General features: G+C 44.0%; 1 protein-coding gene across 2 annotated transcripts; it reads right to left on the bottom strand.

Moving 5' to 3' along the window:
* Positions 1-6,244: 6,244 nt before the first annotated feature.
* On the bottom strand, positions 6,245-61,756 carry SP1 (Sp1 transcription factor). 2 transcript variants are annotated; one of them, XM_033938134.1, is made up of 6 exons: positions 61,587-61,756; positions 60,906-60,964; positions 59,172-60,618; positions 29,422-29,590; positions 28,550-28,749; positions 6,245-19,256 (listed from the first exon to the last, which is right to left on the bottom strand). In XM_033938134.1, exons 1-6 carry the CDS (start codon positions 61,591-61,593, stop codon positions 18,934-18,936), a joined length of 2,205 nt encoding a protein of 734 aa, XP_033794025.1. In that variant the 5' UTR covers positions 61,594-61,756; the 3' UTR covers positions 6,245-18,933. The 2 variants fall into 2 exon arrangements, with proteins under 2 accessions (XP_033794025.1, XP_033794024.1); XM_033938133.1 differs by lacking the exon at positions 61,587-61,756 and having other exon boundaries at positions 60,906-61,515.
* Between the last annotated feature and the right edge of the window lie 4,926 nt (positions 61,757-66,682).

Genomic DNA, 66,682 nt, shown 5'->3' with positions numbered 1-66,682 from the left:
AGATATAGGAGTTGAAGTAAGCTTCAAAAAGGTGGGCTTTTAGCTTGGATTTGAATACTGCTAGAGATGGAGCCTGACGTAATGACTCAGTCTGTCCCATGCATACGATGCAGCACTCTAAAAAGGCCAACACCAGGAGAGCTCGACAGGGAGCCAGTTCACTAATTGGACCAAGAACAGCCTACCAGATCCTAGAGCAGATAGTCATGACCATCCACCTGCCTGGAGATAGAATACACAGAAGAGCTGTATGATATAGGACCTGTCCCTCTCACAGTTCCTCAGTATTTTCTATTTCCACTGGTGCTGCCCAATTCAGGTAAAATTTTTCAATTCCGCTTGGCCTATTGAATCAATTTCGAGTCGCTTTTCCTGCCCAATCAGGCATCTTTATTTTGTAGCCTCTTCATCCACCCTACCCCCCTTTACACCACAGTACCAGCATAGGGATGGAGAGGGTAAACAAAATAAAGACTTCCTCTCTCTTTAGGCCCTAGCTCTCACTCACTGTCTTTAACACCAGCTCTGGAAGGATATGCATTTCAAATCGACATATTGTAATCACAAAATAAAAAAATACATTTTTTCCCTACCTTTTGTTGTCCGGTCATTTTATTATTCAAAGCATGTTGGTCCCAGTCTTGTTAACCCGCTCACTAGGGTCTCCTGCCCATTTGATATTTTCTTTTCTTTGTGCTCACCATTCATTTTCCACCTCTGCACTTTCCCTTCCACTAAAACAAGTTTTGGGGAAAATATTTTGTATCCACCTGGTGCAATAAACCTGAGCCAAACCATATAGCATGCACCAGACAAATAAATTATATAAACACTTAAATTCCTTCAACAGTGGGCCGTATGCTGTCTCAACAGTCTCACTAATCACAAAACTGAGCTCAAATGAAAAGGAATTTTAAGTGTTTATATAATTTGTCTGGTGCATGCTATATGGTTTGCCTTCCCTTTCTCTGCCACATCCAACATTTCTGTTCCTTTCCCACTACCATCGCTCTCTCTCCCTGTCTTGTGCCCTGGGTCAAACTTCTCTATTCCCCTCTATAAAGCATCTCTCCCTGCACGGCACCCTATGTCCAACATATGGTAGAGGGGAGGGAGATATGCATGTAGGAGAGGAACATTTGTAGGATTTCTCTCTCACCCTACCTCTTTGTTGCATCTTTCCATCCCTCCTATTCACCTGTGCAGCAGTTCCCAACCACCCCTTCCTCCAATGTGAGATCTGACATAACATTTGGCCTCCCAAAGCAGCAGCAGCAATGGATGGAAAGCAAAGGCAGAGCTGTGAACAGGCTGTGTGCCCGCCATGTCCCACCAGGGCTTTCCCTCTTCTACAAGCAGCCTGTTCACAGCACTGCCCAGCCACCATCACTTTAGGGGGCCCAGAGGTATATGTCAGGTCTCACTGGGGATGAGATGGGGTGTTGATCACTGAATCGGTAAATCTGATTTTTTCACAGAACCAATTGATTCACCAAATTGAATCTGTGAATTGATTTTAATCAGACAGCACTAATCTCCACCTGCTGGTCGATAGACATAACTATAACACTGGTCTGGAATAGTGGGAGGGACACTATGGAAGAAGCCCTTAGTTTAAGCATCCTCAATTTTTTTTGTAAAGTTAAACCCTATATTGTCTCTCACTTGTGTAACCGATTCTTCCCTGGGTGTTGAAGCTCAATTTTTCAAATTAGAGCAACTTCTCAGTTTTACAATTTAAAGAAATTGTATTAATTTATATATCTAGCTTTAATCCATCCTTTCATAATGGTTACTGCTGATGGGCAGACTTGATGGGCCATTTGGCCTTTATTTGCCGTCATGTTTCTAATTTAGCACTTAAAACTTTATAAGGAGCACAGACTTAAATCAGTAAATTGTAACAAATACTGTACACACTTGTTTATTAAAAAATGTTTAATTGGCTTTATAAAGGAGCTACAAACTGCAGTGAAAGTAATTTGTACAAAAGAAAAGGACAGCTCTTTTAAAAACTGTGTTTCAGACATTATTACATCAGCGGTTGAATAAAAAAAAAGTATAGGACATTATTACAAGATAAAACAGCTTTTACAAGAATAGCAACCAATAACTGCCAGTGTTATGACAGGCTGTAGGAGAATCTATAATTGAGTTTGGTATGCAGAAATGCAACAGTGCTAGTGATAGTATGGAATGGATTAGAAGTTGCTAGAGCTCCTGGTGGACCGCCTACATTCCAGTTCAGCAGAACCAACACTTTCAATTTTGCCTCAGGATGTCCTTGGAACCTAGCTTTATCACATCTGAGCATTTTTTTTTTTTTTACAGTTGTTACCTGTTTTATTGTATTCCAATATATCCTGTTAGTGTAAAAAAAAAAAAATGAGGCAGCCAAACTATTTCAACACTAGGTGGCAGCAGCATTCACAATTCAAATTTTTATTCATTGTGCTTTCACTAGCTCATAGTTTAAAGCAAACAGTCAGGACTGTTTATTAGGATTGAAAACCCAGTATTTAATATCACTGGTGGCATGGCATTTAAACCATAAGAGCAAATATTTTTTTCCAGCCTTAGAGAAAACTGCACAGATCATCTATCAGGTAGAATGGGTCTGTCTGCCTCTCTCTCTTACCACCACCTGTTCCTAATGATCGGTGTCCCCTAAACTCTTTTCACATAAGACACAGGTCACTCAAATTTCCCTGAGACAGCAAATCAGTGAATGAACATTTGGAGAATTTTTGGCTTTGTAGCATGAGGGCGAGGGAGAAATTTCATTTACCTTATCAGCTTTCTCTCAAAGAGAATGCTTGGCATAAGATGCTATTAATGGCTTTATTGTGGAAAGTATCTCCAACCCTTTTCCCCCAAAGAAGGAAAGCAAGGTACAGTGCAGCCCTACAAATGCTGGGGATGGGAAAAGGTACACTGAATCATACCCTAAGACATGAATAAGGGGGAGTCAATACATCATGCTTTTTGTAATTGTATACAGGTTTAAACTGTGACAGCTGAAGCAAATACAGATCAAAATCAAACCCCGATTTTTATCAACATTGCATTGCTGCTTATTAACCAGTAAGAACAGGGTACAACATTTCTAAGTTCTTCTAACACTTGATACAATTTACAAACCTTGGACCTGTGCAGATTTGGGGTATAAGTAGTCTTGCAATCAGTATGGCATAAATCCTTCATGTAGATGAGTATAAGGACACTTGTTAATGAGACCCATCTCAAGGATTACTGTTTGGCACAGATTACCTGCAACATTTGGCCCTTATTAATGGGCAACAGTCTCCATAGCAGATCATCTGCTGCCCTAATTGCACTACCAGGGGTGTCCAAACCTTGGCCCTCACCAGGTCGGGTTTTCAGGATTTCCCAAATGAATATGTAGGAGATGTATTTGCATACAGTGGAAGCAGTGCATGCAAATAGATCTAAAGCAAATTCATTGGGGAGATCCTGAAAACTCAAAGAGATTGCGGCCCTTAAAGACTACTATTGTCTAGTGCAGGGTCAATCTTATTGTAGTATATATAAGAACCTATTAAGTATACAAAATAGGTCAGATAAATTCAATCCCAAATTGACAGGAAGCCAGATCTTATATCTGAAAGACAATTATATACTCGAATATTTCTGTAACCCTATCCAGTTATCAAACACTGAAGATGGGTTATGTACAAGGTACATTATAAAACTGAAATCTTGGAATCTGTTACATGCGCTGTGCTCTTTGGCTCTGTTAAAATTTCCTCGACTTCCTCAGTTAACATTAAGAACTCTAGTATTTCTGAGCTACAAATTCAGTTCTTGTTGGCCAAAGTCAAGGTACTCGGTTCCATGTTCACTATTCATAGTTCCAGAACTAGAAACAATGTTTTAACCATCACACCAATTACTGATTACACTGAAAGTACTGGTTAGCAAGGCCTATCTTTCCTCAGTCTGCATTCAAGACATTCTTGTAATGTTCCTGGTGTGAGTCACTAACATCTCAGCTGATGTGCCAGCACTAGAAAGGGATAAGCCATAAAAACTCTATCCATGATTCAGGCATTTTCCACAGGATGGCTCAGATTCTCACAAAAACTGGGAAACTAAATTTTTTCTGCATCACACTACAATTCACCAACCACCACCAACAGGATTATGAGTAAGGCTTTAGACTAGGATTTTCTAAACCAAGTCTAGTTAGGAAGGGAAAGTTAAGTTTGGGAAGCTTCCACCTTACCTTTATATCCTCACTCTAAATGGCTCCACTGGGCCTTCTTCACAAGTGAAGTTTCATGTGCTTTGTTCTTGTGTTGGACTCACGCTCATCATAAAGGTTCTCATTACGAGTGTGAGAATGAGGACAAGACAATAAGGAAGCTGGTTCTCTACACATCTTCTATTAATAGATATTCACACAAAAAGTTAAGTACTATATATACTGCAGAGACCATCACAGAAATAAAACTGTACACCTACACATGCAGGTCATCTTTACAAAGCAATTTAGCACTAGAGAGACACTTTAAAGCATGTAGAATAAGCACAATTAGTTTTGTTTCATCCTATAAAAGTTAATATTAGTTCTTAAAAGGCACCAGTAAGATCAGTAGCTGACTGTTATCCGTTCCCGAGAGAGATATTCGCTGAAACACAGACCGTAATGCCAAGGACCATCACTCCAGTGACTTCTTATACATGTACACTGGAAACGCACACTGCTCTGGGATACAAGATTCAAGAGAGACAGCTGGACTCCAGGAACCAGAAACAGGATCATAGCAGCCAGATCTAAAGTCTGACCAACACACTCTCAAACCATATGGAAGAAAAGATTTTTCTATGGGAACTTATGAAAATATTTCTTTCACTCTTCTCTGTGGTAGACAAAGAGCCCATGCATTCCTCAGTTTGACACCACAAGTAAGAAAGTACATGCTGCATGACAGACGGTGGTGAATGAAGTAATAGCAAGTTATAAAAATATATAGGTTTTAAAAGGCCCTTTATTTATTAGAATGCAGTGCTATATAATTTCTAATGAACAGATTTAAATTACAAAAACTTTTATTGAATAAATTATAACACTAAATTTAATCTTCCTGCAGGATTTGACAGGAGTACTGGTCCCAGAACGCATTAAATAAGTGCATTGTCCTGCAGTATCTAACTGTTGTTAGCAAGGACTACTACAAACCAGAATTTCGTTTTACACATTTGGCATTCTCTACTTTTCAGGAAAAGCCTCATTTTTACTGATATATGGGTCACCGAGGAAGAAGCTGGATGGACAGGCTGGTCTTTATCTGCTTTTATTTCTCCGTTTTGATTTTTAATTACGCACTTAGTACTTAGGGAACCAGCAAAGTCTGGCTTCCAAATGATTTCAACTAACCTCATTTAGCAATTCTACTCATGTCTACTCATGCATTATTATTTACAAGTCATTAAAAACCAATAAGTATTTGTTATAAAAAAGGTTATGTGACAAAGGGACTTCTTCACAAACACTGTACAGGATTTACTTGGCAAAGAGAAGAGGGTCTTTAGTTTGCTAATGTTAGGGCTAAATGTTTGGCATAAGCAGCACAGATATCACGGACACCATAGTGGCACCAAACACCAGCAGTTTACTCCCCCCCCCCCCCCCGGGAGCAATATGTAGACTCACCGAAGTCCTATAAAGTACACCAAATGATTGCCCCCTCCAAAGAATAGGTAAATATAAAGAAGGATAACTATCATTTTAGGTAGCTGGATACCTCACTGCAGGCATAGATATTCCTCTGTACCAATGATTCTGCTCTTCAACATGCACATGAAAATGTCTACATCTACCCTAATGGAATCTTCAAACTCTTTTCATACAAATTTTAGTTAAAGAGTTCTATGTGGTACCTGCAATGTCTCAAGACCTGTGCATAAAATGATATGCCAGCAGAATTTAGAAAACCCATTAGAAAACACTCAAAAAAGGCACCAAATTCATAAAAATATACAAATGAACAGTGAAGTACCAGAACTGTCAGGTGTCCATTCACCTCTCTGAATTGCCAAGTTAGTATGCAAAGGCTCTTTGCAGCAACAGCAATACCACACATGGAAATATTCAACAATCACTGGAATTGGTAAGAAAAGAAAAAAAAGGAAAAAAGAAAAAAAAAGTACACAGAAAGCTCAAGCTTGCAAGCACACAAGGTAGCTCTTCTGAAGCAAGAGTGAGTACTAAACCACCGAGTAGAAAAATTTCTAAAGACATCAAATAACATGTATTGCTAAGGTTTCAAGTCAGCTTTTTTTTTTACACATATTTAAACACATTTGAATGGTGTTACAGACAAGTGAGCTAACTCAGTTTGACGATTTGTGGTTTTTTTGAATCTAATGCATCAAGGCAACACTAGTTACTTATAAACATGTGGACTAAGCTAAAAGCCTATGAATTTTGCAAATGCTTCCATTTGATTAACAAATTATCCCCACTAGCCACATGGACAACCACCTCAGTTGTGAAAAATGGGTTAGTCTACATTTTGTCTTGTGTCCTAGGTACCACCTATTTTGGATGTTGCATATATGGCAGTTTTACACTTCTACAAAGATTGCCTTCCTTCACTCAATGGATATATCATAGAATCAGTCCAGCAGATGGGAAGCACCTGGATTACTAACTGGCACGTTCATTTCCAGTGTGGTTATTTCAAGAAAATCACCATAAGGAATACGGTTAAGTACAATTACCGATTTCAGTGGGTGGTCCTGCTACTTGCGGCTTCCGAAACACTGCAAATGCATTATAACTTGGAAAAAGTTACAGATTTTCCCATCAAATAGCCACTGAAAAAATAACTGCAAAAACAAAATTTATTATAAGATTTATAAGCCAAGATTACAAGCTAGCAATGTTATTAAAATATCATGATGAGTGACCCAACTCGTCCTCACCTTTGATAAGGGAATTTTTTTTTTTTAACTGATTTTGTACTAACCTTCTGATAAAAATCATGCCTTCATAACTAGCTACAGAAATGCTTAATTCATATTCAATACTGAGTTTTCCTTTAAGTGGTTTTTAATTCTTTAAAGGCAGACATGAAAGTAGATATTGCTAGTTACTTGAATTTCAAAGGCCCTTTAGAGACACCTTCAAAATGAAGCAGTGGAATACTGCTGCTAATTCTCAAATACAGTGTTTTTGCTTCAGTATAACCTCGCCAATTATCACAATTTTTGATAGGGTAGCCTGCTCCAGAATATGCTCAGTAGAACAGGGGTTCTAAACCAGTGGTATCCGCAAAAGGTCAAACGGGGTAGGAAGAAGGATCTTGAAATCTGAGGCAGTTTATTGAAACCTTCTAGACAGAGTGAAGAGTTAAGACAGTTTTCAAAAGAATTTGCCCAGAACAAAACCAGACTGAATGCACCCGATACGCATGTTGTGCTAATGAAAACTGAACCACAGTTTTGAGCTGGTTGAAAAACCACAATGGCAAGGAAATGGAAGTTTTTTTTTTTTAAATAAAATGTCATTGGCACACTTCTCCTGGTTCTACAATCATGTCTAAGTCACAAAGGTTAGGACCTAATATCTGAAATTACTTAATTTATTTTACAATGCTTGTGAACAAAATGTCTCCTAGTACGTATCATTGGTATTTTATTCAACATTACTCACTTTAACTGAAAAAAAATGCTGCCAGCCATTAGGAAGGTACATTGGGGGAAGAAACATTATAAAGGTATGCATTTTTATGCAGCAGTATATGTAGGTGTCTGGTATGTATTATAACTAAAATTATGAATGTTCATTGTAAACTGCTTTGAATTGACTTTCCAGTCATTATAAGCAGTATATAAATGTTCAATAAAGATTATGAACAATTTATATATCATTGTAGCTTTAAGTGCGACTTAGGTAGTATTAACTGTATGCTCCGACCACCTCTTCCTGCACTAAAGTCAGGCCTTACCAATCAGGAGCTGCTTTGACACGCAGTGCAAGAAGAGGCGGTTGGAGCATACAACGAGTGATTTCCTTCACTCGCCAGCGCTCCGACTGCTCTCTCCTGCCTCTTCAAACTGTCCTCTCCAGTCTCCCCCGCGAGAATGACCGTGCTTAGCATTCCTTCATTCCCAAATCACCAAGAAAGGTATCTGTTTCTCTGCTTACACCCCTCTGCCTAGCTCTCAACAATTTGGAGCAGCTGTGATGATTCGATATAACCCGTTGACGTTCTTCCATTGAAGAACTCAGTATTGCTGTTTTTTGTACATGCTCTGGATTGTGTTGGAAAAGCAGTTTAACCATATTTGCGGTTTTTCAGGATTCGCGGGGGTTCCTGGAACGGAACCCCCGCAAATATCAGGGGTGTACTGTACTACTAAAATAATTTTAGCATATTGGCTAGAGTTATGGACACATGAAATATATAACTATCAGTAGTCATTTGAGGACATGTGATTTAAAAAGGAGGTGAGAGGTTTCATTGATCGGTTAAGAAGAGTTGTGGGAACTAAAAAAGGTAAAGAATCTCTGCAGTAGAATAACTAAGCCCTGTGATATCAGGAGCTGGTCAGTGCTAGAGAGAAAATTAATAAAGAAAACCTTTTGACTAGCCTCTTGAAATAATCACGAGTATCTGACTAGGAGACAGAATTATACCTAGCAATGGGCAAGAAAGGGCAGAAAAATAAGAGATGCCAAGTATGGGCTAATGGCAGATGAAAAACTAGGAAGGGTGCCATTATTTAGGTTGCAAAAGAAAAGAATAAGAAAGGACTGGGGTATCAGAATGGAGGGAAAGGACAGGAGATCAGAGAGAGAACAGTGCTGTGTAAATACACTTTCCTGCTCTGGGTGCTGAAGCAATACTACAAGATAAGTTGTAATTTTATTCTGGAAGGATACCATAGTGCAAAAGAAACATCACTGCTGACAAAACACCAGAGAGGAGGACAATCTTGTGTCAGCTTGTATAAAACAATATATCAGTAGCTATTAAAGGTGTCTGAGTCTTTATAGAAAGTGATGTATAAAATGTTCCTGTTTCAGTAAAATGTATGTTTTTATAAATTAACTTTAAATAAGCTTACATGGCCTTAAAAGAGACTACTATGGTCTCTAAAGCTTGTATGCAGAACAGTTGTGATACTTAATTGGAAGGAGATGAAAATTTTATACCTACAAAGAATCTGATTTTATCTAAGCCAAACACAGCTGCTAAAAGTTACTAGCATATTGTCCATATACTGTTAAAGAAGATTTGGGGAAAACCACTGCTTATTCCTGAGAGGTAGGCTGCTTAAATTGAACTTTTCTGAAACCTTTGTCAAGTACCTGCAACTTAGAATGGCCATGGCTGGAAACAGGATATAAGGCTTGATGGATGCTGGTCTGACCCAATATGGCAATTCTTATGTACTTAAAGAGATGTGGATTTTAAGCACTATTAATTTCATAAGAGCTAATCTAGCTATTATTCTGAATAAAGTCAAGCTCAAGTACTGAAGAATTGTGCCAATGAAGGGTAAAATATTGGGGAGGTTTATTAAAAAGGTGGGAATAGTAGTAAAGAACATGATGTTTGGTCAACAAGATATGAATTCTACTACAGACATTCTGTGTCTTGAAACATTATTTCTTAAACGCTTCTCCTTTACTCCCTGCCAAAGATATTACTAGTGGCATGAAAATATTTTATCAAATTTCAGATTCTGGGTACTAGTTAGCTTCTCACATCTTTTACCTAAGTGGAGGATGAATCTCCCAGGGATCAACACTAGCTGAGAATATCCACAACAGATTTCACTGCAACAGATCACTTTCCTCTTATAATTCACCCTAAGGATTGACCACATTAGCTTCAATGAAACTAAGAAGAAAACTGACCAGTTAAAGACTAGAACATGTAGTTAGATATTTAGACAACATGGTCAATCTGTTCACCTTATGCATAGTAAAGCATGGTCATGTAAGCTTGCCTAACAATCAGTTTTGTTCAATCCATCTTTTTTTTTTTTTTTAAGATTTAAGCATATTTATTTATGGACCATTACACCACTGCAACAAGCATTGCAACAGCCTGAAAGTGCTTAGATATTAAGCCATTATGTAAAAAGACACGAGTGATTTTCTAAACTTACGCCCTGTGAATAGAAGTGGGCAAGAGAAATCTGTTTGAAAATAAAAACCTACATCTTAATTTGCAGCAAGATAGTCGAGTAAACATACCAGCCAAGCAGCTGTAGCACTGAGAAGAAAAAAAACGAAGTATATTACAAGTATGATTCTTATTTACATAATAAAGGTTATTTCCTGGAACAGTGTATAAGCCTAGACCTATTTAGTTACTTTGTACATATCGCCAACACACAAACACCACCAAGCCCACAGAAGATACATATCCTGTAGCAAAGGGGAGATACCATTCCAGATTTTTACAGTGCTATGTGGCCCAAAGATCCCTGCAGGTTCCCTCCAACCAGAAGCATCAATCACTAACCACCAACCTAACAATTAACTACAGAAAACATTTATGCAATTTGACTATGGGCTCCTTTTACAAAGGTGTGCTAGCGTTTTTAGCGCACGCACCGGATTGGTGCGCTAGCCGAAAAACTACCGCCTGCTCAAGAGGAGGCAGTAGCGGCTAGCGCGGGGCATTTTAGCGCACACTATTCCGCGCGTTAAGGCCCTAGCATACCTTTGTAAAAGGAGCCCTATGTTTTCCCAAAAAGATGTTTCAAAGTGTCTTCCCCTTTCCTGCAAAATACTGCATTTTTGCTTAAATACCACCATACCCGTATAACCCATGGAAAATTGGCATTTACTCATTATCGATGCTTTGCATAGCCCACATCTCTGTATTCCCCGCAGAATACTGTTGTCAATGTATCCCCCTAAATTACTTTGTTTGCAACTACGCCTTCATCTGTGACATAGGCATTTTATGTTAAACTTTTCTTTAGATTCAAGAACTTCTGTGCTAATGGAAAGAATTATGCTACATAATAAACTATTAGGGCTATAATTTTCTTGTACATTAGTGATCAAGTTTTATTGAATATCCAGTGATCAACAACAAACATTGTTTAAGCTTAGGACTTTTGAAAATGAAAACTGCTTAAGTGATGATTTAAGTTTCCACTAGGTTTAACTTTGATATCACAATGTTGGTCTAGGTTACATCCTATAATCAAATATCCAGTTCAAAAGCTAACTACTGTTTTATCTTCTTACTTCTCATTTGTAAATGACAACTACTTCAATCATTGGTAATATGATTCGGCTACCATATAATCAGTTTTGATGTTGCAACATTAATCTAGGTTGCATTTTTGATTGTTAATCAGTTGTGAAGCTAACTTAATAGGCTTAGATACAGTAAGTTCAGTTCTGGCAGTCAAAGACCACATTGCTTTGCAAGTAGATATTTCTTTTTACAATAAACATTTATTCACAGATTTTGTAAATTATGCTAATTATTTTGCCATGGGAAAGTGAAAATCATACATAGTGGATTTTAAAATACCAGTAACAGACTTTTTGAAAGAACAAGAAATCAAGTTGCAGGCTGAAAATTTTTAGTTGATAAGAAATGTGTTTGCAATGGGGTAAAAAAAAAAAAAGGGAAGAGCTACACTGATTAAAAGAATGGATTCTCGCTCTCAAAGAAAAGCATACTAAGTTGTTTCCACCGTCTTAATGAAGCAAGGCTTTAATCTTGGATTTTATTGCTAGTGTAAACCACCAGGGTCTACAAATTTGTGCAGTGAAACAGGTTATTCTGTACATACTAGAACCACCATTGGGCAAAAAGCTCCAGCCAACTGGGAAAATAAGATAGTAATTTCATGTAGTTTTGGACGGAGAAAGAATATAAAGAACTAAATATGGAGTTGCATTTACTATAGATAAAATTACCATGTCATTCAATGCTCTGGTCAATATGCAAATAATTGAAATGGAGAATGTAGCAATTATGACAACTGGACACGAACACACACATTAACGGTTGCACCAGCAAATAAAAAACACTAATTTATGTGCATCACTATGCTTAGAGAAAAAAAAGTCCAATAGCACCATCATAGTAAGCAATAAGAAGTGATGCATCAAAAATATGGACAGGATGTTGCATTCAGACATCATTCCAGAGGCTTGTTTAAGCTGTTGATTTTTGATTCTATAGTTTCTAACATACTTCCATCAATTAAAAAAAAAATATATATAAGTTGGTGTACTTATTATTGCAATTCATGGTGAACTCCCATGTAAACTGCATCCTTTAGATATTTCAATGAACCATGCTTTCAAATATTTTATTCAAAACAAATGAAAAAAAAAATGGACAAAGGGAGGACAAACATATCTTCACTACAATAGACAATCACTTCCTTATAAGCAGATGTTTGTTAACTGGGTCATGAATTCCTGGAAATCTGCGAAGGCTGCCTTTATCAACAAGTTCATGAAAGTTTAGACAGACTACCATGCTGACGAGATGGTGCACAGCGATGAAAACACTCTGCGTATCAACCTTCAAATGTTCTCTGTGGATGTACACCGCGGATGCAGAATGCTTCCGTGCCTGGAGCAAGATTGTGATGACCTTGTCTGACTCAGTCTTGACCTTTCAATGGCCAAGCCGCAAGACTAAAGGGGGTAGGATCCTCCATGAACACTGGACCTTGCCTTAGGAGACTCTGCTCCTGCGGGAGCTGGAGTGGAATCTCGTCCAGTAACAGAACAGGGCTACCAGGATCACCCTGCCCCAGTGCTGCCCCACTTGCTTCAACAGACGGCCTACTATCAGCCAAGAGGGAAATACATAGAGAAGGTTGGGGCTTGACCACCTCTGGAGAAGGGTATCAATGCCCCGAGAATCCGGCTCCTTGTGGTGAATGAAAAAATTAGGCATCTTGGTGTTCTTGGTGGCCATAGGGTCGAACTTCAGAATCCCCCAGGCCTGAATGATGAGACTGAACACCTCTAGGGATTATTCCCACTCTCCAGGATCCAACAAGTGCCTGCTGAGAAAATTTGCTTCCACATTCAACTTTTTGGCAATGTGAGCCATAGACAAAGGCAGCAATGTGAGCTGGAGAAAGAAGGTGCCATCAGACGCCTGGTCTCCAGCACCTGCTTTGGGGCCCCTCCTTGTTTGTTGATATACACCATTGCTGTGGCAATGTCTGAAACAGAATGGGATGATTCTTTGCAACCATTTCATTGTGGCTGCGATGAATTGTCCCCTTCCGGTGAAAGTGCTTCAAGGAGAGATGCCGGACTGAATGTCCCCTTATCATCTGAGAGTGACTTCTACCCCAGGCCAAGAATTCCCTCAATGATTTGATGCCAGAATCCTTTCAGACACAGGAGAAGGCTAAACATAAGCAAAATAAGGATGCAGGGGTGTAGACATGGGCAGAATGGGACGATCCTCCACGGTACCTGCAATACCACCGCCCCTTGCTTCTTGGCCTTGCTCTGCAGCTTGTGTTTAATTTTGGGAAGAGGGGGGCATTCCCCCAAACGCTGAATCAAATTCAACACAGCCAGTTCATCTCGCTGAAATGGCCTTGATAAATCCTCTTAGACCCATCTGAAAACACTCTTACTGCAAACACAACTAATGCTCTCCAGACTGCCCGCAGCTCTAGGCAACTGATTGGCTTGCCAGCCTCCCTCGTTGACCAAGTGCCCTGTGCCAGGTGGGACTTGTAATGGGCTCCCCAGCCCGAAAGGCTGGCATCTCTAGTCACAATCTCCCATTATGATAAGATTCTTCTGTACCAATCACCAATGCAGACTTTGCTGAGCCTCTCTGGTCAAGGGAAGCCGAACATTGTAATCTTGGGACACTGGTGGCGAACGACTCAACAATGCCCCCTGAAGGGGGTGAAGATGCACCTTTGCCCAGGGGACAACCACCATGGCTACCTAGCACTTGCACATAGTCCCAGATTTTCAGCAGGGCTTGAACTCCCAGAGATTGGATATGCTGCAGTAGCTTTTAAAGCCTGCAGTCAATCAAAAATACCTTCTTTGCGATTCTAGCCGCAAAGAAGGTATTAGGCCTGGAATGTTCCGGCGCATTGTGGGCCAGATTGGAGGGATGCACCACAAACTTGTACCTGAGGTCCCTTGACTGTGATCCTTCAACCTTGCTGCGGTAAAATGGCGCCAGTTAGAAGTGCAGGAATGGTTGCGGCCTATGGGGCAGTCTGTTCCAAGATGGCTACTACTCCTGCAGTTTCTTGTGCACAACTGCTAATCAAATGCCTTGCTGCATCTTGTGCCACAATGAACGCAAGGAGCCCTGAAGTGGCCTCAGATGCACTGGAACCAACAATCTCAGCCATTTCCCTTGCATAGCATCTCTGCGCACACTCTATGTACCTCTCAGTGGAAGAGCACCGTGCGCTGAAGCAGGAACATCTTTCAACTATTTCTGCAGGCACCGTCATGTAGCTGTTGAATGTGCCTTAGTCTGAACTCTTGAATTTGCCTAAAGAGCCATGCTGCAGTCTGAGAAAAACAGTAAGTCTTACCCCTGCACGTCGACTGTGTCAGTGCCCCCCCCCCCTTTTTTTAAACAATGTTGATGGGAAGGCAGTTCAACAAGCCAGAGAGAAGGGAGGAAAGAAGTGGAAGGCAGATATTGGGGACCTGGAACTTCCAGATATGACTGCACAGGTAACACAGTACTCCAAACTCCACTTAGGCTCAACTGGGAACCAGTCACCAACTGGACCAGGAGCAACTCAGACCCCGAGACCAATCCACATGTCCATCTGTCTGCTGGAGATAGAAAATGCTGGGTACCTGAACAGATATAGCAGAGCTCAGCTCAGTGTTTTCCATCTCCATCTGCTAGTTGATGGACACAACTATCCCACAAGTTCTGGAACAGTGTGAAGTAGTGCAATGGAAACCTGATTTATATTTGCTTTCAACAAAGTGGGCATTTTGTCATAAATATTGTGTTTTGATATTATTTCAAACAATTTTAGCCTACCTTGAAATTGTTTTGATTGCCTATGTATTAATTAATCCTTGCTTATTTTACTCGCATATGGTTAGACACTAAACACAATCGATATTTTAAAATAATTGCAGGTATTATTCAACTGTGACAAAAACAGCAGCTAGTGTTTGTATTTGGAAACAAATAAAAATTAGTCATTTCATCTTTCTGAAGTTTTCTTCATTGAAAATAGGTGCTAATGGAACCATGGAACAATATTTTCTACATATCACAAAATATACTAATGAATGGACCAAAGTGTTCTTTTCTACTAAGACCTGTTTATATGCCATTTTCCTGCTTCAGTTGATTACAAACAGAAGACATATGCTTTTGAGCTATGGGGAAATCAGAGCAGAGCAGGCCACGTTGGGCACTATGGCCAATCAGAGGCATGCTTGTTGCAGAGTGCATGCTCCATGGGTGCTGGAGGCAAAGAGCAGCACTGCTGGACTGATGCGGTGGACCAGACTGGTGTCACACTCTGGCACCAGGCCCTAGCTATGCTCTCTGCTGCTACCATAGGCTTCCAAATCACATGTGATCCCACTCTGCGGAATGGACATTAGAAGGTTTGTTGACCCTGGAATACGGGTGAAATCAGACAGAAAAGATTTTATATAATCTGTACCTACTTAACTCCCCGATTCCATCTTGGGAAACAAGCTTATTTAATCTGCAGGGTATATAAGTCAAAATGTGGTAGTTTCACACTTTACTATGAGATCTGCCTCTAAGCCATCCTTTTGGGTCTAGGACAATTCATCACGGTCGTTACAGTACGACGAATCATCCAATTTTAGTATTTTGGGGAGCATTGCCCCCCCATACTCCCAAAAATGATACCCTCCTCCTCTCCTGGCACCTTTGTGGTGGCTGGCAGGGAGCCCGGGCCCTGGGGAGAGATAAGCTGCTGCACCAATGTACCCGCTCTCTGCCAGAGCTGCTGTGTCATGTCCTTCAAGCCCAGGCCCTGGGGTAATAAGCAGCTACTGGAGCTGCTGCATCAGCAGGTATCAGGAAATCCAGCCTCCCCGTAATGGGATGATTCAATGTGATTCTTTCATGGTAGCTGTGCTGAAACATCTTGTAATGAAATGACCACAATGAACCATCCCATTCTGTCCCCGTTACCCATCGCAAGCTTTTCTATTCCAAAAATCTGCCCTTTACATTTTTTTCCTAGCAGAAACTCAATTTAATTAATCAGGCTCTCAAAACCAACCTGGGTTATCAGGATAAGTCACAATGAATATCTTAAGGCATATTTGCATACATTTATTCTAAGTCAGTTTAATGCAAATAACTTGGTCACCTTGAAAATTAGACCCGTTTGTGGCTCTTGAGGACCAAGGCAATGAGGCTTGCATCAGTGCAGGTCTGCATCAAGGGTGGGCATGCTTCTAAGGTTCAAAGACAACTGTAATGAATATACTTTCTAGAGATTTGCATGCATGACTTCCAATGCAACAAATATCTCCCATGCATCTTCATTAAGATTATCTGGAAGTTTGGACAGATGATAGCGATTTGCCCTCTCCTGGTGTACATATGGGTTCCAACAAGGATCAGTGCAACAAAGCTCTTGACACAGGAAGACAAGGTGTGGCCCGATATAAGCAGACTGCAAAAACATAAAATATCAGTATCTTTCCACAGACTAGGATATTAACAAAAAAGGTTTATGCTTTATTGCTTCTAATTCACAGCTGAATTATCTACATAATCCCTAGCATTGATAATTTGAACCTTTTACAAGTTCATATTGTCTAGTATAAATGTGAGAATTGAAACACCTTCATTTTTTGCCCTAGAAATTTCCAAGCTCAATTCTACATCTGAGCTAGTGCCAATGAAAATCCAAATAAGTCACAAGCCAGAATTCAACATTCTGGTGGACACTAAGGCACATAATTCTGAAGCCTGGTGCTTAAACACACAAACTATTTGCAAACATACACCTATATAATTTGAGTAAAACCTAGTTTTTGCTGGAAGACAAACAGGACCAGAGAGCCTTTAATAAAACTCAATTTCTAAGATATAAACTGGAGTCTTCCATTTAGGTAATTTGTTTTCTTACATTCATGCTTTCAGCAGGCATAGTGCACAGCACTGGAGGGCACTCTTATTATAAGCTTCTGTATCCCAATATCATGCTGATACTGCACAAGGAGATGGGATCTGAAGATACGTCATTGTGACACATGACACAGAAAAATTAGCCTAGCAATCTAGACTGACCAACACCTCTGGTGGTACAAAAGAAAAGCATTTCCTGGAAGAGAACAGACTCTGATATATGCAGTTAAAAAAGAACAATCAACTTAAGGATGCTATATGTGAATTAATGATGGAACTGTAGGGGAACATGGTTTGTTGTAATTGTACAAAACAGCCCTTGCAGTCAAAGATTTGTAGTCTTGTGTTGAAAGTGAAATGTAAATTACAATTTGTAAAACTGTAACTCCTCCTTAACACCACAATCCTGGCTAATACTGCAGCTTTATTATGAGGACTACCTGAACCTCAAGTGGAAGAATCGGAGAGAACATGGCCATTCAATGAATAAGGGAATCACAGCTTGAAGGTAGCCATTATACAAATAGACCATAACCTAAAGCAAGCTTTGCTTCTGCAATTTCTAAGCATTTGAAACTTCATTTTCTCCTTCCTCCACCCCCATTTCAGTGTGACTTGCCAAGCCTGCGTTACAAGTGCATGGATAGCACCATACAACTTCCAACATCAGTTTCAAAATGCTCTCCACCTCAACACTGCTAACAAATAAATTTTCATTCAGCAATGGACCTCACAATCTTACAATGATTCAAAATTGCAGTCTTAGGAAGATGGCAAGAAAGTATTCCTCAATCTACAGCTGCTTCAGGTTTCCTTAAAGATTTTGTGCTTTAATATACTGTTTATAATAAGACAAGACTACCCAATCCCCCAAAAAACAGCAGCAGTTACAATCAAAGATCTTAAGCCACAAGCAATATTCCCTCCCCAGCACCCACTCAATCTTAAAAAATTTCCAACCCTGAAAAGAAACAAGGTGGGTCCCAGACCCTCTCATAATCTGGAGAAGTGAACCTGCACGTTTTGTATTTCTAAATCATATAGCAACCTCTTTTTAGGGACGAGTGCTAGAGCTTTTTGTCTGGTATGAAAAACACAATGGCACATGTTAAAATAAAATCAATGGAAAGAAACCCACTCCAATGGAGTCTTCTATATATATATATATATATATATAAATCAACTTTTTAAAATTTGGGAGGGCAGACACAATTTGACAAAACACAAAAGTTTTCTCACTATCCTCCAGAAAACAGAGGACAAACTAAAAACAGCATATAAAAGCTAAGGTTTGGAGATTATAAGTAAAATGTTTATAGCACATCTTGCACAATAGCTCGGCTAGACTTATGGACAATCCTAGAATCAGGGATACAAAAAAGATAAGGCATTCTAAGGTGACCAAAAATATTTTGGTCATAGCACTTGAGGACAATTTTATATATATCTATATATATTTATTTATATATATATATAATCTATTTTTTTTTAATTTTTGTTAAAAAGTATTGCATTGATAATATACATTTTATCAAGGCATGATGGCTTTGGGTATACCTTAATATGGTAGGGTTTTACATAGGGATAAGAAGAAATTCATGGAAAACAACATCAGACATCCCCAGTCATTATACTTATGGCCTAAAGTCCACGGTCCAGGATTGGCAGGAGAAAGGACAAGCAAGGAACAAGTCCTTTGTGTGCCAACATACTTGCTATGAACTATAGATGGGTCATCGCTACTTCTCCCCCCACAACTTCTTTTAGTGCCACACTACCTTTATGAGCCCCAAATTTCTATACAGATCTGTCTCTCTCAGAACCCATTGCCACTGATGTTGATAGACTGGAGATCTGCCACCTGCATGACATTGATACCACTGTTGGCCAGGCGTGCAATACCCTCTGGGGATAAGGCCTCCATTGCGACCATGCCAGTAGCTGTGATGAGAGCTTGCGGTGTTGGTGTAGAGGTTGTGCTGCCATCCGAGCCAGCCCCAGTGTCGATAGGGACTGTAGTCATGGTCACAGTGGTGCTGGGATTTCCCTTCTTGTTTTGGTGAGTCTTGATGTGCTTGGACAGGTGGTCACTCCTCATGAAGCGTTTGGGGCACTCTGGGCAAGCAAACTTCTTCTCACCTAGAAGCAACACAGAAAACAAAAAGGGAGGGAAGGATTTTTTTCTTTAGATCTTGCACTGAAGGAATAAACTGGCCGTTATAGCTGAACAAACCAGTCATCACACACAATATAAGCTTGATAATTCAGTTCAACCAGGGCAGATTAGTCACTCATGAACAACATGAATTTCAGTTCATGCATGACATATAACATCCCCTTAATAGATAGTCTAATAACATTCCTACCACTGCTGTAATACACATCAATTCTTATGTGAATCAACAATGTCAACGCATAACTTAGTTTAAGCAAAAAAAAACAAAAAACACCCCCCCCCCCCCCAAAAAAAAACAACAACCACACAACCCAAACCAAGCCTCAACTTACAGATATGTCAAAACCTCAAATGAGTAATAATATTTTAAAATTTTGGGTGGCTAGAAAAGGGTTGGTATCAGTGAGATTTCGTACTAGGTTGAAAAGTTTTTTTGTGTCTGGTTTTTCGGTGCCAATGAGTTTGGAATAGTATTCTTTCCGTTTTTCCTTCAGTTTGATTTTGTATTGTTTGTTTTGGATTCTCCATTCTGTTTTGGTGTTTTCTTGTTTCTGTTTTTTCCATGTCCTTTCTAGTTGTCTACATTGCCTTTTTAGGTGTAGGAGCTCGGTGTCAAACCATTTGTCTGATGGCCTACATATTTTATTTTTTGTTCTTATTGGAGCTAGTTTATTCAAGGTAGATTCACTTAGGGACCGCCAGCTGTTTATGAATTCTGTAGGGTTACTGGAGTCTATTGCGGGGTCTACTGTGTCCCAAAATTTGGTTGGTTCAATTTTCTGTCTGGTCTTGATGCTTGTTTTATGTGGAGTGGGCTTGTTTTTACTTTGCGTCCAGTTGATAGTGAAGGCATATTTGTAATGGTCTGACCAGAGGGTAGGGTGCCAGGAGCCCTTGGTGATGTGGATGTTTTGTATGTTGAGGTTGGGCGACGCATATGCTGCAATGTCAAGCTGATGACCCTTTTCGTGTGTGGGTTCAGGGTTGAGGATTTGGTAAGATAGGGAATTGAGGTATGATATAAATTCCGCTACTTGTTTGGAGGAGTGGTCTTCTAAGTGGAGATTTATGTCTCCAAGGATCAGGTTATGTGTGGAAGAGAGGGAATTCTGGAATATGAATTCTTCGAGTTCTTGTTTTGAGGTGTTCCACTTTCCTGGTGTAACGTAGCAGAGAAGGCAGTTCAGATTTCCTGTGAGCGTGTTGTCAGAGAGTTGGCAAGCTAGTAAGTCTAGGTGAGGGGTGGAATGCTTGGCTAGGATTTTAATGTTGAGATTGTTTTTTACTATGATTGCTAGGCCTCCTCCTCTTCTGTTTTCTCGACATACTAGCTCTAGTTTGTATCCGTTGGGGCAGAATTCAGTAATGTGTAGGTCTGAGTCGGAAGTGAGCCAGGTTTCGGTTAAGAAGAGGCAGCTTAAATTATCTTTAATCAGCCAGTCCTTGATTAGTTCAGTCTTTGGGCTGATAGATCTAATGTTCATATATGCGCATGTCAATGATGAACATTTTGTGTGAGAAAGTGGAGTAGTGACTGTGTTGATTGTTCTTGGTAGTGTTTGGTGTTTTTGTGTGCTAGTCTTGGGTTTTGGTGGAGATCTTATTCCCCAGGTAGTGGGAATGCTTTCGTGGCTGTATGTTGGACAGGGGATCAGGGTTCTGGGGGTATGGAGTTTCCTGAATGATAAGACTAGTCTGTGTGATGTTGTGTGGATGGGTATGGAGTGTGTATGGTATCCTGCTGTTTTCCGTTTATCTATGAATAGGGAGAGCAGTAGTAGGACAAGGATGAGTTTAGGTGTGCGAGTTGCCACCTAAACTCATACCGAACTTATTTAAAGCTACAATGAGAGGTAATATTTCATATTCGGCATTTCTTAGAAAACAACTTAAACAATTTTCTAATTTGGAAAAAGAAATTAAACAGTTGGAATCTAAAATTAATTAATTATTTATTTCAAATGGTAAACTGCTTGATTTTTCGCAGTTGCAACATAATAAATATGGCCTTAACAAATTACAAAGTTTCAGATGGTTGCAACCGAAGCAGGCTATTCAGGAAGAGTTCCCTGAATGGAAAAATCTTAATAATCAATATAGTTTGGAATTCTTGTGCTTTCAGGCGGACTTCCTGGGACACCAGGCCGCACAGTGGTATAAATTGATATCTGGATATATGAATAAAAAAACCAAAGACAGGTCTTAGAGACATTTGGAGCATTGAGATTAAGCATCAAATTAATGCGTCTCAGTGGCCACAAATTTGGTCTTGGAGAATGAGATGCACAGTGTCCGCATCTATGAGACAAACTTGGTTAATTTTGTTGCATAGAGCATTTTGGACCCCAGTTCGATTACAAAAGTTAGATAGCTCTAAGTCTAATAGATGCTGGCACTGTAATCTTGAAGCAGGGACTCTAGATCATTTATTATTTTATTGTCCCTTTATTATAGCCTTTTGGAAATCAATTTGGCCCCAAATTAATTGTTTTTTTGGAGAATCATATGGCATTATCCTATGATACGATTTTATTCGGTATGTCAATGAGAACAAAGAGCCAAATTTCATCAAATAATAAACTTCTAATGATTATGACAGGAGTCGCCATACAACAGATTACAAGTAATTGGAAAAATTGGAATAGACTCAATTATAACTTCTGGTGGAATTCGATATGTCACATTTACAAAATGGAGAGAATAGCTGTGCAAAAAGGGAATTTTAATAAATTTAAAGAGATATGGGGACAAAATTAACAAAATATTGCAATGAGTAGATACCATTTTACATTCTAGATACAACTTAAGGTAGAAGGGATGGGGGAATTTGAATTTATTTAATGTTCAGATTACTAGGAATGATTATTTATGTGATATATTTGAATGAATGTAAGATTGGAAGGGTGGGAGGGATGGGATAAAATTTTTTTAATCTATTAGTATCATAAATGATAGAATTTCAAATGATGTACTCATTGACAAATGTTTTATATATATGTATTTGTTGTAAGATGAAAAATGAATAAAGATTTTAAAACAAAACAAAAAAACCAATCACTGATTTTAAAAACTTAAAAAAAAATAAAATAAACGTTCATGATATAAACTACTTCTTTAACTGTAAAGCACAGTTACTTACCGTAACAGGTGTTATCCAGGGACAGCAGGCACAGCAGGCATATATTCTCACATGTGGGTGACGTCATCTACGGAGCCCCAGCGCGGACAGCTTTTCAAGCAAACTTGATTGAAGTTTCAAGTTTGCTACACTGCACCACACATGTGCATGCCTTCTTGCCCACTAGAGGGCGCATCCTCACCTCGTGGTCCTCAGTTCCATAACCAGCAAAGAAGCCATCCCCGGGGAGGAGGGCGGGTTGTGAGAATATATGCCTGCTGTCCCTGGATAACACCTGTTACGGTAAGTAACTGTGCTTTATCCCAGGACAAGCAGGCATGATATTCTCACATGTGGGTGACCTGCAATCCAACCAAAAAAGGGCAGGTGGGAGGATGGCAATTTAGGAAAACAGGTTACGTAACACCGACTGGCCAAATCGGCCGTCGCTTCTGGACAAAGTGTCCAGACAGTAGTGGGAGGTGAACGTATGAACCGAAGACCAAGTGGCAGCCTTACATATGTCCTCAACCGGCGTAGACCGGAGGAAAGCAACCGAAGCTGCCATAGCCCGGACCTTATGCCCCGTGACTCGACCATGGAGCGTGAGACCAGCCTGAGCGTAGCAAAAGGAAATACAAGCAGCCAACCAGTTGGACAAGGTGCGCTTGGAAACAGGATGTCCCAATCGATTAGGATCAAAGGACAAAAACAATTGAGGAACCTTCCGATGAGACTTGGTACGTTGGAGATAAAATGCCAACACCCTCTTACAGTCAAGCGTGTGAAGTGCCGCCTCACCAGGATGGGAGTGGGGCTTCGGGAAGAACACCGGAAGAACAATGGACTGATTGAGGTGGAAATCAGACACAACCTTAGGCAAAAATTTAGGATGGGTGCGAAGAACCACCTTGTCATGATGAAACACCGTAAAAGGTGGATCCGCAACCAAAGCCTGCAGCTCACTAATCCGACGAGCGGACGTGAGCGCAATCAAAAAGACCACCTTCCAAGTGAGAAACTTAAGAAGAGATTTGTCGATAGGCTCAAAAGGAGGCTTCATCAGTTGAGCTAGGACTACATTAAGATCCCAAACGACAGGCGGAGGTTTCAGAGGGGGATGAACATTCACGAGACCCTTCATGAAACGCGCAACCAGAGGATGAAGAGAAAGAGATCGACCCTCTAGAGGGCGATGAAAGGCCGCAATGGCACTGAGATGCACCCGAATGGAAGTCGTCTTCAGTCCAGACTTAGACAGATGCAACAAATATTCCAGCACCGAAGACACTGGGACCGAACTCGGGTCCAAACGGTTCGAGGAACACCAAGAAGAAAATCTGGTCCACTTCTGGGAATAGCAAAGCCTAGTCAAGACCTTACGCGATGCTTCCAGAACCTCCCTCACAGACTGAGAAATAGGAATCGAAGTCAAAGGGAAAGGAACCAAGCGGTCAGATGTAAAGACTGAAGATTGGGATGCAACAGCGAACCCCGACTCTGAGACAGCAGAGAGGGAAAAACTGGCAGAAGCAGAGGCTCCCTGACACTGAGTTGAAGGAGTAGGGAGAACCAATGTTGACGAGGCCAACGAGGCGCAATGAGAATCATAGTGGCTCTGGTCGATTTGAGATGCACCAGCGTCCTCAAGATCAGAAGAAAAGGAGGAAACGCATAAAGGAACCTCCCTCCCCAGTCGAGAAGAAAGGCATCGGCCTCGAGACGGTCCGGGGAGTACATCCGTGAACAATAAAGAGGTAGTTTGCGGGTCTCCGGTGAGGCAAACAGATCCACCTGAGGCGTCCCCCATCGGTCGAAGACCTCGCGCAGAACTCGGGAGTTCAACAACCACTCGTGCGGCTGGAGAAGACGACTGAGTTTGTCCACTAGGCAATTCTTCTCTCCCTGGATGTAAACCGCACGTAGGAAGATGTTCTGGGAAACCGCCCATTCCCAAAGGCGTAGGGCTTCCTGGCACAGGGGCCAAGAACCCGTTCCCCCTTGTTTGTTCACATAATACATTGCCACCTGGTTGTCCGTTCGCACGAGGACTACCTGATCGTGGAGCAGGTGGCAGAACGCTCGAGCCGCCAGAAAAATGGCACGAAGCTCCAACACATTGATGTGACAAAGGCGGTCCTCTGCCGACCATAGACCTTGGGTCCGCAGACCGTCGAGATGAGCCCCCCACGCATACTCCGAGGAGTCCGTGGTCAGGACCTTGCGGTGCAGAGGAACGAGAAAGAGCAAACCCCCTGAAAGATTGGAAGAGTTTGTCCACCAACGGAGCGAGATTCTCAAAGAAGGAGTCACCGTTATCGGACAAGAGACTGGATCGCAATCCTGTCGCCACTGAGAGGCCAGGGTCCACTGAGGAAGCCTCAGATGCAACCGGGCGAACGGAGTGACGTGGACCGTCGATGCCATGTGGCCCAGAAGCATCATCATGCGCTGAGCCGATACTGCGGGCAGCAGAGAAACCGGGCGACTCAACCGAAGCAGAACCTCCAACCGAGGAGGAGGGAGGAACGAACGGAGGCGAACCGTGTCCAGCACGGCTCCGATAAACTGAAGGGATTGAGCCGGGCACAACTGAGACTTGGGGAAGTTCACTTCGAACCCCAGACGTTGAAGGAAGATGATAGTCTGTCGGGTCGCTGAGATAACCCCCTCCTTGGTCGGGGCCTTGATCAGCCAATCGTCCAGGTAGGAAAAGACCTGTAGCCCCTGAGATTGCAGGGCTGCGGCGACTACCACCATACACTTCGTGAAGACTCGAGGGGACGAAGCCAGTCCGAAGGGGAGGACCCGATATTGGAGGTGCAACTCCCCCACCTGAAACCGTAGGAATTTGCGGAAGGCGGGATGCACCGGAACATGAGTATATGCTTCCTTCAAGTCTAGGGAGCACATCCAGTCCCCTTCCTCCAACAGAGGGTACAAAACCGGAAGCGATAACATACGGAACTTCTCCCGGACCAGGAACTTGTTGAGCTTCCGGAGGTCCAAAATGGGCCGTAAGTCCCCGGTCTTCTTTGGGACCAAAAAGTAACGGGAGTAAAACCCCCGCCCCCGCTGGTCAGGGGGTACAGGTTCCACCGCCCGAAGGTTCAACAAGGCCCTGGCTTCCGCGAGGAGAAGAGGAAGCTGGGTCCGGTCGCATGGGCAAGCTCCCGGCGGATGATCCGGTGGCATAGCTGAGAAATTTAGAGAGTAGCCCTCGGAGATAATCCGGAGCACCCAAGCATCTGATGTGATCCTGGTCCAGGCCGGATAAAAGGCCCGGAGCCGACCCCCGATAGGAAGGGGGTCCGGCGAGAGTGCGGAGGGGGCCCGCCCCCATCCGCACATCACGTCAAAAAGACGGCGCCGGCTTGGACGCCCCCGGCGCCTGAGGTTTTTGTTGGGCTCCTCTCCCCTGTTGCGGCGGGCGCCTCGGCGGGGGCCTAGAGAAGGCCGGTGTGGACTTCTGCGGGTATCTCCTCGGGGGAGGCCGGAATGGTTTTTGCGGCGGGGCCCGAGGTTTGGGACGGACCAAGGAGGCAAGGGAGCGCTCCTGTTCCGACAAACGTTTGGTCGCCGCCTCCAGGGACTCATCAAATAATTCTGAGCCAACACAGGGTAGATTGGCCAGACGTTCCTGCAAGTTAGGGTCCATATCAAGTGTACGGAGCCATGCCAGCCGACGCATTGCCACTGCAAAGGCGGATACCCTCGAGGCCAATTCAAATGCGTCGTAAACTGCGTGGAACAGGTACAGACGCAACTGAGAGAGGTTGGACATGAACGTGGCAAAACCCTCCTTATGGGAATCCGGCATGACCCCTTGATAGCGAGGCAAGTCTTTGACCATGCTTCGAAGATAGGAGGAAAACGTAAAGGCATAATTGAGGACCCTGGTAGCCATCAACGAATTGGAATAGAGGCGACGACCAAACTTGTCCAGGGTCCGCCCTTCCCGTCCAGGCGGGACCGCCGCCGAGACCTTGGAAGGCTGCGACTTCTTGAGCGCCGACTCCACGAGCAATGACTGGTGAGACAGTTGTGCTTTCTCGAAGCCCTTACATGGGATGGTCCGGTACTTGGACTCCATCTTAGACGGCACCGCTGTGACTGTAAGAGGGGAGTCCAGATTTCTCAGGAAGGTCTGGTGAAGGACCTTATTGAGAGGCAGACGAGGAGTTTCTCTCGGGGGATTGGGCAAGTCTTGCTCCTCCAAAAACTCCTTCGTATACCGAGACCCAGCAAGTAAGTCCAGGTCCAAAGCACGTGCCATATCCTGCACGAAGTTCGAGAAGGAAGAGGGCCTGGAAGGCAGGGAAGGAGTACGGGAAGTCCTTCCCGCCGAGCAGAAGGGGGAAGCCTCGCGGGAATACCGCGGCTCCCTACCAGACCCCGATTCCCCAGGAGGCCACACCGAGCGACCTCGAAGGGGTTGGGGACCGCCTATGCCCCGAGGATCCCTTGGGGGAAGTCCCCGGGGTACGAGGCACCGAGGCACGCCCCCTCCGTCTCGGCGAGGAGTCTCGCGAACCCCGTCCAATGGAGGGCCGGAAAAGCCTCGGATTGTCAAGGCGGAGCTCCGAGACACGCAACGTCTCACCTCCGCTTGGCGAGGAGCGAACGCGTCTCCGAGGAGAACCCCGAGAACGCTTGGGCTTCCTCGGTCGATGCCTCGCCCGAGCCGAGGAGCCCCGGGAGGATCTCGAGGAAGAGGACGTGGAAGAGATCCTCCGAACCCGACGCACCTTGTCCCGAGGCCGTACGCTTCTCTCAGGCTGGTCAACCGAGGTCGAGGGCAAGGTCGGGGTCGAGGTTGGAAGCACCCCGGGGGCCGAAGCCGAGGGCACCGAGATCGAGGCCGCCGACGCCGGGGCAGTCGAGGCCGGAGCAGTTGAGGCCGAGGCCTGCTGCAGGTGTTCAAGGGCCCCGGACAGCTCCGAGGTAATGAGGGCTCGGAGCAAGTCCTGGAAGGCCGGAATCCCCATCATGGCCGGTAGGTCTGGGGCCGGGGGGTGCTCCCTGGAGGGCGACCTCGGTCTCGAGTATTCCCTCGGGGCACTAGGCTTCGACACTCGGGGCGGGGCCGAAGACGACCCCCCCGTTGTTGAGGAGCCCGAGGATGGCTTCTTCGCTGACCCTGGAGTCGAGGACGGAAGCGAGGACTTACCCGAGGCAGACTTGGTCGAGGCGACAGGCTTCGAGGAAGTCGAGGGTCGCGGCGAGGTCGAGGGACCCGAGGCCGAGGTCGAGGCCGGGGCCGAAGCAGACGTCGAGGCCTTCCCCGCCGCGGGGTCCACAGAGAAGAGCTCCGCCATCCGGGCACGGCGTCGGCGGAGCGCTCTGGATTGAAATGTGGAGCACCTTTCACAGGAGTCAGTAGGGTGCTCCGGACCTAAGCAAAGCAAGCACCACCGGTGCGGATCGGTAATTGACAGCAACCGATCACACCGGGTGCATTTCTTAAAGCCCGTCAAGGGACGGGACATGAAAATGAAAAGGGGCCGGGAACGAACGACGTCCCGTGGCCGCGGCTCCCGGGAGCCCCCGGAGCCGAACGGAAGAAATAAAACTTTTTTTTTTTTTTCGACGATAAACGACGGACTATGAAGGAAAAACAACAAATAAAGCACAGCGACCGAGCTAAATAACCCAGACGCGGTGTCAGAAGGCAGAAAAATAGGAGCTCAATTTCCACAGGGCTTCTGGCTCCGCGGAAAAAAACTGAACTGAGGACCACGAGGTGAGGATGCGCCCTCTAGTGGGCAAGAAGGCATGCACATGCGTGGTGCAGTGTAGCAAACTTGAAACTTCAATCAAGTTTGCTTGAAAAGCTGTCCGCGCTGGGGCTCCGTAGATGACGTCACCCACATGTGAGAATATCATGCCTGCTTGTCCTGGGATAATATCTAATACTACAAACAGAAATCAATTAGTCTTAAGTTCATTGGCCTACCTCAAATTTCTACAATTTTCTTTAGAATGCAAAGTATCAATAAATAAGGATCACCCAATCAATAATTGTTTTGCAAATATGTAGGTATAACTTCAAATGCATCATATTTCTTCACATTTAAGTCAGTCACCATAATTTGCAGGGAAAAAAAAAGACAAGGTAGTGTTCAATCTCTCACTCACCAGTGTGGGTACGCTTATGTCGCTGCAGCTCATCACTTCGTGTGAAGCGCTTCCCGCAGTATACCCAGTTGCACACGAAGGGTCTCTCGCCTGTGTGCCAGCGGAGGTGGGCTCGCAGATGGGAGGTCTTCCCATATACCTTGCCACAGCCTGTAACATGGCAGATATGTTGCTTCTTTTTCCCAGGATCCCCAGAGCCCCTGAGAAAGTCCAACAAAAAATGTGAAGACATAGTATTCATTTACTATTTATTTGCAGATCAAAGAAAACAACAAAGGAAAAAATGGGTATACTGTAATTACCTTGGAGGACACAACTGCTATCTTCTAAATTAGCTAGGCTATAGCAGGAAGGTCACTATATTAGTACATCAATCCCTTATATGTTAGAAATACAACATATCTAAAAGATAAGTTGTATGGAATAAAGAGATAAGTTGTGTGGAATAAAGATTGAAATTTTATAAGGAACAAGTACCATCTATTCCTCTAAATTTTTAAAAAAAGCAAACAGCAGGGAAACTAGTTACAACTTGAAGAAATCAGAACTTAACAGCATATTTTTGGAGTGGAAATAAATATCACAAACTACTAGCTTACGTTGTTCTGGTATAATTGTCCACAATCTTCATGGTTTCTTATGTTGTCAAAGGTATCTGGCTCCCAGGATTACTGTAGCCCTGTCGATTTGTTTATACTAAAGTTCATGAGCACTTAATGCTGAGGTACATACTGAAACTGACAGTTTTAAATATTATGTCAATGCTGACCTGAAAAATGCTCAGCTATATTTTTTTGTGACCTTGACCAAAGTAGAAATGCCAATGAAGGCCTCTAGATCAGTAAAATAATAGAATATACATGCACACACACCTCCCTTCATTGTCTTTGCAGTAGGGGCAGGTACAGGCTTCCCTCCGCACTCTCCGACCCTGCTGTCGCTGTGGTTCTGGGCTGATCTCTCCTTCTTCCAGAGTACCACTGTCTTCATGCATCACATCGCCTCCTGTCCCTTGGAGGCTAATCTGAGAATTGTGGTCCCCTATTAAAACAAAAGAAATATTTTTTTTACAATGTTTACACATTGCTTAATGTATTTCCCTGCATAATTCAATAGCAATATCTAGTCTAAAAATGTTTCAACATTAGGGTGCCGATATCCTAAGGATAGCTAAATCAAGAGAAAAGATGATCTTGTCTCTTAGATCTTCAGTTGTGACATTTCTAGTTTAAGTTTTTTATTGATTTTTTTAATTTAACAACAAGTGTCATAAAATTTCATACAATTATCTTAATAATACACTTGATATTTCTATAATGTATTTTATACATAACATTTCTTATCTTATATTTCTTATGATTTTATATATCATATAACTGTAATTATTTTTCTTATAAAATTATACAACATATATATTGTAATGATTTTATCAATTATTTTTTAAATTATTAACCTTTTTCCCCTCCCTTTATTACATTGTTTTCATGTAAGAATATCATCTATTAATAATATTTTATTTATAATTTATAATAAAGAGTATAAATCCCCCTCCCATATCCCCTCCCTCCCTTTCTTCTTTAACTATTTTCTTATTATGGGAAAATGAAATTCAATTATTACAATATTTTGTTAATGGTCCCCAAATCTTTTTGAATTTATCCATATATCCTTTTTGTGTTGCAAATGTATGTTCCATTTTATATATATGGCAAACTGAGTTCCACCAAAAATTATAGTTCAATCTGTCACAATTTTTCCAATTGTGTGTAATTTGTTGTACTGCTATTCCAGTCATTATAAATAAAAGTTTGTTGTTATTTGATGAAATTTGACTTTGAGATCTCATTGCAGTACCAAATAGAATTGTATCGTATGTCAAGGCTACAGGATTTTCTAACATCCTATTGATTTGGGGCCAAATTGATTTCCAAAATGTTAATATGAATGGACAATAGAATAAAAGATGATCTAATGCCCCTGCTTCAAGATGACAATGCCAGCATCTATTAGACTTAGAGCTATCAATTCTATGTAAACGTGTAGGGGTCCATAAAGCTCTATGTAAAATAAAAAAACAAGTTTGTGACATTTCTACACTAAGCAGTTCTTGGGAGCGCCCTAAAATTTTAAGTTACCATGTGAAGTATCTTTGTGGCCTCACTCGCATGTTAGAAGGATCCTTTGCATTAAAATAATAAATAGCACATTCTAGAACCTGTATTTGGTAATAGCATCTAGTATTAACTTGCTGCCCAATGTAATAAACTGAATTACCGTATTTTCACGCATATACCACGCACCCGTGTAAAACGCGCACACGGGTATAGCACGCGGGAAACCAAAATTTATGTAAACAAATATATAGCGCGCGCACACGTCAGAGAAAGGGCGGGACTGCGGCAAAGGAAGCAGCGCAGAGCTCAGAGAAGGGGCGGAACTTCCGGCAAAGGAAGCAGCAGGGCTCACTGGCATCGGGAACCAACGGTAGGTTGCTTCTCCGTACGGGGGGGGGGGGGGGCTGGGGGATGAATCGGATGTCGGGGGGGGGGGTGCGCGAGCGGTCCCTCAGGGTGGGGGTGTGAGCAGTCCTTCAGGGTGGGGCATCAGGCTTTCAGGGCTGGGGGATGAATCGGACGTCGGGGGGGGGGAGGAACTATGTAAAAAAAAAATTGTACAACGCGCTTACGCATATAACGCACATGGTTATGCTCGGTTTGTAAAATCGTGTATAACGCGCGCGTTATATGCGTGAAAATACAGTAATCTCAGTGCAGTTTACTTCTAGTTTATTGTCAATTTTGTGCAGTACAATTACTTTCATAAGCAAAAGTTATTTTTCAACCTAGAATGGGGTTTCAGTAAATGACAGAATTAAGCACACACGTGGGTGGTGTCATCCAATTATATGGAACAGTTCTTTTGGAGTTCATAACTATGAGAATGTTCTGAGTATGCTCTTTCTATATGGAAAATGATGTCTTCCTGATAATTTTCTTTCCTTTAGTCGCAGCAGATGAATCCAGAGACTTATGGATTATGCCCATCTACCAGCAGGTAGAGATAAGACAGCACTAAACTAATTTCTGTCCCTTAGGATAGAATGCTCCTTAGGTCCATCAGTATTTCTCTTAAAGTAGAAAGAAAAAAAAAATAACGTATGTCATCCTCCTTTACCACATAACAAATTATAAAACTTCAAACCAGACAACTAAAAAGCACCAGTAACCCCAATGGCCACTAACTTGAACCACTTCAAACAGTGAGCTGAATCTACTTGAAACAAAAATCATAATATTACAAGGATGAGACCCTGGATTCATCTGATGCAACTAGAGGAAAGAAAATGATCAGGTCCCCTCTTACTGTAGCCCTGGGAGAACCTCTATGATGTGGAACTGGAATATTGGCGAGTTCCTGGTGCCCAAAAATTAGAGCACCCTGAACCTCTAGGTTCTGGGTCTACTATCAGGCAGGGTCTTAGAGTGATGATCGCACGCAGTTATGAGATCATCCAGGCCTTTACCAAATAACTTCCCCTTAAAAGGAAGTCTGACAAGAGTAACTTTAGAGGTAGAAGCACCAGCTCATTATCTGATCCAGAGCATTCTATGAGCAGAAGTTGAATAAGCTAATAATGTTTTACCCAGGACATGTAGAATATCATACAGAGTGTCAGCTACATAATTCAAACCCGATAAAAGTAGATGAGGAAGAAGTTCATCTCCCCGTCTCTCCACAGCACATAGTCAGGACAGACAAGCATGTGTAATAAAGGACACCGCTGAGGCAGCATGGACTTCCAAAGCCACTGTCTCGAAAATTCTTCTGAGAACAACATCCACTTGGTGGTCCAGCATATCCTTGAGCACCACACTGCTTTCGCTTGGGAGGTGGCACAAGACGCCTCTCAAACATGGCACAAGGACGCTTCTGAGGCACAGAATTTGCACAATCCTGGTATGAATTTGAGGTATAAGAGCCCAAGGACTCCATCCCAACTAGTTTTGAGGCAAAAAAATTTTTTGGGAGTGCAGGGAACTTTTGAAAAAAATATCACTGCCGTCAAGATTTTGGCCAATCAGGGACTTCTCTAGACTCCTCCCTAAGGAAGTCCCTGATGGCTGAGGTGCCCCGGCCCCTCCAAAGGGAGGAGCCTGAGGCGCCTCAGCTAATCAGTGCCTTAGGCCTCTCCCCGTGCATCAGATAATGCGCCAGGACGGGGCCTAAGGCCATTAATGGGGCAGTGGCTGGCCGGAGAACAGGCGGAGGAGGACTTTCCTCCTCCTCCCGAAGATTTTCAGCAGCGTAGGAGCAGGAGGAGTCCAGGCAGCCCTCCTGCTCCCGAAGATGGGAGCCTGCCTCGAAGGAGCAGGAGGGGCCGGGCACCCCTCCTGCTCCCAACAATTGTAAAGGTATCGGGGTGGGTGGGCCAGGCCTGACCGCCTGGGCTGACCAGTGGTGGGCTGGGAGGCCTAGGAGCAGGAGGGACTGTGCACCCCTCCTGCTTCCAACTTTGGTGTCGGGGGTGGGCCATACCGGGTCGGAGGGGGTTAGTTGGCCTATGGAGTAGGAGGGACCGGGCACCCCTCCAGCTCCCAGCATTTTTAAAGGTACAGGGAGGGGGGTGGGTCTGGCTGGCCCAACCCGACCATGGGTGGACCGGTCGGGTGCGGTGGCTCTCCTGCTCCCCCTTCCAGGCAATCTTGCCGCCCAGACTCTCCTGCTCTCTGCCACCTTCCGTACAGTGCGAGCCCACGGGTTTAAAGCAGGGCTGCACTGTGGCATGCAGCACCGCTTTAAATCCGCGGGCTCGCATTGCAGGGAAGGCGGCAGAGAGTAGGAGCTCACGGCAGAATGCAGGGCTGGAACATCAACGTTCCCGTCCCCGCAGATAACCGCGGGAAACCATCTTCATGTTATTCTTTAAGGAGAGAGGGAAGAATCAGAGTATGAATGGCCACAACCAAATGCTTTGAAGAATGCTGGAGTAGAACAACCTGAGGTTGAAATAGACACTAAAAAATGATAGGGATTATTTCCCGCGGTTATCCGCGGGGACGGGGACGGTGATGAATTTTGTCACCGTTTCATTTTCTACTGGAGAGTCAAAAAGACATTTTCGACTAGTCTCCAGCAGTCGCTTCTTGGGTTGAGCGGCCAGCCCAGTTGGATCAGAAATTTTGTGTAGTGAATTGGGTCGCTGTCCAATTTGCATGCATTTCACCTCATTTGCATGCATGGTTTTGAAGCGGATCGCAGGAGGTAAGTGAATCAGGCCGGATGAAAATTTGATAGTAAAGTGGTCGCAAACCGATCGGTACACAAAGTCAAAAAGCAGTGAATTTAAGATTTTTGAGAAGGGGAAACAGGGGAACATGCAGGAACCTTCAAAAACCTGATTTTCAGACCCCCCCTCCCCAATTAACCTCAGAGGCTGTAACAACCTTACTCACTGTGACCTGTGTTGCAGCCTGCTTCAGCTCTTTACAGTAGTTGGGAAGGAGAAGAATCACTACCTCATGCTGAAAACTCCTCTCAACGCTGATCTTCAGGCTGCCAGCCAGACACGGTTTCTGACCACACTCCACCCCTGCAGACCGATAGATATGCTACCAGAAGAGGGGAGGTGAAAATGCAGCTGGCACCCTGCGAGACACTGCTAAGCCTCTTATGGATGCCTAATAGCCTGTGCTCAACCTCCTGCTAAGCAGTAGGTGAGAAGGTCTTGCGCTCAACCCCCCTGCTAAGCAGTAGGTGAGAAGGTAAGTGGGGACGGCCCCAAGCCCCCCCCCCCCGAAAATACTTGTACAGGCTGGCTAACAGGTACCACCAGGGATTGGCCTGTTACCTGCAGACTTCAGTCTGCTTTTTCTCTATACAGGCAGAGCTGATAAAAAGTTGAAAGTTCCAAGCATTTAAAAATAACCGAATAAAAATGGAAAACACTGAATAAAATAAGAAAAAGGAGAGAGAAGAACGGACACACTCCTTCTGGCTCATGTGCAGAAGGGAAAAACTGTAGGTGGCAGCAGAGCTCCCAGTGAAGTAGGAGGATCACTGAAAAAAATCCAGAGTGGATTCCTTCTGCATATGGCTCGCAGCCATAGGAAGATAAGTGTGTAATTCTGGACAAGCGAGTTATTGCACTGGAAAAGTATTAATATTCACAGTAGAATCATGTTAAACAATACTCATTTGTGGGCTATGAATTAAAGTACATTCTATGCAATTCATCTTTGGCAGTAGTACACAGCCCAGTAAACTGACTTGATACCATCTTTACTGGGTATTTTTCTAATTTTAAAAATCTCTGTAAAAAGGTGAAGAATGGTTGCTTAAGCTCAAGCTAAGCTACATTCAGATATGGTACATATTTTGAGGAAGGTGGGGGCGGGTCCCGTGGCTCAGATTTCCTCTTCCCTGAATGACTCAGGTTGCTGCATAGGCAGTGCTCATAGATTCTGGAGAGTTTCAATCATCACTCACTGACGACACCTACTGTAATCTCTGGCTCCTGGCCAAGAACAACTAAGTAAGTTAGAACTGGATTTAATAGTATAAATCCTGCTTCCATATGATAATTGTGAGTAGTCAGGGAAATAAAAACAACCTTCAAACACTGGGCACAATTTATTTATATACCACATATATCCTAAGTGGTTTACATTCAGGTACTTTATCATATTTCCCTATCTGTCCTGGCGGGCTCAAACTCTATCTAGTGTACCTGGGACAATGAGGGGATTAAGTGACTTGCCCAGGGTTACAAAGAGCAGTGAGGGCTTTGAACCCACAACCTCAGGGTGCTAAGGCTGTAGCTCTAACTACTGTGCCATACACTCCCCACAATGTCAATAGAATTTTGGAATTAAAGACAGCATATATTGCTTTTCACCACAGACTGATCTTATTTCTTTTCATGACACACCTGACACCTACAAACACAAGGTAAGGCTTTAACTATGCCTGTCAACAAAAGCTGCTGGTTAAGAGTAACTAAAAGACAAGAGAGGTTAGGCAGGTCCTACCAGTGGAAAGCATCCATGTGAATAGTAAGGTAATGAGTTTTTCCCCCACTTATGAACTACACCTTCTACATCCACTGATGAATAAAGACATTTTTCTTCAAGACTACAAATTACTAATAAGCCATAATTGAACAATTAGTGTTAGGATTCACTCTCAGAAATATTCACTATCTAGATTGTATTAACAACCTCACAAACAAATTAAGTGCAGTATAAAACAGGAGGTTGGGCTAGTAACAAGAATAGGAGAAAGCTGGAACTATACAGTAGAAGCAGATAAAGATGCTGGTGCTGTTCAAAAGAAAAGGAGCCAAAATTGCATATTAAAAAAGAGATGTTCTTGTACAGCTTAATAGGAAGCTGCAGTGAGGGGAAATCAAGTGCCATCAGTATGCCTCCCTTGGGCTGTCATTGTGTACCCTCTGAGGCTGCTACTACTGTGCCATCACTGTGGGAGAGGCATCACATACAACCAGAGAGGAACCCAAATAGAAATATGATGGCAGCTAAAAGCCAAATGGCTCACCAGTCTGCCCAATCGCATGCCTGTCCCATACTTTCTTGAATTCAGACAGTGTCTTTGTATCCACCACATCTACCCAGAGACTATTCCATGCACCTACCACCCTTTCTGTAAAAAAGTATTAGATTACTCCTAAGTCTATCATCTCAATTTCATCCCAATGCCCTCTCAGTCTGGAGTTTCCTTTCAATTGAAAGAGATTCACCTCATGTGTATTTATGCCATGTAGGTCTTTAAAAGGTCTTTAAAGGTCTTTAAAAGTCCCACTCCCTCCTTTGCTCCAAAATATACATATTGAGATCTTTAAGTCTGTTCCCATAAGCCTTATGAAGTAGACCACCAACCATTTTAGCAGCTTTCCTCTGGACTTACCCCATTCTGTTTAAAATCAGACGTGTCAAACTCTGGCTCGCAAGCCAAATCTGGCCCATCCCCTCCCTTGAAGGCCTGCCTGTTCCCCCTGAAGGCCTATGCCACCATCCCTGGCCTGTCCCCCCTTAAAGGCCTGTCCCACCCCCCGAAGGACTGCCCCCCCCCCCGAAGCACTGCCCCCCACGAAGGATGCGCATCCCCTCCTGGAAGGCCTCGGTGTTGCTCCTGGCCTCCCCGAACAGTTTACCTTATTGCAGCAGAAGATCGCGGTTACAGCGTCTTTGTGCTCTGAACCATTTCCTCTGCTGCGGTCACCTCCTCCTCTGACATCAGAGGCAGGATCGCAGTGGAAGAAACAGCTCAGAGCACAAAGACGCTGTAACCGCGATCTTTGGCTGCAGGCTCCAGCAATAAGGTAAATAAGGAAAGGGGGGAGGGTGCGCAGTCTTTCGGGAGGGGGTGGGGGCAGTCCTTCGGGGAGGCCAGGAGGGAAGCTGGACTGCAGCACTTCCCAACTGACCCTCCCTCCTCGCCCTCTAAAATAGGTGCGGCAGCGGCCAGCAAGAGCAGCGCTGCAACTCCTGCTTTAGGGGGCGAGGAGAGAGTCCGAATCGGGAAGCCGATTTTTTTAAAAATTTAAATCGATTCGAATCGATTCACCCAAAGTGAATCGGTGAACCGATTTGAATCGTGAATTGGGCAGCTCTACTGTAGAGTGACAAAATGTTCATTACTTCCAGGTGGACCAACAATGAGAGGTGAGAAAAAGACCTGGCAAGGGACGGTCTAACTCGATTCATACCTATCACAGATCACCTCCAAGACCCACTGATCTTTTGTAATGTTGGTCCAACTCCGGTAAAAGTCTCAATCTGGCTCCTATCTGAACCAGGGAAGGACCTGAACACCATAATTGCACTGGAGGAGAAAGAGGAAGAAGAGAGGCTGGAGGCATTGCAGTCTCCCCAACATGCACCCCAAAAGGACTGCATTCACTGGAAAAAATGACTTTTGTAGAAAGAGGAAGACGTCACTCTACCAGCAAACTCCCGAAGTCACCCCTGACTCAAACCATCTCTACCAGACTACCTAGGTTTGTTCTCTGGCAAACAAAGGACCTTGGAGTCCCCTAAACTCTGAACCAGCTTATCTAGTTCCTCCCCAAAGAGAAAGGAACCTTTAAAAGGAAATTGACCAAGTTTAGACTTTGAGGCAGAAAACCACAGAGCCACAAAGTCTGTCTCGTAGCCACCCCTAAGGCCATAGACTTAGCTGAAGCTCGTAACAAATCAGACATGGAATCCGATTGATAAGAGCCTAACTCACTCAATCTTCCCCAGCTCCTGATCCACAAGAGACCAATCATTGGACTCCCTATCCAACACATTCAGCCCAGCGGAAGCAGGCTCTGGCCACCAAACCACTACAAATGGTCGCTTGAACTGCTAGGGCTGTCGGATCAAAACTCTGCTTAAGAAGAGATTCCATCTGCCAGTCCTAGGAGTCCTTCAAGGACAAACCCCCTTCCACTGGTACCGTGTGCTGTTTAGCAATTGCCAAGACTACCACATCTACCACCAGTGGACACAAGGCATCCCTATCAGCATCAGGAATAGGATACAAATGAGCCATACAATGAGCCAGCCAAAAAGGTGTGTCTGGGACCTTCCATTGTGAGTGCATGATATCACGGTATCCTGATGCATGGGAAAAGAATGTGAGGCTGCCAGAATTGCCCTGAGAACGGGGGTCAACCACCCGTGGGACCTCAACAGTTTTCCTCAACACACAGAACATAGGAAAGCTGAAGATTGAGCTCCTGCAGCTCTTCTTGGTGAAAAATATGCACTACCAAAGCATCCTCAACCGCAGGCAGCTCTGACTCCCAGCTGCCTGTGTCATTCCCCCTCCAGGCCACCAGAGAGACCCGGGTCCTCATCAGGGGAAACATTGTTCACTAAAAAAGTTTTGTCCTCCCAAGAGAAACACTACCACTTAGGTGGAGGAGGGGGTGAAGAAACAACTGGTCCTGAAGGGACAGCCACCCCTGAGGAACCAGAGATCATTGGAGACTGCGCAGAGACCAGTCGTGTGCATGCAATAAGCTTTGTGCATTGCAAGCACAAAATCAGGGGAGAACCCCATGGCTGGAATAGAATCATGCTCCACTGCCAAGGAAGAGGCTTGCAAGAACTGTTTCTCTCTTTCCAATCTAGATGGGAGCTTAGCAGAAGACTCAGCCAAGATGGCAGAGTTTCCTGCCAAAGAAAGTACTGCTGAAAAAGGTTCCCCTGAGGTTGCGAATAAAGAAGAGGCCTGAACACAAAGCTGCAGTAAGGAAATCCCTAGAAAACCCCAATGGCAGGAGAATCCCAGTGCCTGTGGCAGTAAGAGAACCCAGGGTCTCCCCACCACTGGTCAACGCATCTGACAAGGAACCAGTGGTCAGCCCCACCACTCTCCCTTTGCAGCTGCTGGGGAACCCCCATTGGCGGTGGGCACGGCTGCATGTGAAGCTGACATGGTAGAGGATGCCCCCCCCTCACATGGCCATAGACAAAAACTACAGACACTTGTATCAATGAGGCTTTGGTGGGAGCAGACAGAACACTTCTTTGGCTGGGAAGTGCTCACTGCAAAACCACATTGCAGTAGGCTTCAAAACATGTAAAAATTAGAAACTTCCCTTCAGTCCGGCACTTTTTTTTTAAACTTAATTTAAAAAAGCAGACTCCACAGGCTCTCTAAGATGTAATCAACGTCCAAAGGCAGATATATACAGCTGAGGCACCACTAGACAAAAAGAAAAAGGTGGAAGTGGGAGGATGAGGGGAGGGACTTGGCCACTTGAATGTAGCACCCCTGAGGTAAAGAAGGGACCCCCGTGGGCCCCTACCTCTGCTGGGCAAGAAAGACCCAGTAAAGGTCACTACCTAACTCCACCAAGAGGTTTCTCCTAGACTGAGAACAGACTGATTTTGAGGGAACTACACAGCCTACTTATACTATTGCTACAGCTCAGTTTGTTCTCAGTCTTCACCTACTGGCAGAGGAGCATAAACCCATCCATCTGTGATCTGGAGGCATGCTAAAGAAACACAAGACTGTGGCTTCATTTTACTCAGAAATGAGCACTAAACCATCTGATCTCATCCACACAAGCCTCAAATAGTTTTATACTGAACTTATTTTATTAAAGTATAAAAAGAAAATATTCTGTACAATTGTCATTTTATAAATCAAAGTTCTGGCTGCTGAACTAGAGAAAGATGTTGAGCTGGCAGGGCTTTGTTTATAAATGTTTATCAACAACTTATATACTACTTTATCCTAAAGCAAAAATTGAAACTTTGTTTTTCTGCCTTTGTTGTCTGGTTTCTGCTTTCCTTATCTTCTCCTCATTCAATTCATTCCATCGCCTGCCTGCCTTCTCTCTCCTTTCCATCTCTCCCTCCACCCTCCCCCAATTGGTCTGACACCCATCTTCTTCCCTCCGCTCTCCCCATAGTCTGGCATCTCTCTCTTGCCCATTTCCCTTCAGTGTCTTCTCTTCCCAATTTCCCTTCAGCATCTTCTCCTCTCCCCAACTCTCTCTCCACCTCCCTTCAGCGTGCGCAGTCCAGCAGCACCCCCCTCCTGATCGCCAGAGATTCTCCCTCCCGCCGAAATCATCTCCGAGTCATCTGAGGGCATCTCCCTCTCTCCCTCCCTTCCTGCCCCTCATCTTGGTGATTTTCTGGGCTTTTTTCATTTCCCAGCTGCCCGAGCCGGCTTTCATCAAGTTGCGTGTGGCTGCTGAAACTTCTCCTCTGACGCAACTTCCTGTGTCAGAGAAGTTTCGGCAGCCATGCACGACTTGATGAAAGCTGGCTCGGGCAGCTGGGAGACGAATCCCCCCCCCCAAAAAAAAAAAAAAATTGCCACAGTAAGGGAGCTCGATCGGTGATCGCATGTGCTCCCGATCTTAACTGTGGAGACAAGGCCATTCACCGCTCCATACGATGGTGAATGGCCTTGTTCCTGTACCCGTAGCGGCGATGACTTTCTCCCACCGTTTCAGCAGGCTACCCGCAGTAACAGCCACCATGTCATTTTCTACTGTTGAGGTCTGAGGAATCTCATGAATGGGTTCCAGGATCATCCCTATCAGAACTGAAGGTTTGAACAGTCTCTGTATAATGGGGGTCTTCCCCAAGATCCAGAACGTCCCCCAGATCAGAATCCTGTAACTTCAGCATCATCCCACACTATGGAAGTGCCTGCCAGAGAAAGTGAATGCAGAAAAACAGCATCCAGATCATCAGAATCATCTGCAGGTGGTCTGTCCCCTGACTGTATATGGCTCTTTTGCTGGGGACCCACGCTTTTGGGGGGGGAAGAGCTCCTTGGTGCTAATAGGGCTGAAAGATTGGATGGAATCTCCAAAACTTTATGAACCAAATATGCCTGAAACATCATTTTAATGAATTCTGGGGAAAAGCTCTGCTCCCGAGGGGCAGAGGATCCTCCTGATGCTGTTTTGAGCTTTTAGAGCTGAATCACAGCTATTTCGCTGGGGACGCATTTGCGCTGCTCTCCGGCACAATTTTGGACTTTTTTTTGCTGGTCCTCAGATGGACTGGGCACCAGAACCACCCATAGGAGCAAGGGGGAGGGGAACTACGTCAGACGCTACCCCCCTCACATGCCACGCAGCACGTGGAACATGGATGCTCCTCCGATAGCCATCTACTGCAAACAGTGCGTGGAACCTACAGTATCCTGCCTGGGAACTCCATCCCAACAGTTTTTGAGCAAAACCTAAAAATCAATTCCCACTTCCCCATACACACCTACAACAAAAAAACCTTTCCATCGCCCTCATAAATGCCAGATCAGTAAATAACGTCTTACTAAATGACCTCCTTACAGATAAACACTGGGACTTATTTCTAATTACTGAAACCTGGCTTAAAGATAATGATGGAGTCACAGTAGGTTTGATATGCCCCCCAGGCTATCAAGCCTTAGCATGCTCCCGTACAAACAAAAAGGGAGGAGGAGCAGCCAGTATAAAATAATCTATCATTGCAAGACTGATAAGACAATATCACACTAAATGGCGTTGAATGCCTTACCTTCTTCACTGGTCATACCATACCTTCTTCACTCCATACCTTCTTCACTGGTCATACCATACCTTTCTTTGCCTTGATCTACACAGCCCTAGCCTTCCCCAAGAATACCCTCAATGACATAAGTCATCTTCCCATCAACATCCTTGGTGACTTCAACTTTTCAAAACTACCTCCATCGTCACTGGAGCACCAGCTGACTTCATAACAATTTCAGACCTAGGCTTCTGGCAGATCATCACCTCAACTACTCACACTGCAGGCCATAACCCTTGACCTAATTTTCTTACAAGATAACTAACCCACTGATCCTCACAGTCAACCCTACATCTCAGAACCAGTACCCTGGTCCTATCATCACCTTATCACACTCCATCTCATAAACCCAGCCACAGAACCCCAGACCAAGAACACCAACCCACCCAAGATGATACCCAACCCTAACACAGTCAACCTACAAAAACTAACACGCAGCATCTTTAAAATAGCTAAAACAACATAACCACAAACAATATCCATTGAAGAAGCAGTGTCAAACTGGCACATGCAAGTCAAGACCCTGTATGAAAACCTAATGCTTGCAACTTTTCCTCCCCCTGGTTCACAGAACCTCAGGAAAAAGAAGATAACTAAGAAAAGCTGGAAAAAAAAACTGGTGCAAATCTAAGACAAAAAGGACAAAGTCTTCTGGAAAATAAATACTAGATGAGTACAAACTATCCATTCAATATGCAAATAAAAAACTTACTATACAAATCTCCTACAAAAAGCTCCAAATAGATCAAGGAACTAGAAAATGACATGGTGACCCTTTCCTGCGGCTAACTGCGGGTGACCACAGTAAAACCGCAGGAACAGGTAAAATTTATTTCTGTTCACCACCAGCATGGGGACAAACCTTTTCACCACTCCATGGAACAGTAAAAAGTTTTGTTCCTGCGGTGAACCCCATCCACCACAGTTCCCTGATATCCCACCATCGCGGGTCCGGCGACTCTAAGCCTTCCCTTCATGGGTCCAGCAGTTCCAGCAGCTTTCCTCCCTCCCTGCCGCTGGCACACACCTCGCAGAGTAAGCCAATCTCTACACAGGGGCCACTAGACTGTGCTTGCGGCCTTCCCTCTGCTCCTTATGACAACTTCCTTTTCTCGCAAAGAAAGGAAGTTGCGTTATAAGGAGGAGCCCGGCAGAGGGAAGGCCATGAACATTGTTGAGAAAGCCTGTGTTCGATGGCTTGCTCTGCAAGGTGTATGCCAGCAGCAGGAGGCAAGCTGTCTGGATCCGTCAGACCTATGAGCTAGTGCTGCCTGATTCACCTACCGGTCTCACTTTAAAAACTAATTACGGCCTGCAGAGGATTGCTGGTGCACTTTACCTCTGTCACGGTCCCACCCTTCCTCTGTCCATAGCATAAAAATGGTCCAGGTGGACATTATTGATGACTACTGTAACATACTAGACAAAGAACATGATGGGCCATTGGTCCTCCTAGACCTCAACATTGCCTTAGATACCATCGATCACCTTTGCCTCCTTGCCAGACTCGTAAATATTGGAATTGGCAATCGAGCACTCTGGTGGTTCTCGTCATTCCTAAGCCAAAGAACCCAAAGCGTCCAACTAAGACCTATTCTATCGTGACCTAAACCGATAAAATATGAAGTACTGCAGGGAACTCTCCTATCCCCTCTGCTTTTCAACCTCTATATCAGTCCGGTGATAGACATTACCCCAAAAAACTACAGAAAGATCCTCTCGTTTGCTGACGACATACAACTGTACCTACCACTAAGCTCAAACTGAGATGCCCAAATCCCCAAACTACACGACTGCTTCTTGGAAATAAAAAGCTGGATGTCCTGAAACAAGCTGTAACTAAAGGCAGCAAAAAATGAGCTCCTCTGGATACAGAGAGGCGAACCCAAACTTGCCCGCACATCAATCTCTTGGGAATTGACCACCCTGACTGCCAAAGACAAAGTATGCAGCCTAGGGGTGACCTTTCGCTTTCTGACCATATCTCCCCAAGTAGTATCTACCTTATTCTACTACCTCCGACAACAACGTAAAATCAGATACTTCTTGGAACTGGACTACTCCCAACTACCTTACGCCTTTGTCCTCTCCCATATGGACTACTCCAACATGCTCCTAAAAGGCTCACTACAAAAAACCTCCATTGACTACAAGTACAAAATGCTGCCATCCGACTCCTGAAGAACCTGCGCATACGAGACCCGATCACCCTGGCATTGTGTGCTGCCCACTGGCTGCCAATCGACAAATCATGTATATTCAAAGGCCTTGTAATGGACTTCAAACTCTTCCACGACATGGTACCAGCCTATATGGCCTCCAAACTTCAGCCCTAGTCCCAAATTGATCGCTCCACTTGTAAGATGAAAAGTGATTACACGTGCCCTCAGGACACGCTCTTCACCTCGAGAATGCCCAGAAAAGATTTTACTCACACTATTTACCGCTCCTCTGGAGTAAACTACCTACCCACATAAGATCATTAGGTTTGCTGAGCTTCAGGAAGGCAATAAAAACTCACTTCTTCCCCTGACCCTCTATGGGAATATGCCAATCCAAATTCCCCTAAATTTCTGATGAAGTGCCCCGACCCTCGAGTCTCAAACACTATGCGTTTCATACCATATCAGACCATACCTTTTCTCATACAATATTCTTCCACACCTTGTCCTACTATTTACCATCCCTGTCCTAATTACACTAGACTATACTATATATTATATTTACCATACTATTGTCTACCATGTTACAATCTCATACCATGTTTTCCAATCAATGTTTACTGTACTATGTCTTTCGTGCTATGCATGCTTGCCTTACTGTTTTTGCCAAGTCATGTCTCTGTCAGCCATGCTTGTAATCAGGGCTATGGAGTCGGTAGATAAATCCTTCGACTCCAAAGTTTCTGGTACCCACGACTCCGACTCCAGGTAACCAAAATTGTCTCCGACTCCAAGGCCCTGGCAGGGCTGTGGAGTTGGTAGATAAATCCTTTTGACTCCGATTCTTCAATTTCTGGTACTCACGACTGACTCCAGTACCCAAAATTGTCTCCGAAGCCCTGGTTATAACCCCTGCACCACACTCTCAGACATCGTATGGTAGAAAATAGGAAGGCAACTATCATCGTCTGATAGAGATGGCAAAACATAGTTAACAAAGCATGGTAAAACATAAAATGACAAATATGGTAGGGTGAGACATAGCATGGTGAGCATAGAATGGCAGAACATAGCACGCAGACATAGTATTAGAAGCAGGGCCATGGAGTCGGAGTCAATTTTGGGTACCAGAAACTGAGGAATCGGAGTCGAAGGATTTATCTACCGACTCCACAGCCCTGGTTGTAACTTGGAAACCTGTGGTTGTGGGTTCAAACCCACGTTGTCCTTTCTGACCCTTAGCAGGCCACTTGATCCCCCATTGCCCCAGGTACATTAGATAGATTGTGAGATCACTGAGACAGATAGGGAAAAATGCTCAAGTACCTGAATCAATTCATGTATACTATGCCGAGTTCCGCTGGTAGAACGGTATAGAAAACTAAATAAATAGAGGCAGATAAAAGACTTAATTCAAATTGGGAAATCCACGATGGCTGCCACGGCAGCGATTTTAGCACCAAAAACAGCCCGGGAACGGGAAACTAAAACCCAAAGCCTGGCAATTTTAGGATTTTACAGGTAGTAGAATCCAGGACTACCCCCAAACCTCCAAATATGCAATTTTTGAGGCCCCCCCCTCAAATTGATCTCACAGGCAGCCTATTACTCATTGTGCCTGGCTCTGTTCTGGGAGCTGCAAAATGGCAGCAGAAATAACTTACAGAGAGAGAGAGAGCCTCTGTCTCAAGAAGTCTGGAACAAGGACTGACTATGAAAAGCATGCTCAAAGTATGGGAAACAATTTCTATGTCCAAAGTCACTTAACATTCTAATCCATTATTCCTTGGTAATTTCTAAAATTGATTATTGCAATGCCCTATTTAAGGGAATAGCCCAAAATGAACTCAAACGTTTACAGATTATTCAAAATGCTTCTATTAAACTTATATCGAAAGCTAGGAAGTTCGATCACGTAACACCTCTCCTTAAGAAAGCACATTGGCTCCCGGTAGCTCACCAGATAATATATAAACTAAGTCTGCTTACACTCAAATCATTACTTTATAAAACTCCTGCTTTTATTTATACTGATTCCCTACACCTCAAATAGATTGAGATCAAATGAACAACATTTACTGATGATTCCCTCACTTAAAATTATTAATTCTCAGCGGCAACTCATTTTTTCTGTCACAGCTCCTCAAACATGGAACTCACTCCCTATTTACTTAAGGGAAGAATGCAACTTGGATAGATTTAAGAGCAAATTAAAAAGCTTTCTTTTTAAGGACGCATTCGATAATTAGTAAGCTCGTCTAATGGCATTATTTCAACTGTATTTTATAGCTTCTCGGAAGCACATTGATCTTTCCCTTCCTTTTGTTTTTCCTTTGAATGTCTTATTTACTATCAAATAACTTGTATTTCCTTTCCCTATCTTTCCTTGTGTTTTAATATGTTTGTAATATTAGTTTATAATGTGTTTTGCAAGACTTAGTTTTTGTCATTTATTTTGTTGTCCCCTAAATTTTGTAATTTTATTGATATGTACATTGCTTTGAATTCTGATTAAGTGATCAATCAAATCCTTATTAAACTTGAAACTTGATGGAAGAAGAGAAGTTGGATATAGTGGCAATCAGAGACTTGATTCACAGAGAGCCATGACTGGGATGTAGTTAGACTGGGCTATAATCTGTTCAGAAAAGACAGGGTAGGAAGGAGGAGGAGGAGGAGTAGCAGCGTTATTTGTTAAAGATGATATTAAAGCCACACAACTGCAAGATCTGGAGAGCAAGGAAGAGCAACTGTGGATCAATTTGGAAAGAGGGAATGGTGAATATATTTACACTAGTGTTTAAGCCCATTACATTAACGGGTGCTAGAATATATGTCTGTTTGTCTTTCTTTCTTACTTTCTGTGTCTCTCCCTGCTCCTGTCTCTCTCTTCCTTTCTTTCTGTCTTTCTCCCTCCCGCTGTCTGTCCTTCTTTCTTTCTGGTTCTCTCTCTGGCACCCTGTCTGTCTGTCTTTCTTTCTGTCTCTCTCCCTGCCTGCTGCCTTTCTGTGTGTCTGTCTTTCGTTCTAATGCGCTGCCTGCTTGCCTGTCTTTCTGTCTCTCCATGGCCCCCTTCTGTCTCCCCTCCCCCAAAGCAAACCAAGATTGCTCCCAGGCCCTCTTTCCCTCTGCGTCCCCCTCCACTTCCCTGTGCAGCAGCATTTCCCTCCCACCCTTCCCTGTGCAGCAGCAGCATTTCCCCCCCCCACACACACACTACCCTGTGCAGCAGTAGCATTTCACGGCCTTCTCTGTGCAGAAGCAGCATTTCCCCCCACACACACACACTTCCCTGTGCAGCAGCATTTCCCAGCGTGCAACATCAGCATTTCCCCCCCCCCCCACTTCCCTAGATGTCCCAGACATGTCCTCTTTTTAGAGGACTGTCCAGATGCCCAGGGGGATTTCTAAAACCCGGCAGTTAGTCTGGGTTTTGGAAGGCCCCAAGCTCAGGGAAGAAGAGATGAAGTTCTTGGGGGAGGTGGGGAGGTCTTGGAGCTAGGCATAAGAGTTGCCATACAGGGACAGACCAAAGGTCCATCAAGCCCGGTATCTTATCTCCAACAGTGGCCAACCCAGGTCCCAAGTACCTGGCAGGAAACCAAAGAGTAGCAACATTCCAGAGCTGAGATTGTGATGCCATAATGCCTCATTCCACCAATGCCTAAGAGCCAACCTCATAAGTGATGTCACAATGGCTTCATTGTCCCTATACTTACTGGGACAGACCGAAGGTCCATCAAGCCCAGTATCCTGTTTCCAACAGTGGCCATCTCAGGGGAGGGAGGAAAATATCTTATAGCAAGTAAAATGAATAATTTCAGGATTGTTGGTTTAACATTGCCTTGAAAAGGAATATGACTATTGGGCAGACTGGATGGACCACTGGCATCATTTACTACATGCCTTTATAAGAGACATAATGTAGACATCTTTTTGAACTTTTCACATAGGCATCTTGTTATATAATTATCCCCACAGCACAGAACTTAAAATAGATATGGTATTCCTTGACCGCTATGCGTAGCGTTAGCAGATTACAAAGAGCAACTTATCTGTTTCTCAAAAACACTACGCTGCAATTTAAAAGATGATCTGGCACCCCGGTCACTTTAATCCGAGCACAGACTGAATTGTTGGAGGTGGAGAGGATTAAAAAAAAGCGTGCTACCGCTGGCTTTGGTGTCTTCTATCCACTGTAGCCAACCCTAGCGGAAACAGGAAGTAGTCAGAGAGGGCGGGCCGCAGTGGACAGAAGACGGCGAGGCCAGCGTTAGCGCAGTGCAGCACTTTTCTCTAAATTTAAACGCGGGTGAGCCGGCGAGAAGGAGGAGGCTTTGGCGGTGGTGGTTTTGGCAGTGAATGAGGGTGGGAATAGGGGAGTCGCTGGCTGTGCTGTGTTTCTTCCTTTCTGATTTGTCTGGCCGCCGCATACGCATACCTGCTGGCCACGGACCTACTGATCACAGATCAGAGATCTCGGAAGCACGCAGGTAAGTGCGCATGCGCGGCTAGGGTTTTATATAGGATTGGTGTGATATACCGCACAGAACTGCATTGGTGTGATAACTGCATAGAACTCCTAAAGTACTGTGGTATATAAATAAATTTTTATGTTTTTATGTTATATACAGGCCTCCTTCACAGATGGAAGAAGTACATAGAGATTTAATAGTAGACATTTAGAATATATTTAAAAAAGGGGAAGTTTTGCTAATAGGTGATTTTAACATTCTGGATGTTGATTGAGGTATCCCTATTGTGGGGTCTTCTAGAAGTAGGGAGATTCTGGATTCTCTACAAGGAGAACTGTTCCAGCAGTTAGTAATGGAATCCACATGGGATGAGGTCATACTGGACTTAGTGCTTACAAACGGGGAAAGTGCTTCTGATGTTACAGTAGGTGATCATCTAGCATCCAGTGATCACTGCATAGTACGGTTTAATATTAAGATGGGTACAGAGAGGGCTCATTCAAAAGCAAAGGTTCTAGACTTTAAAAAAAACTAACTTTGTTCGGATGTGGGTTTACATCAAGGAATTATTGTCTGGATGGGAACATCTGGAAGGAGTGGAAATGCGGTGGACAAAACTGAAAGGAGCACTTGTAAGGGTGACAAACCTTTTTGTGAGGCAAGTAAATAAAAGTAAGAGGAAAAGAAGGCCGCTTTGGTTTTTAAAAGTAGTAGCTGAGAAGGTAAGGAATAAGAGATTAGCTTTCATAAACTACAAACAATTGCAGAAAGAGGAAGACAGACAAAAATATCTGGAAAAGTTAAAAGATGCTGGTCGTGTAGTCAGGAAAGCAAAGATGCAAATGGAAGAAAAATAGCTGACCCGGTAAAATGGGGAGATGAAGACATTTTTTAGATATATCAATGATAGGAAGAAGTGCAAAAGTGGCATTGTGCGACTCAAAGGTGAAGGGGAGGAATATGTAGAAGCTGATAAAGAAAAGGCCGAATTGCTTAACAAATATTTCTGTTGTGTTCACAGCTGAAGCGCTCGGAGTGAGACCACAGAAGACAAACGTGAATAGGGATGGAGGAGTAATAGACCCTGATCGATTTTTAGAGGGCTGTGTTTGTGAGGAGCTAGTTAAAATAAAGGTAGACAAGCTGGGCTGGATGGTATACATCCAAGGGTGCTGAATGAACTTAGGGAAGTTGTGGTAGCTCCGCTGACTGACCTTTTCAACGAGTCTCTAGAGTAGGGGTGCCCACACTTTTTGGGCTTGCGAGCTACTTTTAAAATGATCAAGTCAAAATGATCTACCAACAATAAAATTTAAAAAAACCACAAAGCACACTGCACGCAGAGAAAATGTTAATTATCATTTATATTCCGCAGGTTGAGTTACGGTCCAAGATCCAAGATGGCCACAGCCTAGGAGATCGGGAACAAGCCCCTGATTGAAGCGCTTCTCTTTGAATGATTTTCGGCTGAAAACTGTTGTTTCCGGCCTGGACGTACCTGTGATGCCAAAGAGGAGAGGCAGGAGCGCTGCTAGCACCTCGCGACGCTCCGAGGTGCCGTCCCTCGGCAACATTCAAGAACTTCTTTAGAGGATGCAGTGAGCTGCTCCAGTGGATCCGGCTGCTATAAGCCCGCTGAGGATCCCCGGTGTTGGGATTCCTCCTGGGCTAGACACCACTCTTAGCCCGGATGTTAGAGCACTGCCTCCTCCACCACAGTTGGCCAGCTCACCCAGGGGTCAGGAAACCCCGAAGGAAGTGTTATCATTTTCCCCAGAGGCAGACAATCTAACTTTGGGAAGCTTGGAAATGGAGATCCCTGTTCGGGTAATCTCCAAAGACAACGTTGTGGGGTCCATAACACCTGGAGGATTGAACCAGAGGGAACAGAAACCAGAACATCCAAAGGAAGGTGAGAGACTCTGTACTACAATACAAGCTACTTTTTGGGATAGACCTGCTGAGGTGACCTTAGAAGCCCTATGGGACCTAGTAGCAAATTTAGCGAAGGTAATTAGTCCCAATTTCCAACAGATTGAAAATAAACTTATCCACCATTCAGAAGAACTGGGAAAATTAAAATTGGATATGACTTCTAATAATTTACTTCAAAAGACTCAATGTTTCAATGAAACAACTCCAGGAAACTATAATTAAAGACAATTTGAATCTTAGAAGAAAAATGGAGTCCTTAGAAAATCAGGCACGTAGTAACAATTTGAGATTGATAAACTTTCCAAGGATAGCCATGGTAACTCCTAGAGACATGCTTAAGAGATATTTATCAGAAATTTTGGAAATACCGGAAGGTAATCTTCCACCATTTGCTCAAGTTTACTATCTCCCTAATAAAACTCCGCATCAACATCAACCTGAGCCTACTGAAGGACAAGTATTGAATATTACTGAGATTTTGGAGAAGTCAGATAAGGAAGTGGTAACACCTGCAACATTAGTAGCTACTTTGGCTCTTTCTATTGATATAGAATAAACAAAAGGAATTTCTTGGTTGTAAAATTCAAATGTTCTCTGATGTTACAAGGGAAACGCAAAAACGTAGACGTGATTTCCTTCTTTTGAAACTGGGGGTCATCTCATTAGGGGCTACCTTTTATTTGAGACATCCTTGTAAGTGCATTATCTGTTACCATTCAATTAAATATGTATTCTTTGAACCTCAACATTTGACTAATTTTCTGGCGATGTCCCGTTTGGACAAAGAAAAAACTCAAGGTTAAGCTCTAAAGAAAATAGTAACTTCCTTCCCGATTTATAGGAATAGCATTACTTCTTTGATTGTTTTCTTAATGTTTTCTCACATTTAATTCTTGGATCCAATGAGGACTTGAGCTAATTTTACCATAATAGTTTCTTTTGTAATCTGCTTAACACTGTTAAGTATGGATTTATATGATTGTAATATGTTGTGGTTAAAATTGCTTTCTGTAGAAGTTTACTTGATATAATATTGAAATCAATAAAAATACTTAAATATATTCCGCAGGTTTTCAAAGAGGTCAAGGCAGATGACCTTATGCAACGTCATCTCAGGAACAACTATACAGAAAGACAAATACACCCCTTCCCTTTATACTAAACCGCGATAGCGGTTTTTAGCGAAGGGAGCTGCGCTGAATGCCCTGCACTGCTCTCGATGCTCATAGGCTCCCTGCGCTAAAAACCGCTATTGTGGTTTAGTAAAAGGGGGCCATAGTGCAAAATATAGACAGCAGATATAAATTCTCAAAACGGATACATTTTGATCACTAAATTGAACATAAAATCATTTTTCCTACCTTTGTTGTCTTGTGATTTCACGAGTCTCTGGTTGCACTTTATTCTTCTGACTGTGCATCCAATATTTCTTCCCTTCTTTCAGCCTGCTGTATGCTTCCAGACCTCATTCCTTCCGCCAATTTTTTCCTCTCTCCCTGCCCCCCTCCCTTTTTTCTTTCTGCCCCTCTTTCTTTCTTTCTGTCTTTTTCTCTCCATGCCCCCTTTCTTTCTTTCTTTTTCCCTTCTTTCTTTCTGTCTTCCTGCCTGCTCCCAAGCCACTGCCGCCGCCATCGGGAAAAAGGCCTCCAAACCACTGCCTCCCCAAACTCTCCCTGCTTCCCCACATAGAAGCGTCAGGCCGACCAGATTTCCTCTCCCTGTCATTTCTGAAGTCAAAGAGGAAGTTCCGGGCCAGCCAGGCAGCAATTGGCTGGCCCAGAACTTCCTCTCCGACATCAGAATTGATGTCGGGTGGGAAAAGTTGGTCGGCTTGGTGCTTCTGAGTCGGGAAGCAAATAGAACGCAAAGGCAACGCGATCGATTCGCGTTGCCTTTGCGATCGACCTTTTGGGCACCCCTGCTCTAGAGTTAGGAATGGTACTGGAGGACTGGAGAAGGGCGGATGTGGTCCATCTCCACAAAAGTGGAAGGAAGAAGTACGGAATTATGAGCCAGTAAGTCTGACTTCTGTGGTACGCAAATTAATGGAAACACTTCTAAAAGAGAGAATGGTAAAGTTTCTGGAATCCTGTGAATTATAGGACCAGAGGCAACATGGATTCACTAGAGGTAGGTCTTGTCAGACAAATCTAATCAATTTCTTTCACTGGGTGACCAGAGAATTGGATAGAGGATGTGCCTAGATGTGGTATATTTAGATTTTAGCAAAGCCTATGACAGCGTTCCACACAGACGTCTAATAAATAAACTGAGTGCCCTCGGGATGGGTTCCAAAGTGACAGGCTGGGTCAGGAACTAGTTGAGTGGCAGGCAAGAGTGGGTAGTGATCAATGCAGATCGCTTTGCGGAAAGGGATGTTACCAGTGGTGTGCCTCAAGGTTCTGTTCTTGGGCCTGTTCTTTTTTAAAATTTTTATAAACGATATTGCTGAAGGGTTGTCAGGTAAGATTTGCCTCTTTGCGGATGATACCAAAATCTACAATAGAGTAGATACGCCAGATGGTGTGAATAACATGAAGAAAGACCTGGCAAATGGACTGAAATTTGGCAGCTAAAATTTATTGCTAAAAAAATGCAAGGTCATGCATTTGGGCTGCAAAAACCCAAGGGAACATTACACTTTAGGGAGTGAAGACCTTGTATGCACGACAGAAGAGCGGGACTTCGGTGTGATTGTATGTGATGATCTTAAGGTGGCCAAACAGGTTGAAAAGGTGACAGCGAAAGCTAGAAGGATGCTTAGTTGCATAGGGAGTTGTATGGCCAGTAGGAAAAAGGAGGTATTGATACCCCTGTATAAGGCTTTGGTGAGACTTCATTTAAAATATTGTGTACAATTCTGGAGGCCGCACCTTCAAAAAGATATAAAAAGGATGGAGTCGGTCCATAGGAAGGCTACTAAAATGATATGTGGTCTAAGGTGTATGGGGACAGGTTTAAATATCTCAATCTGTATACTTTGGAGGAAAGGTGGGAAAGGGGAGATATGATCGACACGTTTAAATACCTACGTAATGTAAATGTGCATGAGTCGAGTCTCTTTCATTTGAAAGGAAACTCTGCAATGAGAGGGCATAGGATGAAGTGGTGATAGGCTCCAGAGTAATCTAAGGAAATACTTTTTTTTATAGAAAGGGTGGTAGATGCATGGAACAGTCTCCCAGAAGAGGTGGTGGAGACAGAGACAGTATCTGAATTCAAAAGGGCCTGGGATAGACAAGTGGAATCTCTTGGAGAGAGAAAGAGATAATGGTTACTATGGATGGGCAGACTAGATGGGCCATTTGGCTTTTATCTGCCATCATGTTTCTATGTCTTCTGACTGCCTCTCAGACCCAATTCTTGGCCAGAGAACTCCATCCCTCTCAGAACCTGCACACGCAATAGGGTGGAGGAACATAGTCGGCTCTGATCTTAGATAGACCACCAAAGAGGCAAGCAGCCTGCGCTCACATCCATTAGCAGAATGGTCCCTGAACCCTGACATGTGAATGCAGGCAACCCTCTGGAAACAGAATTTGTCCTTCAAAGCCTGTGATCTTACGCAGCCAGAGCTGTCCCACAAGGGGATCCTCTGCAGCATGAAAATCACGTGAAACTGAAAAAAAATACTGAAGAGAAAGAAATAAACATGAGAAGAAAAGACTAGTTCCTACTATTTCGCTTGTAGGAAAACAACTGGGAGTTCTAGGGCAGTCTAGAGAAGAAAGAAAAAGCAAAACTATGCAAATGAAGATTCCCTATAAGAGATCCCGTGAGATGGGATTGACTACTGAGTGTTGAAGAATAGAGGCCCAGATGTACTAAAGCCAGCGATCCTTGCTAAACCTGACAGCTTTAGCGACCTGATGCAGAAATTAGCTCACTGCGTGGTTTTCTGCACAATTACTCATGCCCTGATCTGACCTTGCAATAAGCTAATTAATATTAAAATGGCATGTAAACCAGTAGAGTGATTGATGCTCTAACATGGCTTCCCGATGCAATTAAAAAAAAGTGATCGCTTTTAGTGATCCAAAAAAAAAAAAAAGCAATTGGTCAAGACCAGTCCTGTTTAGCTCTTTTTTAATAAAAATGGGCACAGATGCTATGCATGTTACATATGTATAATAGCTGCCCCATTAGAAAAGGATCACTACCCCCTACCAATGATGGCTTTCTCTGACAAACCGGTGCAGCAAACTGACCCCTCTCCCCAACGCAGCAGCGAAAACAGCAGGAGGAATGACCACTTCCTCCTGCCATGCTCATCCCACCCTCTCTGCAAAAGCAAAACAAAATTGGCAGGAGAGATGCCCCCCCAAATGACAGAAAATTGGCAGGAGAGAAGCCCACTCCCTCCTGCCAATGGAGCCCCCCATGAACCATCCTCTAACCCCTCCCCTCCCAAATGCAGAAGGGATGTCCACTCCCTTCTGGCTTCCTCGAACTCCCCCCCAAGAAGGAGGAAGGATGAACGGTCCTTCCTCCTTCAAGGTCCGTCTATCCTAAATGGTGGGCCTTTTCTCCTTGGTGCATTATGTGATGCACGGGGAAAGGCTCAAGGCCCTGATTAGCTCAGATGCTTAAGGCCCCCCACCCCAAGGAGAGGAGCTTTAGGTGTATAAACCAATCTGGGCCTTGGACTCCTCCCTCTATCCAATGTGATGCATGGAGGGGTCTAAGGCCCTGATAGGCTCAGATGCTTAAGGCTTCTCCCCTTGGGAGGGGCCTTAGGAATCTGAGTCAATCAGGGCCCCTCATCACATGATGCACCAAGGAGTGAAGGCCCGCCATTTAGGATTGGCAGTCCTTTGAGGAGGGACCTTGCTTCCCTCCTCCTTCCAACGGACAAAGGCTTGGGGGAGTGTTCAAGGGAGTAGGCATCCCTCTTGCCTTTTTATTAGGGGGGCGGGAGAAGGAGGGTAGGGGATGGTTCAAGGGGGCCTCCATTGGCAGAAGGGAGTGGGCATCCCCCCTGCTAATTCTCTTTTGTGGGGGAGGGGGAGGAGTGGACTAGCAGGAGGAAGTGGGCATTCCTCCTGCTGTTTTCATTGCCACATTGAGGGGTTCTTTAATGGGGCAAATACCGTGCATGTGTAACACGCACATCATCTGTGCTTATTAAAAAAAAAAAAAAGTTTCCTGCCCAGAATAGCTGAATGGCAAGAGGCTTTCCCTTGCCTCTCAGCTGTTCAGGGTTCCACTGCCGGCTCTGTGCATGTGTGAGTCGCTCTCACAACCATCAATTGGACACGAGAGTTGTAGATTACGACCAACCTCCGCGTGAATCATTTGCATGCAAGCCTTTTAGAGGATCAATAGCTCTTTTTGAATCAGCGCAGACCCAAATGGTCTTTCCGATCCTCTTAGAACATCTAGGCAAGAGTGGGGTTGTACAAGAAAAAAAAAGTTATTTATTCCTCCATAATCCAAACATCTATTTCCTTTATGTGACTTTTTTGAATGTCTAATAAGCAAAAGTCTTCTGCTACAAATCTAAACACTTATTATTAAGGACATGGATCATTTTTTTTAAATGTTGTGTTGAACAGCTTTTCCCTCTAGTTTGTTTTAAGGGTATTACTCCCTATAAACATGAAAGCACCGTTTTCACCACCAGTAAACGTATCCCTTATATGGGCCTTCACAACTAACTATAAATTGATATATTACTCAAGAAAATCCAGATATTTCAAAACTCAACTAAAGACTCATATAAGTAATACTAAGTTACTGCAAAAACAAATACAATTTTCAGACACACAATTTATCAAGGATAACTTACAGGGTTATTAGTACTGCAGATAAAAGTATAATTATGTGTACACATCTATGATTATACACACACATTTCATAACATTCTGACTTAAAAAAAAACTTGTCAGCTAGATATCTAACCATGCAAATCTTTATCCTGTACTTTTGAGTCTTTTATAACATATTTGAGGTGGTTAATCATGGAAGGCAATCCAAGCATTCAGATGTGCCATTCTGAAAATAAAGCTTTGGTATTTTCAGAAGCAGGTAAAAACTTGACTTCATCCAGGCCTTTAATGGAAGAAGTAACTATAAGCAGTTGCTGAAAAGTTCTCAGCCCAATGTGGATATGATTCTGAAACTGTCAAAACATAGAATTTTGTTTTTGCAAATTAGCACTTAATGAAATAATACTCTTTTCAACTACAGTGGCAAAGTAACACTCAAAATGTAGTAAGTTGGTTGGTTGGGCTGAGAACTTTTCAGCACCCCTTCATAGTCTGCTAGTCACACACACAAAACCTATGACACTTGACTGCACATACTGTAGAACACATTTATAAATTCCTACCCTAGATGAGATTGGTTGCTTCTTCAAATTAGTCCCTTATTTTCTAACCTCTGTTACTCTACTTCTTTGCTTAAAATGCTATTAAAATGTTTTACTGCACATTGGGAGGGAGCTGACAAACTTATCACTTTAGACATTAGATATTCCATTTTTAATAGAGTTTTATATACATCCGGCATGGGTGGGGGGGAAGATATTTCTATTACTATTTGGTAGTTATAAGTGCTGTTTTATTGTACCAATTGTTGTATTTTTTATATGCACTTTGTGTATGTTTTAAAATGAATAAAGATTTATATAAAAATGAAAAAGATATTAGTAAAAATAAAAAAGATAAAAAATTAAAACACAAAAAGAGGGCCAAAGAAAGGCAATTAAAGACCAGTGGTAGTTCACTTTGGGTTGTTTGGGTAACATTATTTCTAAATCCAGACAGCTGTGAACATTTGAGGTCTTTCGGCCTTTAATACAACATAAAGCTCCATAACATATACAGTGGAACCTTGATTTACGAGCATAGTTCGTTCCAGAAGCATGCTCGTAAACCAAAATACTCGTATATCAAAGCGAGTTTCCCCATAGGAAAAATGGAAACTCGCTTTGATATGTTCCCACACCCTCCCCCCCCCGCGTGAACAACTTGAACTTACCCCCCCCCAATCTGGCACTGGCATGCAGCCCACAGGATGTGCCGGTGCCGCTTGAAGATCTTCCTGCCTCTGCCGGGCCTTGAGCAGCGAGAGGGAGAATTAGAAGGCCTTGAGCATGCGCAGATGCATGCTCAAGGCTCGGCAGAGGCAGGAAGATCTTCAAGCGGCACCGGCACGTCCTGTGGGCTGCGTACGGGTGCCAGACTGGGGGGGGGGCGGGTAAGTTAAAGTTGTTTGGGTGGGCGGTGCCGGTTTGAGCCAAGGGGGGGGGCTTTGCGAGCAGGGGGGAGTGATGCCGGTTCTCGGGGGGTGCTCGCAAATCGAGTCAATACTTGGTTTGCGAGACAAGTTTTGCGAGAATGTATTGCTCGTCTTACAAAACACTCGCAAACCGGGTTACTCGCAAACCGAGATTTGACTGTACATATATACTGGTAATAGAGTATATAAGAATTGAGAGCTTTGTGTTTGATAACTCATACAAATCAACATTTAAGGGATATTTGTCTTAGACTGTATTTTTAGAGGATTAGTTTATGTAACATATGACATACTTTGGTATAATTATCTATTTCTTATGTTTGACTTATTCTTGTTGTACACTGCCTTCGGTGAACTCCTCCAAAAAAGGTGTTAAATAAATTGTAATAAATAAATAAAAGAAGTCACATCCTAGTTGAATTAAGGGGAAAAAAAGACCAGGAAATTGAACGAATTAAGGGCTAGACTGATTCACTAACCTCACGGATCCGATTGCGATCCGAGAGGTTGCCGGCTGCCCGATTCATGACACATCTTCATACAAATGGGGGCGATCGGAGTCACACCCCCATCCGACCGCATGGATCGCTGAAGAGCGATCCCGACACATGCGCAGACCATCTTCTTTGCCTGTAGATGGTCTGCGCAAGCTTATAGAGCTTAAAACTTATTTACTTTGTGAGCCCATGGTTTTAACCCATGGGATATAACCACGTTCTCGCACTGCGGGGCAGAGAGCAGGGCAGTCGGAATGGACGTGAGTGACTGGTCCTCAGCAGTCGCTTATCTTTTGATCCGCCAGCCCAGTGTTCCTGAAATTTTTTAGTGGATTGCTGGCTTCCTACATTTGCATACCATTCCTCCTTATTTGCATACGTTGATCGGATCGGGAGTAAGGTTAGTGAATCGGGTCAGGGGTCACAAAGTGATCGGGACACGATCGGTGTCCTTAGTGAATCTAGCCCTAAGTTTCCAAAACATTCTTCACAGGATTTGCTTTTCATTATACCCACAAAGAGAAAGGAAAACACATTGTAGAGCAACATGTTTGATTAAGTTTCATAAATAAAGCATAAATTATTCAACTAATAGTAACATTTTGCAAGCTTTTCTACAGTAAAAGTAGAAATAAAAGTATCCAAAAGTATTTTTTTAAAAACCAAACATATGAAAGCCACATGCATTATCTTTGAATTTTCTACAAGGCAAGAATTGTCAAAAACACATACAGAAGTCTGGGGGAGTTTCAAAAGTCCCTACTGTATCTTTCAGAACATTAGAACAGCTTATTAATTTTAATATGCAGAACAATAAAAAATAAAAACAAACAGGCCTGGCACTACATGAGTACTGCATTCTAGCCTGGACAGAAAGGAAGACTGTTATTGCTACAATTAGCAGCCCCTCTTGGCCTGCAAATGGTACTTACTGAGGGTAGAACCTGGAGAAGGGTCCTCAGAGCCACACAAATATGCAGCAGGAGGGGAAATGACAAAGGGAGAAAAAGGAAGTGTGTCAGAAGAGGTAAACAGGGGCTAGATCAGAGTTTCCTAAACTGTAGGTCAGGATCCCAAATAGGGTCCAACACCTCACATTTTGGGCCACAACCTAGGTAAGCTCTACACAGGTACACCATTATGCTGAACAAGGTAATAATGTATGTTGCTGCTCTCGTGGTGTCATAGCCACAAAAAGATTAACAAGCACTGGGCTATGTTAATCTAACATAACTTACCACTAGTATTAGCTATGGTGAGTGGAACTCCCTGTAACTGATGAACTTGAATTCCTGATGCTCCCAGGGCACCGAGGTTGATAGTCTGAAGACCTGGCATAGAGGACAGCTGAGCTGCATTTAATGTGACAGTTCCTGTGGGCACTGATGTGAGAGTTGTGCTGTTCCCTGTCTGACCCAAAGACACTCCTTGCATTGGGGTCAAGGTGATTGTCTGAGCTTGAGGATTCTGAACCTGGAGATTCTGTAGCTGGATAGTTTGCCAGCTTACCTGCCCATTGGGCCCCACTGTTGGTGTCCTTATGATAATTGGACCAGAATTAGGGACCGCTTGAATTTGTAGGTTTTGAAGGGCATCCTGTGAAATGGCTTGAGTAGTAAACTGACTTGATAATGGAGCTGCTTGCAGTGTTTGGATGGCTTGCCCCCCTTGCACAATCTGAGGCTGTATAAGGATCTGTTGCTGCTGCTGATTTTGATCTCCATCTTTCTGTGTTGCCATGCCGCTCTGCTGGAGCTGTATAGTGTCGCTGCTTGATGTCTGAAGTCCACCAGATCTCTGAGGGGTCTGAGCTTGAATATTTGTTCCCATTGTACCAGCAGCTGAAAAATTCATAACACCCATATTGCTGGTGGTGGTGGTAGTTGAGAAACTATTGGCATTTGTGAAAAAAGTACCGGAGTTGGCACTAGATGTTGACAATGGGGCAGAGCTCACTACTGTGCCAGAGGTCACAGGTTGGGAGCTGTTGTCTTGGGAGTTGCTGGTGCTACTTAAAGTAACTGCATGAGAACTAGGTGCCAATGTTGCTGCAACACTGTTTACGGGCAGCAGTGTAATATTGCCATTTAAGGCCACTGGGACATTTGCCAGATAAGGAGTCTGGCCAGAAAGCATATTATTGGCAATGCCAACTCCCTGGATTGGGACAGCTTGCTGGAGTAAGTTTGGCATAGCTGCTATAATATTTCCTGTACCCGCTCTGTTGGTGGTTATAATCTGTTGGTTTGTCCCAGGGATGATCTGAAATTGTCCTGATGCATCCTGCTGGACATTAACTTGAGTTGGTGCTGTGGTAAACTGCAACTGCTGCCCATCCATAGTTTGAAACTGTGGGATCACCTGGTACTGAATATTTGGCATAACTCCTGGCAGACTTGCCAGGACCTGCTGGTTCTGTACACTGGGAGCTGTGGCAACCACATACTGACCAGCTGTGGACCGAGTCTTTGAAGATGTTGAATCTCCAATACTCTGCTCCTTGGAAGTAGCAGTGGCTCCAACAGATGCTGCTAGAACCTGCCAGCCATTGGCCGCCTGGGCAATCTGAGCATTGGACAAATCCAGTTCTGCTGAGCCTTGTCCTTGGGAATTACTGGCATTCTCGGGTGGTTCAATCCTACTGCAAGTAGCTGCCAACAGAGCCAAGGGGGACGGCTGGGAGTCCTAAAAAGAAAAATAAAAGGGGCGAGACAAGCACAAAGAGGAGGGGTTAGAGGTAAGCCCGACGGCCCAGTGGGCAGTGCAAGGAGAGAAAAAAAAAAAAAAAGAGGAGAGGGATGGGGTGGGAGAGTATGTGTAGTCAAATCAGGAACATAAACACCCCCTTTCCAACCCTTTTTAGAAAAAAAAAAAAAAAAAAAAAAGAATTAAGAAGGAGAGAATGTAAAACCAGCCCCTTCGGGCAGGAGCCATGTGGCAGGGTAAGCCCTGGCCAGCCCATGCTCTCTCACCTGGCCCTGACCGGAGCTCCGAAGCTTCGCCGCCGACATTTCTTCTGGATGATCCTGATCTGAAAAGTAAAAACACATTTTGTTAACTACGAAAAGAAAACCAACCCCTCCTCAAGGTTAAAGCCTAAGAGGAAACAGTTAATAAAGGCGGCAGCAGCGAGCACAAAGTTTGTAGAAACTTCCGCCCTCTAGGCCCAGCAGAGCCGGATACTTGTTGCCTCTTCTAATCCGCCTTAGATATTAATCCCGACCTCCTTTCCCATAAAAAATATAAGTAAATAAATAAGAGACAGGAAAGGAGGGGGGGGGGGAACGAGGGCTGCCAGCGCGGAGACGAAAAGGCGACGTGACCCTGTTGCGAGAGGGGGAATTCGGGCGCGAACGGGCCCCTCCATCTTCCACTGCCCGGGCGGAGAATGGGGTGCCCAGGCCGATCCCTCCTCAGGGACTGAACGCTGCTGTTGTTTTGGTTGGGGGGAGGGCCGGGGGAGGGGGCGGAAGGCGGGAGGGGAGCGGCCGCCAGTCTTGGCCCCGTCCCGCCACGGAGTATCGGGGGCAGGGTCCGTCCCACATTCTCCCCCGGGGTGGGGTTGGGGGAGGGGGGCACGCAGCCGGGGGCGGTGTAGGGGTGCGCACTCTTGTCGTCGCCGCCGCCTCCCCCCCTCCGGGGCCGCTCCTTACCGCTCATCTCTGACTGGTCGCGGAACGTCGCTCAGCCCTCGCCGCTGACATCAACTTGGCAAGCAAAGGGCCGCCCGAAACCGCTCCGCCGCACGGGGCGGAGCGAGGCAAAGGGGGAAGGTGGTTGACAAGCCAGCTGACCACTCCCGCCGGGAGACGCCTCCGCCCCGCCCAATGGGAAGGCAGGAAGGAGGCGGGACAGCGCCTGAGTGACGTGCCAGCGAGGTGTCCCAACTCCACCCATCCCAGTGGGGAAGGCGCGCTGGTGAGGGGGAAGGGGTGTTAGGAATTCAGGAACAAGTTTCCGTCTCCCCGCCCATCTTGCGACTATTGACGCGAGGATCGGCCAATTATAAGTAGAGAAGGTGATGAAGGCGGAGAGTGAATTCGAGCATTCAATAGGTTACACGTATAGGTAGTGCAAGGGACGCAGAGGGGTGGAGTTTTGTTTTGGGCGGCTTTGAGTGATGGGGTGGTCAGAGACGCCATTTGCTGGAATTTAGAGTGTGGCTAAAATGAAGGGCTGCGGCTATTGATGTTGTGAATGAGAGATGAGGCTCGTGTCTCGGTATTTGGTGTTTCTTCCCGGGTCTTGCATAGCTGAACTAATTGAAATCACACAGTTTCCTCACACTCCGCTTTGCTGGAAAAGTTTCTATTTTAAGTTAGGAATGCTGACTCAAAAGCAATCATGTGTAATCGTGATAATTTCAAAAGTTGCATGATAGCTACGTAAACATTTCTTCTAGATTTTGAACTTCAGTACTTTCCTTCTAAACCAGCAACTCCCCTTCGCTCATCCTCTCTGTCTGGTCCGCTGGTAACCTCGGGGTCATCTTACCTCGTCTCTCTCATTCTCGCATATCTAACTAGACCGCCCAAGCTTGTCGTTTCTTTCTCTATAACATTGCTAAAATCCTTTCTTTTCTGAGCACGCTACCAAGACCCTCACCCACGCTTTCGTCGCCTCGTCTGGATTACTGCAATGTGTTTCTCATGGGTCTTCTGCTAAGCCATCTCTCCCCTTCAGTCTGTTCAAATCGCTGTGCGCCTCCTATTTTGCCAGGGTCGTTAAACCAACGCATTACTTCTCTCAGGTGGCTCCCTGTCCATCTCCGCATACAATTCAAACTTCTTGCTGACATTCCAAGTGTACTTGCTCTGCAGATCTTCATTATCTCTCCTCTTATTACTCCCTATTAGTGCTACCCAATTCAAATTGATTCACCCATTTACATTGACGAATCGATTCATTGTCTGAAAAAAAAAAAAAAAAAAAAAAAAGGGACTCACTGATTCAGTGAACACCATGTGAGGCTTGACACTGCCAGACTTCCTAAAGCAGTGGAAGGTCAGCAGAAGCAACCCTGAATGGGCTGCTCACAGCCTGCCCTGCTGGGGCCTTCCCTCTGCTGCATCACTGATGATGCAGCATAAGGAAGCCTTGGCTGGGCAGGCCACAATCTGCCTGTTCACAGGGCTGCCTCTTTGAGGCTGGCTACCGCCATGCTGCTGCTTTGGGAGAGCGGGAGTAGAGAATGACATGGGACAAATTTTTCCCTGTCGCTGCCGGAACTAATTTTCCTTTGCCTGTTCCTGCCCCATTCCTGCAAGCTCTGTCCTCATCTGCACAAGCCTCAAACACTTTAAAATCATAAGTGTTTGAGGCTTGTATGGTTAAGACAGATCTGGCAGGGATAGGGTGGGAAAATTGAGTTCCTATGTGGACAGGGACAAATTTGTCCCCATGTCTTTCTCTAGTGTGGAGGTATGTCAGATCTCACTGTGAGAGGGTTGGGGTGCTGGTGCATGGGGGGGGGATGGAAAACTACTGCTCAAGGGGATGGGAGGGAGGGAGGGATGGAAATCTGCACAGGGTAATGGATAGGAGAAATTGAAAGCTGCTGCACAGGGAGATGGAGTGGAGAAAAGATACTGCACATGGGAAGAGGATGAATTGTTGTATGGTGGAGAGGAAGGGAGAGATGAAACAGGTAGAAAGGGGTAAGGGAGAAATCATGCATATGGTGGAGGGGAGGGAGGCATGCATGGAGAAGAGAGAGAGGAATGTTGGACATATGGTGAAGGGCAGGGAGAGATGGTGCATGGGAAGAGAGAAATACATTTTGCACATGATAATGGAGGGGAAAGATGCTGCATAGAGGGGAATAGAGAGATTTGACCTAGGGCACAAGGCAGAGAAAGAATGGTAGACAGTGGGAAAGAAACAAATGTTGGATATTGCAGTGGAAGGTAGAAAAAATTTAATTTTCTATTTTGTGATTACAGTATTGTCAGATTTGAAATGTGTATCCTGCCAGAGCTGGTGTTAGACTGAGCATGAGCTCAGAGAGAAGAAAATTATTTTTTGTTTATTTTGTTTACACCACAGCGCTGGCATGGGGTTGGAGAATGCAAAGGGGTGGGGTGGGGTGGGGTGGGATTGAATGGAATGGGGGGAAAGGCTAGAAAATATACCTACCAGGACTTCTAAAAACATAAAACCAAACAAATGCCTGATTGGGCAGGAAAATCGAATAAAAACAATCAATTCAATAGGCCAAATCAAATCTTATTTATTGATTTTTAAAATTTCTAAACCGTTTTTTTTTCCAAAATGGTTTACAAAAAGTTACATACATAAAATATTATTGCAGGGATGGAGATCTGATAAGTTCTGATCCAGGGCATCAGAACACAGGCAAGGTCAACACATAGGCAGTTCTGAACCAGGCCAGAACAGCACACTGATCTAGGCCCTGTGTACGGAGCTAGGCCCTGTGTAAGGATCTAGGCCTTGTGTTTGGATCTGAGGCCTTGTGAAGGAAGTATGAATCTTTTCTTAGTCCCTGCCACGTCGACATTCTATTAGCAAGGAAAATGCTAGCACCTTGGGACAGAATGCTGAGGCAGTCCCCCTCCCCTTTTGTCACAAGCCCAAGACTCTCTCGCCACATATTAACGTGACACAGGTTTACCCTTATCTTATCTCTTATCTTGTTTAAGCATCCCTTATATGGACAACAATCAGACTTTGCCTATGTGCAGGCCCTGAGTTAAGGCTAATCAAGAGAGCTTAAGGAGCATGCATTATAACCTTTGGACTGTCACGTGCTATAGTAAGATTTGAGACATATCAGAAATGTACACATTGGGAATCACTTTATTGTAACTGTTATGTATTCATATGTCACGTGAGATAGTAGCTTTGAGAAGCACATGAAATATGTAAACAATGAGTTACCTTGATCTAATCCTCATTGTAAATGCATTATAAAATTATAACCTTGTAGAGCATTAGCTAAGCAATTAATGGAGCTAAGATTCTCAATAAAAGGGTGAGAGACCATCCATTAGGGAGCGCCTCCATCCCGACTCTTAAGACTGCGTGTGTGACTTTCCTGTGTGGCATCCCTACATATAAAAATCAGAACAAGATAGGAACAAAAACAGATTCAATCTTTACATAAGGTCAGTAGCTCAAAGAAATGCACCTACAAATAGTTGTGTTTTTAACATTTTCCTAAATGAGTTCCTGTCTCTACACCCTATACTCTCCCTTGGGAACTCTGTTCGTCAGACAAGTCCCTCCTGTTGGTACCCTTCTCTACTGCCAACTCGTATCTCCATCCTTTCTGCCTTGCTGCTCTGCATGCCTGGAACAACCTGCCTGGCTTGTTACGTCAGGCTCCATCTCTGACGGTGTTCAAATCCAGGCTGAATGCCCGCTTACTTGAAGTTGAGTTTAAATCCTAACCCTACCAATATATCTTTCCATCATCCTCTCTATAGTCCCCTACCACCCCTTCAGCCCCCTCTAATTCCCTACATGAGTACTAAGTTCAGACTCTTCTTTTTGTCCTGTGTGTCTGTAATAATTAAATTGTAAGCTTTTTTAGCAGGGACCGTCTCTTGCATGTACAGCGCTGCATGCACCTGGTAGCACTATAGAAATAAATAGTTGGTTTTCGTCTCCTTTTTCTGCTTCTTTGTTGGTCTTGATTTTCTTGAGAAGGTATTTTTTTTTTAGATGCTCTCTTTTCTCACTCTAAGGGGAGCCAACCTATTAGGTAATCTACAGTCTCCCACAGAGCCAACCTATTGGGCAATCTACAGTCTCCCACAGAGCCAACCTGTTAGGCAATCGAGGCAGTTGCCTAAGAGGACGGCTGCGGGTAAAGAACAACTGCAGTTCTGTTACGTCCCTTCTGGATTCCATATGCTAGGTGTTCAATCCCTTCCTACAATCTGGGATTTTCAGAAATCTAAACACTTCTGAGCACATGCTCCTCCCCCTTAGAGTGAGATCTAGAGCAGTTTCAATTTCTACAAGCAATCCGTACAGAAGTATTATCCCAGGACAAGCAGGCAGGCTATTTTCACATGTGGGTGACGTCATCCGACGGAGCCCCGATGTGGACGCCTCACAAGCAGACTTGCTTGAAGAAACTAGAAGTTTCGAGTCGCCCGCACCGCACACACGCGAGTGCCTTCCCGCAGAGCACAGGGCGCGTCTCCTTAGTTCTTAGTTTTCCGCGGAGCCCAGAAGTCCGTCTTTGACTCTCTGCGTTCAACTTCGTTCACTTTTTGCCTTCTTTACGACTGTGGTTGGTGTTTTTTTCTTCACGAATCGCTGTTTTAATTTGTTTTATTTAGTTTAGTTTAAAAAAAAATAAATTTTTTTTATCTTCCATCCGTTCTCTGGGACGGGCCGCTCGGCCGCAGCCCACGAGCTTTGACTTTGCGACGGCTATTTTTCAGCCTATGTCCCGGCCTGCTACAGGATTTAAGAAGTGTAGCAAGTGTCGGTGCACGATCTCCCTCACGGACCCTCACAGACGCTGCCTCAAGTGCCTTGGGCCGAAACATCATCCAACGTCGTGCCTGCCTTGCCTAACACTTCAGCCTCGTGCTTTCAAGCGTTATTGCATTTTGGTGGATAAGCTCTTCGACATGGAATTTCCAACTGATCCCTCGACTTTGAAGGCGTCTTCGACCTCAACTTCCATCGAGACTCCTTCTGCGCCTTCTGCTTCCACCTCGAGCCTCATCAAACCTTCATCGTTTGCAGCGGCTCTTGCTTTGACGTCATCTGC

Source organism: Geotrypetes seraphini, chromosome 3 (genome assembly GCF_902459505.1).
Source record: "Geotrypetes seraphini chromosome 3, aGeoSer1.1, whole genome shotgun sequence".
Classification (NCBI taxonomy): Eukaryota; Metazoa; Chordata; class Amphibia; order Gymnophiona; family Dermophiidae; genus Geotrypetes; species Geotrypetes seraphini.
The sequence above is the reverse complement of the archived record's forward strand: the minus strand, read 5'-3'. Positions and strand labels throughout refer to the sequence as shown.

Bases quoted from the DNA above. Each gene is read 5' to 3' on its own strand.
- SP1 (XM_033938133.1), bottom strand. From the start codon at position 60,983: ATGTGTTTTTACTTTTCAGATCAGGATCATCCAGAAGAAATGTCGGCG. The intron at 28,750-29,421 runs GTGTGTGTGCAT...GGACTTTCTCAG, and splicing joins TGCAAAGACAATGAAGGGAG to GGGCTCTGGGGATCCTGGGA. The intron at 19,257-28,549 runs GTGAGTGAGAGA...TGTTGCTTCTAG, and splicing joins ACATAAGCGTACCCACACTG to GTGAGAAGAAGTTTGCTTGC.